Source organism: Melanotaenia boesemani, chromosome 9 (genome assembly GCF_017639745.1).
Source record: "Melanotaenia boesemani isolate fMelBoe1 chromosome 9, fMelBoe1.pri, whole genome shotgun sequence".
In the NCBI taxonomy this organism is placed as follows: domain Eukaryota; kingdom Metazoa; phylum Chordata; class Actinopteri; order Atheriniformes; family Melanotaeniidae; genus Melanotaenia; species Melanotaenia boesemani.
In genome coordinates, this window is record NC_055690.1 from 24323939 (window position 1) to 24396027 (window position 72089).

The window sequence follows — 72089 nt, forward strand, 5'->3', positions numbered from 1 at the left end:
TATTTCCATCACATGGCTCTGTGTGTTTATGTGTGAGCTGGCTTGCAAATGAGAATTGCAGAGGGAGATGATGTACCCATGAAGCCCTGGAGCAGGAGCTCCTGCCAGCCCCTGGCACTCCATCAAAGACAACTAGATGGGGGACAGAAAGAGAAAAGGACATGAAAGTGAAACAGGGGGACGTAGACTAGAGGGGCTCAAGTTACAAGGCATATGGCCTGTGTGAAGAGACAGATGTTTCTTTTTTGAGGGGAGAGGTGAGTGCACACACCCTGTTGCATCGGCAATCACAGTACCCCAGTGGGAGGAAGAGACAGCTGTGCAGGCTCGCTGGGACTCTCAGAGCTCATCCAACCTTTCTCTACTGAAATTCACTCCTCTCTTTTCTACAGATCATCCTCATAATCACCTCATCACGACTCACTTCCACGATTCCTGCAGGGTTGCTAATGCTGTGGCATTTTCACTTCTTTCTCTGCAGTCCAGATTCTCTTTAAGAGTTGAAATCATTCCAATTAGTGATTCTTCATGTTACACATTTCTGTCAGTAACCATTGGAAAAACATTTAATGGTAATATTTTTTATACATTTGTGCCATTAGGCAGATTTAAACATTCCTCACAATTACTATTTCTGTAAAATACTTTACATTTTCCGGGATTTATAGAGCAGGTGTCAAAGATTAGGTCTTCTATGGCAGTGTAGAATCACATTATGGGTCTTTCAAATTTCCTCGAATCTCTGTTTGAAAATGGAAACAGGAATCATTTTAATCCACTGTACTTTTGTAGAGTTTTGTGATTTGATGCTAAAGCAGTTAGATCTTTCTCTGGATTTTGCTGTTACCATCTACCTCTCTCATTAGAATATGTCTTATATTCAACATTTACCTTGTCATGCTCTTGTATCCTCTGTCTTTTGTCTGTAAATATAGACAGATGACTGTGAATCCCAGGTGGTCTCATGTGTCTCTGCTGTTTTTACCCGTATTCTCTCTCCCAGAGTTGTTGCTTATAGAGCTATAAATCACTCTCTGCAACTGTGTGTATAGTGTTTCTGTTTCTGTGTGTGAGTGAGAGAGATGATTAGTGGAGCAGTGAGTGAAGAAAGGGCATATACGCAGGGGGATGGTAGGGTGTAACAGAAACCGAGGTTGCTCGTTCAGTTTGTTACTTCACAGCTTCTTAGATTTTAGTCATTAGTTTCTGCATTACTGACACATGGCACAATGTATAGTCCTATTTTCAAGAAAAAATGGAAATCTTTGGCACATTTGCATAAGAAATAATTACCTCCACCAAGGCCTCCGCATCTTGTGAAGGATGTCTACTCCTAACTTGGTCTTATTGCTGTAAGAGGAGCTGATCATTTCTCCCCCATCTGAGCCTTCTACATTTGTTTGTTGGAGCATTGCCAAAGCTCATTCTGCATTCATTCTTCTGCTTCAGTTCTTGTTCTTTTTTTAAAAAAAGTGTTTTTGCAGTGTTAGATTGTCTCTCTGTCTGTCTGTCTGTCTGTTATGGATGGATGGATTTTGATTAAACTTTCAAGAAAACTATGAAGTGATTTAAAAACGAACAATAAAATCTTAAATTGGGAACATAATGTTGCTGAACCTAGACCTGACCAACAGGCTTGTACAGTAGACACTAGTTGTTTGGCTGCATCAGTAGTCTACCTCTCTCATTACCCTGACGCTCCCATCATTCTGAAACAGGGTAAGACGACAAGAGCTTCTGCCGTTGCTCCAGAGTAAAATATTTATGCTCTTTAGCAAATTGAAGCATTTTTCCCCAGTTAGAGTCACTGATTAGTGGTTTTCTTATTGCTACACAGCTCTTTATCCTCTATCCCTTAAGTTTCCTTCGCAATGCGTGTATGGAAATGCTCTTACTTTCACTATTAAACATAGCCCTGAGTTCTACTGTTGTTTTTTTTTACCATCTGATGGTGATCGACAATCACCATCATTCAAGATGATTTCCGACCACATTTCTTCCTCAGAGACAATGGTTCCCCACTATCTTTCCAGTTTTTAATAATGTGTTGGACAATTTTTAGCCCAATTTTGCAATTTCCTTAGATGTTTTCTCTGCTTGATGCCAATGATTTGACCCCTTTAAACAGATGTGCGTCTTTTCCACAACCACAGGATGTGTCTTTTCACATGTTTTTTTATGAAATGAGAAGCTACTCATTGCATCAGTTGGAGTTAGCTAACGTGTAGGCTCACACTTATTTGCCTAATTAAATCCAGGTGGTGACTTTGTTTTTGTAGAGACAGTCTATTTGCAGATATTATTGCAAAAGTGTTTCAATGTGGACAATGTATATATTCTCACTAGCAGCTGTTCTTGTTTCAGTACATTTATATGGTGTAAAGTTTAGGAAAATAACTGTGGCCTTGTTTATGGTGTTGGTTGTACATTGTTGGAACAACTAATGATGTGTGCCCTAAACGATAAGCAAAAAGTTTTGTAAATGAAGGGATGCATGTAGGGTGATATTAAATTCATTGGAACTGCTCTGAAAAAAATTGTCTTTGTGCACATTATTAATGGTATTCAAGCATCTTTCAATTCTTTTGTTTATCATTAGCCTCCTAGATAGAAAACACAGCTATACCTCCAGCATTATATCAGCATTATAATGACAGGATATGAATGGCCATCAAGAGCTGTCACATTCAGTTAATCATGCAGGAAAATTTAACCATTTGTTTCACTTGATTGTGAACTGGCTCAAAGTGTCTGCTGATTTGGTGTAAATGTGAATATGGCGCCAGTCTGTTATTACAGATGGGATCTTGGAAAGAGATTAGATGTTTTGCCCGACGTAGGTCGCATTCCTTGACCTTGCATGTGATGTGCATTGATAATAAAGCCTTAATCCACTCTGAATGCTGCTGGTGTTTTTATAACCAGAAACAGTGGCTCTGGGTGGTGCAATGGTTTTAGCACTAAACAGAAATACTCATCACATGCTTTCAGATGGAAACAAGATACCACAGCAACAACCTTAGACTCTGAAAATATTAATTTGTTTATTAATTCATACTCTCTGCTTGTGTATGCAATGAAATAAGATAGATTTCTTTGATTCCCTTACTGTGGTGTGTTACAAACTGTTTTCTATTTACACATCCTGCTGCACCATTAGCATTCATTTGGAATCATGTTCCTTTCAAACAGATAGCTAAAGTTTGTTTTGCTCTACCAATTTCTCCAAAATATATCTACATTTCCAAGCATTGGTTTTCTGTTCATTGTTGGTCATTGTTAGAGGGAAACACAACACATGGGTGCATTCCCTATGTATTAACTTAGATTAAAAGCTGTTTTTCCTAAACATGTACCTTACATAGAATATGTCTTTTTATAATCAATATGCAAAAAAAAAAAAAAAAAAAAAAAAACAGCTTGCCATGTTTTTAGGAATAAAATATAAAACTTGGATGATATTTAAGCAAACTCCTTCCTGAGGGGACAAACAAATATGAAAGTAGAAAGTTAAATGCTATCATGGTAGAGATTTGTGGCTCAGAATTTGAAGGGGAAAAACATTTTGAAACAATGGGTTTTACTGATTGATTCATTCATTCATTCTCTAAACCCACTTTATCTTGTTTAAATTAACCCTACACACTCACACCTACAGCCAATGTGGAATCACCAGTACCGTTGCATTTATGTTTGTGGACTGTGGGTGGAAGCCAAAGCACCCAGAGAAAACCCACATAAGTACGAGAAGAGCATGTAAGCTACACACTCAAAGGCTCCAGGAGCTGTTCAGACCAGGAACTTTCTGGCCATGAGACAGACAGTGTCAGCCACACCAAAATGCTGCTCAAATTCAGCATTTCTTTACAAACTACATTTACAGATAAATTTGATAAAACCTCTCCAGTTTCCTAATTACAGTTTTCTGGGGAGAAAATGTCCACTAACTCTACTGGTCTAATAAGGTATAGTTTTTTTGTTTGTTTGTTTTCTAGTGTTTTTATGAATATTATGAATATATAAATGATTTGTGCAGCTTTACATCAGATTTTCCAAATCAAATTGACATTAAGGCATTCCAGTATTACAAAACTATCTGACATTTAATATTGTTTTATTACATTGTCCTTAGCACACATAGCAATAAGAGAAATTGAGGATTTGATCTGTTGTTTTGATGCTTTGTTGCCTTTTACAGGGTTTTGATATAATATCTAAGATTATCATTTATTTAACTTTGAAACAGCCTCAGGTAGCAGGGAGATACTAGGAATGCCTGAGGGTCACAAGTCTGATGGAGTTAAGCGGTTACAGTATTTTCAGTAATTAAGCTGTGAATTAATGAGCTCTATATCTGTGTATGTGCATGTGTGTGTACCACATAAGATGGGGATTTAAAGAGTTAGATTTTCCTATGTATGGATACCTCACCAGTCTGTACAAGTCATTAGAGCAAAGACCTAAATACACACACAGACATAAATATACACCCCAGCAGCTTGACTGCAATTTATTACCTCTATTTATATCTGTTTCTGCAGCGTAGAAAAGGAGGAATGAGAGGGAGTGGGAGGAGGAGAACTAAAATGCATGGAAATGGGGAAAATGTTAAGAGAAAGTTATATGTAAGATGACAAGGATGAGGGAAAAAAGAGCAGCAGAGGTAGAAAGATGAATAAGTAGGTGTTGTGGTGTGAAGAAAACAGCATCTTAGTTCAGGAGAAATAGATAAAGAACGACCACCAAGAGAAGAGAACGGTCTGTAGGATTCTGGGACAGCTGAGATCTAGCGGAACAAGACGACATCCTCTGTTGCCATGACAACTGCCTCTATGTGAGCCATCATTCAGTCCCATGCTCGTTTGCCCACACAGACAAGAAGCACACAGACACATTGACTCATAGACACAACTCGTAAACATGCCCTCAAACTCCCACGCTGCCTAGGAGCTTACCTCCCATCCACCCACCTCCCTCCTCTTCATCCTCCCACTGTGTCCAGCCATCCATCTGTGCAGTCCACCTCCCAACACTAAGGTATCAACCATATGTATCCATATATCATGAGATTTAAGTTTAAATGCAATCTACTGATGTTTTGTCAATAACAATTTAATACACAATCGCATTACAGTAATTTAAAGCCAAACATCTAATTTACGAGCATAACTTTCCAATCTCCACAGTGATCAGTGTGTGCTGTGCTACACATTCACTATTAGATAGCACTTTGAGGTGAAGACCACAGACGTGCATGTGACTTAAATCAAGTACAAATTTACACACATTTTCATGTGTGCAAAAAACACTGATGGACTCAACATACAATGCAGCTGTTAATAATTGGAAGGATAGAAAACACATGTCACAAGGTCACATTAATATGAAGGTCCTTTCCACATGCTGTTCTGTAAGCCTCCACTAGAGGAGACACAGTTGGCACAGAGGAGAAGAGCACTGCTGACCAATTTCCCATGTAGTCTTTTCCCTGCCAAGGCAAAGAGAGCCAACAAACACTTTGCACCCACACACACCCACAAACACACAATGACACATGCTGTGGCCTTGGCCAAAAGATCCATCCCAGGGACAAACACTGCAGCAGCAATTAACTTCCTGAGTAGAGAGGCACTCAATATAAAGAGTAAGGAATTAAATCTATACTGACATGAATTACACTGACAGTCCTACCCAACCTCACCAGAACTGAAAGAGGATTAAATGGACATATCGGGTATAATTGTGTGATAATGTGACATGAAAATAGCCCCATTGTTTCTACAGATGGCAGTATGGCTTCACGCACCCAGAGCAGAAAATCACTTGAAAAAAAGAAATGTATGCAGCGTCACAAACTCTAACATTCTGCACACATATGTGCACCATCCCTGTCCAAGGTGCTGATCTGGGAGTGTTGTCATTGTAGATGAACTCTTTAGTTGTCAGGAATGTAAATAGTAATACTAAACAGTGTAACCACAACTGAAAACACAATTTGTGTGCACGATTTCTCTTGGAGGCACACATTTGTACACTGCACTCATATGTCTTTGCAAGACAAGACATATCACACACATCTTCATTCCACTTATGCTCTTCTAGCTGAGATACAACTGACCCTGAATGCTTTTTTGGTGCTTTTTCTATGTCATATTTGTTTGTTTTCTACTGTGGTGCAAGCAAACAGCTTCAGCCTCACCCTATACACAGTTGCACAGAGAACGGCCTGAAGATGTCAGTAATCTACAAAGGCACAAAGACCTGTAGACGAACCTGAACATAAGTTCTACCTGACTTTGATGTTCATAGAATTTTGGAGAAAAGCACAGCACTACAGGGACAGTAAAAAAGAAACAGTTAAGAGGACTTCTTTGTGGTTAGTATGCAGAGCTCATTTTTAAGGCCACCATACTACAGTCACTGTCACAGTGTGGTGCAGGTGGGGAGGCAGGACCCAAGTACAGAAACAGGCATGAGGGAGGTGGACATCAATATCGAGGATTTATTGTTAGACAACAAAAAGTGCTGTCACAGCAGGATATATGCATAAAATAACCTAAATTAATAAACAGACAAACAAATCAGAGTAAGGAGGCCACAAGGTAAAAACTAGGAATAGGAAGATGGGAAACAAAGACAAATCTATCAAAATGATTTGGAAGAGAACAAAATAAACCAGCGGGGTTTTTTTTACACTGAGCTTACTAAACACGGAACAGGTGGTGCAAACAGCAAATTAAGACCAAGTGTTTATTGTACGGAAAGTAAAGAGAACAGAACATACAAGGGTGTCGACAAAATAAGATATGAAACCAAAACACAAGTCTCAAAGACAACCAAAAACAGAAGTTAAGGAACAGACTAGAACAGAAATAGAACTGAAGCAAAATCCCATAAACCATGACAGTCTCTTAAAACAGGAGAGCGCTGTCAAGCCCTGTGATGGTCTGTCAGGATGGAGAAGAGTTTATGACATGGGTCACACTGAAAGCGATCCAACAGAAAACTAAGCTAATCAAAAGATGCTGATTTTTTTTGGTAGGAGTAATTCTAGTTATTAGCTATTAATAAGTGCCTAAGGACAATTATTAATATTTAATAAAATTATTAATGTAAAACATTACCTACAGAGTACCATTGGAGAATTCCAGAACAAATAACTATATTTTAATATCAGTCTTGAGGGTCTGTCTGTACGTGTGGTCCTTTGTCTATGTAGACACATATGTTAGCATGTGTTAGCATGTGGTACAATAGAAAAAAATGAGCTGCATGCAACATTGGGCCACCTATACTAATTGTAAATGCCATTGATTCTCCACCTTAAAAACATCCTTAAACTTGTGCAGTTGTGACATCACATAAGCATAAGCATACACGACATTGTATTAATGACTTCAAAAGACATTACACTGACTTATTTAAATTTCATGATGAATTATAGTTAAAATCATAACCATAACTACTACATTGCTACCTGACTCATGGCATATTTGCTTACATTACAGAGGCTGATATTCAGTCTGCATAGGAAAAACAGCCCAGCCTCACCCCCAAAACATACAATAGGTTATTTGTTCAAATTTCCGAACCATACTTTTAATGGAGATATCAATTCAAAGGACTTAACAAGATTTACTGGCATGAATTAATTTCTCTGTGGAGTGGTGACATGGGCAAAAGAGAAAGGAAATGGAATGGGATGAAACCTAAACACCAGAGAGTGAGAGCAGCCATGAGGGAACAGATCTTCCTTGTTGAACTGATGCAGAAGGTTCATTTGTGTCATAATCCATTTTTAGAAAATGAAAGATGACAACGTATCAATGTTTACTCCAAACCCAAACCATCACATCACAGTTAATTGTCCATATCCGAACCCTACCCGAAGCCAAACTTAACTCTAATTATCAATCTTTTCCTACATCCAGATGTTAGTCCTTAAACATCCATTCAAATGTGTATGATCCAGCATTCTGGTCCCCAATGGTGGGCTCCCTGTTTTCCCTACAGATAGAGTACAACAAGCCAATACATGTGCACTTTCACACACACACACACACACACATGCACTCTTATTGATCAAAGTTGGAGACGCAGCCATTATTTTCATTCAACCTGAGTGTCTCCTGGCTCTTGTTATTGATTCTCTTTTACCGTGTGTTTAATTCAGAGTCAGAGAAAGCCTGCCACTACCTCCACTTCCAACACTTCTCTCAGTGTTTATCGACCATATAGTGGAGCTACTTCTTACCTAAGAGATCGTACTTTCACTGTGGATGTTTTACTGTAGCAGTTGTAATATTTTATCATTTATACTGATGCGCTGCTGCTGCAAGATGAATATGCTTAATCTCTAAAGGATCATTTTTAACTTGACAACAAGCGACTGGATTAAAGTGTTAATCAAATGAATGAAAACCATCTAAAATTACCACACGCTTGTGACAGCACTGACAGGTTAAGCTGTCTGGTTGTGTTGCAGAAGCAGTCATCCTAAAATCACATGTAACTTTGTTATCCTTTGAACCTAGAAGGTCATGTGAAAAACAGCCCCTCGTTATGATTGTGATATCAGTCTGTTTCCCTCCTCTCCACGTCTTCCATGTTCCTTTCACTGTCTGAGAGGAAATCAAGGACAACTACAAGGAGAGGGCCTGTAAGTAAAGAAAAGCAAAACGATCACACTCCTGGCAGTGTGTTGCCTTAGAGACCAGCACAGAGTGTGAGATAAATCTGTAAAATCTTCTGATCATCTGTGTATGTTTGTATCTGTGAGAAAGGAAGGTGTCTGTGGGGGCGTACAGAGAAGGGTTCAGTTACTGACTCAGTTGACAGCAGTGGAAAATCCTCATATATCTTGAGTCTGTGTCTAACCCCCATTTCCACTACAGCTGCCCAGAAATTGTTATATCAATGCTGAATATCAGATCCAATTATTACAAATTAGAGAATGACTCCATCACCCTCCTGTGTGAAGAAACCGCAGTGTTAAATGAAACACAAAATGTTTTTGGTAGAGGGAGATAATTAGAAAGATTTTTATTTGAGGAAGAAAACATTTGACATATAAATTTCTGGGTAACACTTTCTTATTTAACATATGTTCAGAGTAGCTAATTGTTCTTTTGCAATATGTGGCGACCCTCACGGCCTTTAAAGGGGGTGGTTTAACATAGCGTGAAAGTTCGCTACAGTGGTCTGCAGGTATGAAGATGAAAACAGGTCAGTCATGTATGTGCTGGCTGTCTCCAGTCACATGATAGGTTAGAGGCAGGGCACTAAAGGATTATAAATATTATTATTATTATATATCCATGGTTTTGTAATTGAAACCATTTCCCCTGTGAAATAGAATTTAAAGCATATTATTGATAACGAATGGTAACACAACTCTTCATTAATGAGACACAACAGGAAAAAAATATGTTTAAGTTCATTTTATGAATCACTTTGATTTACCTATGGAGGTCTTATTATTTAAATAAAATGAACAGTTATTCCAGTAACTGTTCTCCAATAACTATTCATTCTGCTCATCCTCCTTATCTAGTAATAATAATGTAACTTTGCACCTCAATCGGAGGCCATTTATATTAAGTGGTTTTAGTGAATGATTTGAAGATTTGTGCATCAGTTTACCACATCTTGAGTGACTGATTTTGAAGTTGTTGATTGTAAATTGTTTCCATTTTATTTGTGGAAAATGTGGTGCATAACAAGGCTGTCAAATGTCAGTTTCACTCTGTGCTGTCCTCTTGATAAGAGCAAATAGCCTGGATGATTTATGTCACCAGAAAATAATCATAGAGATGCCAATCAAGTACGATTCCTGGCCAGAAGTGTGAAAATGCACACATCTCTCAAAAAGGTATACGATTATACCCAAAGTTACAGTTACCCAAAAGCACTTTTTTAGTTGATTCATTTGATGAGATGATTTTTTTTTTACATCAAACACAATAAGATTTGTATTTCGATTAATAAGTAATTTATCCAAAACATATATATTACAAAAACTGGAACTCAATCAATCTTGATATTTCAGTGATATTCAGAATAATTGACCAATCTGATTTATAATTTATCATGTAATCACTTCAATCACTATGAAATTTCAAGCAGATTAGTTGTGGCTGAAGGGACAAATATATCCATTTAACTGCAGTCTTTCTGAATACACTCCAATTTGATTTTTGCATGCATGTAGCAAAGCATTTAATTCAGATTTTTTTATAGCTCCTAAGTGGTTTTACTTCCACTTCTCTATTAATGCATTTTCATTTCTTTCAAATTAATAGATTCCCTTGTTTCCTTTGATCGATATAATAATATTATATTTATTATATATATATTTTTTATGTAGTATATTATATTATAATATAATATATATTTTTCCTCTTCTCTAATTATACAGCAAACTCAAAGTATAGAGAGGAGCAGAGTCCAAGATCAGTTATACAGCTCATCATTAACTTGATACCCGTCCTCCGTGACAGACCAGGAGATGGTGGATTAAGATCATTAATGTGCAATGCTCTTATGCAGAATAGCAGTTGTGTCTGATTAATATGTCATCCTTATCTGAGTCAGGTTTTTGTCATTTCTAAACCAAAATCATCTTGAAATATTTGATGAAAGTCTCCCATTTGTGGTTAACAGCAAGTACACACATCTCTACAGAGAACTTCTGGTTTGTGAGTCTGGTCAGAACTCAGTGGGATGCATGATTTAAACAAATTCAGCACTCCACTGACTGGAGTTTTACTAACTGAGCAGTTTAGAGACATGGCACAATCAGGAAGCTACTGCACTATTAATTTCCCAAAATGATAATTAATGGATTAATACAGTAGAGGGGGTTACTGAGAGACAAAAACCTTGAACCATGAAGAGCAACACCGAAGCACCTTTGACTGGCTACCTGTCAACTCATCTGGAGTTCATTCGTACAGCTGTTACAAACACAACAATAACACTTCAATAATCACCAAATATAGACAATGGTATCAGAACATGGAAACATTTAGGATTGTGTATTAACATGACATTGTTTGCAAATGTTTATGTCATTTTAAGTACTTTAATTTTTTGTAAAGTGAAAATCTAGGATCTTTGGTTACAAAAAGCACTTTATGTCTGCATCCACCCGTGAGCAGTTGTTAGAGAAGGTATATGATGTTCCTTCCTCTTCAGGAGAAAACTGATTAGCATATATTGCTGTTCATCGGCTGTCAATCAAAATGTGTTTAAAAAATAACATTATATTAATATTATTCTCACGGGTGGTGGCAAAAATCCACCATACATCCTTACTTATCTGTCACTTTAGTTGTGTACATGTTTGAAATAAATTCCTGGGATAACAGAACCTTAACTGCATAACAATACAGTGTAAATTGTTGACAAACTGAGAAATAACAGGGAGAAAGGCAGTAAAGCTTTTATTTATATGAATATTTTTAAAAGTGGATACATCTTTGGTTCTACAGTCTGTCATAGTTTTCTCTATATAATATGTACATAGCTGTTTCCACATTCGCATTTATCCCAAAATTACAAACGTTACAAACATTTTACAGTGGAATAGAAATGTAATATAAAACCACTGAAGTAAAGCAGTCTGTGCTTTAGCACAGCTTTCTTTAATACACACTCATTCTTATATAATTTTAAATACATTTGGCAAAAAACAAAGTTGCCACCTGGATTTAACTAAGCAAATAGGTACGAGCCTCCTATTGATTAATTACTGCATGAGCGATCATCTTTCAGCTGGCATCAAGTTATTCCCTGATGGCACAGCCATATTTCCAGATGAGAATGACAGGATTAATGGGGCTCAAACTGTAAAAGAGTGGTTCAGGGAGCATGAGGTATCATGTTCACACATGGATTGGCCACCACAGAGTCCAGACCTGAAGCCCATTGAGAATTTTTGGATGTGCTGGAGAAGGCTTTGCACAGTGGTAGGACTCTCCCATCAACACAAGATCTTGTTGAAAATTTGTTGCAACAGTGGATGGAAATAAATCTTGTGGCATTGCAGAAGCTTATCGAAACAATGCCACAGTAATGTTGTGCAGTAATCAAAGGGAAAGGTGGTCCAACAAAGTATTGGAGTATGTATTAAAGTGTGTGACCGTTGATTTTGGTGGCAATTTCGTTTTTGCAGAGGCAGTGTATCTTGCCATACCAATGGGTTGAATTCTACTGCAGTGACGAAAAGAGAAAAGACGTGGGCACCTTTAAGTGCACTTAAAAATAATATATAATACGTGTATCTGTTGAACTCCTTAAATAATATGGATTCTATTATAAAGGGTGTTTTAAATCCATATAATCTCCCATGTATGGCTTTAGTTGTGCCAGTATTATTGGTGAAATAAAAATGATGATTAGAAAATTCAAAAGAAACCTGATCATAAGCATCCTTACATGGTGTGGAGGCTAAGGTCTAATTGGTAATGAAGGTGGGCTGCTTTAGAAAGTTGGAAGAAAACATTTTCTAAATTTCTTTATCCCAAATTAATGTGGAGAAAAATAATACTACTGTCTGTATGGGGAACAAAACATGAAAAAGAGGCGACAAAAGGGAGAAAGAGAGGGATCTGTAGTAGTTTGTATGTTGTAATTACCTCCACAGACCTTTGGTATACTGTGATTTCCTGCAAACTCTCCCTGCATCTGCTCGTTAACTGTGTCACCATAGCAACCGAAATGGCAACGTCAAGACTTGAAGTCGCCAAAAGGGTGACCTTGGCTTTGACAAGTGCGCACAGCTGCATCCATCTCTCTTTCTGTCACTGTTTCCTATTTCTTAAGCCAGCTGCCTCTCTGTCATCCCCCCCTAGCTACCAGACAGGAAAAGAGCTGGCACCCGTACCTTCCTTCTGAAAAAAAGCCAGAATGATTCTTCCACTTCACACAAACTTGACAATGCTTGAAATGAGATACAGAAGGACGTCCAACTGTTGAGTTTTTACTGTTACTGGGACCTAAAGCAGGAAGAGCAAGTCCCTCCTTTGTCCTTATCTAACTGAGGGGTAATGGTGTCAGGAACGTCTGATTGGAGCATGTCGTTCTCACTTGCAAGGATGTGTTTCACCAAGCAGTTGGCTGCCTCGTCAATGTTGATATTCTCCTGAAAACAGAGAAGGGGAAAGTAAAGATATGGAGGTTAGAAGAAAATGAAAATATGGAGTAGTGTGCAGATGTGTGCAGAACAGGTGAGCCAATCAAATGGAGCATGACTACACTGAGTCGATGGAGGAAGCAACAATTAGCTGTGACGGTATGAACAAGAACTGAAAAAGGCCTAAACAGCGGCTGCCAGTGGTCTAAGATAGTAACAAATTAACATGCATCACCTTGTTTTGCACACATAAAACAGAAAATACAGATGTATTTGTTAATAAAAAAAAAAAAAGTTAATGCAACTATTTGTTGGAATTCTGCTGAATTCAATATGCGACTGAAGTCTGCATCATACTCAGTGGAGCCAGAAGAACCACTAATGAACATATTACTAGAACAAATATTTAAGAACTTAAAGACAATATTAAAAAAATAATTAAATAAAATGTTTTTTTATTAAGCAGAAATACACAAAAGTGCAAAACAAATACTCTCAAGGGCAACTTTGAACAAAACTTTAAGTGAGGCTCACATGAGAAGTTCAATGATTGAAAAGATGAGCCCAAAAACACACACGCACATTCTTTTCTTACACGTGACATTTGCTGCAGCAGCATGAGATAAAGTGATCATATCTTACAGTACACTGACAAGAATGTGCACCATTTTCTGTTATCCATCATCTGTCAGACGTAATGTTTGATTTAGAGCTGAAGATATTTTCATGTCCACATAAAAACATGCCAAGACAATATATGCTCTATTCTCTGCAAACTTGCGGTGCATGTTAGTGCCTAAAGAGCATGTCCAGAGTTGTTCAAGATAAAAAAATAGGAGTAATTATATGCAGATTATTTAGGCAGTGGGCTCAAAATGTGTTCAGCTACCTCTCTGAGGAAACAAATATTCCAGAAAGTTATGAGGCTCAGGAGACAGAATACAGTCTGGTACAAACACCATTTTAACCATGAATATGCAAATTACTTAACATTCGTGACCTATTATTATTCAATTACAAATAAAAATGCTAACAAAATGGCAGCATGTTCCTGGTGAAAAATGGAATCAAAAGACAAAGCAAAGAGCTGTCTGTGTGTACACAGAATTAGGTACAGCTTGCTGAATTTTTCACATACCAGCTTCAACTATGCATCATTTTTCAAAAATGTCATATGAGTGCATTTCAGTTCCTTGGCTGGATTAATAGCTTAGCTTCAGCAGCTTAAAGTCCAATTTGTTTCAGCCATCTTTGTTGTTTTTGCACTGCAGCCATTTTTATTTGGTTGGTAATGCCCACACCTAACCAAAGCAATATAGAGCAGCCTAATCCTGAATTAACAGTGAGAAAAAACGTGAAGCATAAAACTTCATAAAGTTTCCATGTGCTTCACCAGAGATGTGGCAAATTCAGGTTAGCTGGACGATGGCCCCAGGTGTTGGACTGTGCATGGATTCTATTTTCTTCAGTTAACACCCAGTTGTAAGATTACAAGCTGCTTCAGTCAAAGCTTGAGCAGACTGTCAGTGTAGCTCACCTCTCAAATAGAGGCCACTTTTTTTATTTCTGTCTACATATACGTATTAGTTATGAATTATAGCCAAAGTACACTTTTGCTAGAGTTCATATTTGCGTATATCTCTAGATTACTTTCAGTTTAAATTGTTATAACATGTATTTTGTGTTAAAGTCAGATAAAATTACGTTATCTTACGTTGTTATAAGTCGACTTATATTTATAACCTCCATTCATTCATTTTCTATATCTGCTCGTTCCAAATGCAGGGTTGAGGGGAGACTGGGAGGACTAAAGCATTTCCCAGTAGCTTTTAGGCAAGAGGGTACACCCTCGATAGGTCACCAACATACAGAGACAAACCATTCACACTTACTCCTGGGGAGAATTTAGAATCACCAATTGACCTAATTAGCAGGTTTATGAACTGTGGGAGGTTGCTATGCATGCACGGGGAGGGCTGCAAACTCCACAGCGAAAGGTCCCAGCAGAGGTTCAAATCAGAAGCCTTCTTCCTGTGAGAGGATGGTGCTAACTAGCTAACTACCAAATTGGCTAACTACCGCAAAGCATGCAGCCCTATTTGCATCCTGTGCAAAAAATTCTAAATTACATTCTGTAATGTTGTCTATGTAAAAATAATCTTCAATTAATAATTGATGTCTGGCATTCCCATATAAAAAAGATAAAAAGAGCAATGCACATCATGATGATAACGCATGGACATCTGTTATCCTCATTCAAAGACCACATTGGCCTTCAGACACTAATGCAAAAGTCAGGCCAAGAATAAATACCAGGGAAATTCAACCATATAACAGCAATCAGACTTTGCATGTAAATCTGTTGTGCATCAAAATTGCCAAATAGTGGATTGATTAGAATGGTGAGTGTAGCTAGCATGAATTTAGCTTGCTAGCTTTAATCCAAATACTTTCATAGTTTGTGTATGTTCTTAAATAATTTTCAGTTTCTTTCATATCAGACAAGTAATCGGTAAAGACCCTCCCATCTTTATCAGGGGCGTCGCTGAATGGAGAGACATAATTATCAACTGATGTCCACTAAGGCGTGGTCCATGCCCATGTCTGCTGTCTGCTCGCTGTCTCGGGATGTCGCTCCAGGTGTGGGAAAGCAGGAAGGCAACCGACTTCATGGAGGCAGTTGAGATCAGTAAGCGAGCTAAGACAGCCATGAACCAGAATGAGGTTACATGACTTCTCACACCTGGAACGACATTCTGAGACAGCAAGCAGACAGCGAGGGGTGTGTTCGATCTGTCAAACTTGGCAGGTCAACCACGGCTACTTAAAAATCTGCTAACAATTAAGTCACTCTCCATCTAGTGATACCTCTGATGGCGAAAGGGTTACCATCAAAACATTTCAGGTATATGTGACAGATTGTGTTTCTGATATAAAAGACAGGAAAACTTATTGCTAGCTTTATGTTGCAATACTTTTTCTCTCACATATACTGTCATGTCCATTCTGGCTGAAGCTATTAGGATTCTTTTTCCATTTGTAATGTACCACATGTACCAAATAATTGTAATGTACCAAATCTAGTCAGTACATGAAACATTTTAAAATCATATTTTAGGGTAGTCTGCAGCAGAGAAAGTGTAAGCAGACTTTCCACAGTCTAATTCAGACGTAACAGGAACATTTATAAGAAACACATTTTTTGATTAGGAGTGTTTAACTTCCTGATCAAAGTGTTCATTTTTGCATATCATGTGACTGCCATCCAGGAGAAGAAAGTCAAGCTATATTACAATTTGTGCAGCCAGTGAAAAACAAAGGGCTGATATATTCCTTGAACATTCCTGGACATCCAGTTTGGATAACAGAGCACCTGATGCAAGTGCAGCTGACCTGGAAAAATACAGAAGGAACGTCTGCTGAAAGTCTCTGTGGGAAAGCAGCAGCGTCCTGTGATTGAAGCTTTGTTCATATGCTAATACCAAACAGACTGTGACTGTGAAACATTTCAAGTATTTCCTCCCATCCTGAATGTGCCTCTGTGGTGGTGTCCTCACAAGACAGTCAGGTGCTGAGTCAGATAGTAAAAGATGTCAGCTGCCTTTCAAGGACATTTGAACAGAACGGACAAGCCTGTTGACACGGGGGCTTGAACTTCAAAGCTCCCATTGATGGCTGGTCATTCTTTCCTTCTTGTAATGCTACTTCTGTGTGTATGTGTCTGCATCTCATCTTTCTCACCTTAGCTGATGTCTCGAACCATCCCACAAAGCCATTCTCCTGGCAAAATTGCTCCATCTTAATTCCATTATTGGTCAGTACATCTCGACCCTGGTCACATTTGTTAGCCAAAAGCACAGTAGCTACATGTTTTCCATTGGCAAGTGTCAGTTTGGAATCCAAGTCCTCCTTCCATTTCGTAACCGCCTCAAAGGAAGCAGGCCGTGTCACATCGAACACAATGAAGGCACCCATGGCTTCACGGTAATACACACGGGTCATATTTCCAAACCTCTCCTGACCTGGAAGACACACATGGATACACAAGAGAAGGATTGTTGTTTGGTACTTCTGTGATTTTGTGTGAACCTTTTATGCTTCTATTGATGCATAAATGGAAAAATTATCTTTTCTATTTTTTATCTAAAGATTCACAACAGCACACACAAATCTAGAAATGACAAAATGACTTTTTGAAGCAAACTTCAAAAGTACTACTAAAGTACTGTCAGCATGGAGTAAATTCAGCTTGTGGGCATATTTGTACACTGTGGGCTCAGTAAAGACATCAAACCAAAATGTCAGTGGGGGAAAAGAAAAATAAAAGTTTTTTAAGTCCCACAAAAGTGCTTCTCACCTGAACAGGTGGATGAGAGCAAAGGGTCAGCTGCATAACAGCTGGCAGAATGACAGTTGTGTTCAAGGACACATCAAACATGCACTTTGTCTTTGAAACAGGTCTTTATACTTTGTTTCTTTCCAGTATACAAAGTAGAAAATTATCTTTCTCAAGATCTTAAAATGCACAATTATTTGCTACTTTTGCATTGTATCTGCATCCATATCAGCATTTTAAGTATTTCTACATATTCTGAGCAAATGTGTAGACATGTATTCAGTTTTCTTATTGTTTTCTATCAGCCACAATGATCCTTACAAACAGAGAAAGTTGAAAAAACCTGTGCAAGGTATTAAAATCCCACATTAGCCTGAATTTTAATGGAGAACACTGGGCTGCATTTGTAGCTTCCTGAAAGCAGAATAAGAGGTTTAAATGTGCAACACATATGAACACATAAACCTACACTTAATTCTTAATCTATCAATAACAACAAACCTTTCCCAGCTTAGTCCTATATTTTTGATAGGATGTTTTTTTAAATGATGCATCTAAATGTGCAGTGTTGGATTATATGAGCTGTCATTCTGAATATTTTCACTTACCAGAGTCAAAGGGTTTTCTGTCAACATCCAGAAAAACATTCCTTCTCTCCTTGTTTTAGGAGTAAAATATTTATCTATGAAACATTAAGAAAATTGATATACCTGACTCTAGAAATTCACTTCTAAAAGTAAAGATTACAGAATTTCTCACATTTTATTTTCATTGCACTGAGTTACCCAAAGTAACACAATGAAGATTTCCAAGTTGACAAATATTTTTTTAAAGCTTAAAATGGCAAATATTGCCTTATCTAAAAACACTATAAGCTGATTAATATCGGGGGGGGGGGACCTATCCCAGCACCTTCTAAGCAAGAGGCAGGGTGCACCCTGGACAGGTTGCCAGTTCATTGCAGGTCACTATAACCATGCAGTAAACATCTGATACTGAGATAAACCTACTCTGACAAATAGTAACCAAAACCACACAAGTATGTATGTCTAGTTCAGCATAATCTGAAACAGCATGAGGGACTAAAATAAGACCCAAACTTTTCTTATTTTAGTGATACACCCAACTAGTAAGTTCTGTCACCCTGTGAGCACCAGGTGACAGAAAAACAGCAGAAAAAAATAGAACTGTTGAGTTGTTTATCTTTGGAAATGCACAGAATCCGCCAGTGATTTATTGGATCTGTGGCATAAGATAACTTCTGTCTACCATCAGTTCCCACACAGACTGGCTGCCATGCTGGGTGAGATAAAACACAAGAAAATACATACAGCCTAGTTTTTGGGGATGTGACTAGTTTATGTAAGATTTGAATATAATTATTGTAAGAACAGTTTTAAAAGTAGCCTGTTTCTTTTTGGTTCTTTGTTTTTTTGTTTTTGTCTACTGATATAAACTAAATGGAGAAACCATATGATGCTGGATCAGTCAGGGCTGATTATGATCTATGATGAAAGAATAACAAATTAGGCTTTCCCACCTAAGGGCTTTCATTGCTGTTTGTAGAGTGCACGGAGCAGTTAAGTACAGTACAAGACCTATGGCAGTTTTCTCTGAAGGAGACACTCTTCTTTAGTTCATAATAAAAGCTTTCTGTATACAAGATCTTGGGCCTCAAATCTCCTTCACATGAGTTTGAGACACATGACTGCTTGCGCTTACTGGAGAGAGCGCATAGGAGGGGAGAGAGCAGCAGGTCAGAGGATTCTTCTAAACCTCAGCCGACACTCATGTGACATGAGCCTACTATAGCCTTTAGGTTTGTCATCTTATCCAACAGCATCCCAATCAAAAGGCTGTATTATTTCTGGTTTACATGGTCCGCAAAAGCAATTAAAGCACTTTCGTCACAAGAAAGTGTATCAGAAATTCCAAATATCTTAAGCTTAAAAAAATTCAAGCCACCACCTCCTCAGACCTGTAACATCTGAATCCCACTACACGAGTATATTGCAGCACACCATGCATAATGTAGTTACAAAATTCCTATGGGGAATTTCATACAGATTATGAATGACAATCAGTACATTGAGCGGTACTGCAGAGAAGAAATGAGTGGGAAAACAAACATAACTGATCATATACAGCTAGTAAGTGAATGTATGACTGATCTGTTTGTAAAATGGCTTCAGAACAAGAGTTAATAAGAGCCGAAGACATGAAGTTGTAGCCATGATATTAGAGGTATATTTGTGTTTATTCATGAGCATGTGCTCATGTTTTGCTCTAAATGAGATAATGTAATTTTAGGCCCAGCTAAGCAGCTGCTGCAGTTCTTTATGCCAGTGATGTAAAAACAGTGGCAGACAGTTGCCATGGAAGTTTCATCGTATCATGACACCATTTCACGAAGGTCTCCTGGAGGCTTATTATATGTCTAAATGATTTGAAACTTAAAAGTGTGGAACCATGTGATCTGAAGTGAATCAGTCCAAGAAGTCAGCTGGTAGTAGCATTAAGCCCGGAAACCCTTTAGGCTAACATGTTTCATAGTCAAAACAGCTGAATGACAAATATGATTTTAAAAGAATTGTCACATTCTGGTGATCTTTTCATCCCTAACCTTCCTGTTTGGAAATCACTGAGTTTTCCAGATTGGAAAGATTTATCATTTTCATTCCAGCAACCATCATATATTTATATATTATTCAATTATTTGATAAGATTATGAAAAACCCATCTGGTTTTATGATTTAAAGCTAGTCATATCTATAATTTCCTCATGTGAAACTGATACACTGAGTTGTGTGATGTTTTAGAAAGGCAACACAGTAAAAAAAAACAAAAAAAAAAAACATAATTCCCATTAAGATTCCCACAAGCATGAATTAACTTGCAAGTACAGCTTTCATGGTATTTTATTTAAAGAACTAATTTAGTAAACCATTTTAGTTTGTTTTCTTCTTTTTTAAGAATTAAATTAATTACCTGCAGCACAGGTTAAGAAGGCTACTGTTTTACAGCCCATACACATTTCTCATATTGTCTGTTTATTTAACACTTTAAAAAAAAATAATAACATAATAATAATAATAATAATAATAATAATAATAATAATAATAATAAAGTAAGTTTCAAAGGTCTACTTATCGATGATTGTCACGGTTTCGTCTTGTGTCCATCACCTATTGTATATTTAATGTGAGCAGTGCGTAAAAGTTGAACCGTACCTGCGATGTCCCACAGCTGCAGGCGCACAGTCTCCTGATCCCAGTTGAGGACTTTGAGCGCGAAGTCCACCCCGATGGTGGCTCGGTAGTTAGGGCTGAAGTTGTGGTGGACGTACCGCTTAATGATGCTGGTTTTGCCAACCCCGAGGTCCCCTATGACAAGAATCTTGTAGAGGTGCTCCTTGTGGTGGTTGTTCTGCATGGCGACCGAGGAGGGCGAGAGCTGAGCATGAATCCACCGTTAGGGAGAGGATGCGGAGGATGAACGGGGAAGAAACACAGGCCGGCGCAGTGAGAAGTGGAGAGAGTTGGGAATGAGAAGGGAGGAAAGGTAGCTACGCCCTGGCCCGCAGAGGGAAGTGGAGCTCAGACGTGTGGACCTTGTGACTGCAGCACGACCGATGCCAGGGAGAGACTTTGGTGTACTACAGCGGGAATTCTGCATACAAGATTTATGTAAATCCTTCAAGATTAAGATGATGCAACACGCCTATTTGTCAACAATAGTAGAATAAGTGTGTAAAGTATTTAAAATTGACAATATTCATTAGATCATTTTGTGTATTATTTGTGTGTTTTAAATGAGCGCAGCTTAAAGAAGCAGTTTGTTTAGCAAAGCTAAATTCTGAAAAATATTGCTTATTATTCTGAAATTTGCATGTAAATTTTAAGCAGTTGCAGCTGTTATATAGAGCTTTTATAGAAACTTGAGTAACCTATATTTTAGGCTACTATACATGTAAAAATAAAATTATTTTTAAGTGAGAAGCTGACATAAAATTTGCTTTTGGTTTCAATGTAAAAGGCCCACACAAAATAGTCCAGCTAAGTAAAATAAATGTTTTTTATTATTTTGATCTAAAAATACATAAAATAAAAATCAGCAAATGCATATGGATTCACCCAGTTTGCTTTGAACCCCTTTATTCAGACTGGTGCTGCTTGTTTCCTTCTGAAGTCCCTACATATCTGTTAAGTCCACCTGTGTGCAATTAAAGTGTCATATGATCATAGTATTTAACCTGTTGAGGCCCAACTGTCTGCAACCCTGCCAATAAAGGAACCACAGAGCAAGCAGCACAAAATCAAGAGATTGCACATGCAAATATACAGGTTATGGGTGGGTTATAAAATAAAAAAAAATGTAAGTTACAAGAAACTATAGAACTTTTAACCACAAAGGTCATAACTGACATTATGAAGTTATGTTTTCACTAATTTCTGCTAAAACTTAAAATAGAATATGTAAAAGATAAAAAGCCTTACAGAAACTCCAAATCCAAGGGAAATCCATTTAATACAAACACTTTAACATGCATAACACCACATTAAAAAAAAAAGTTAGAAACAGAACAAAAGCCACTGTAATGTGTTGCATCCCTTTATTGAGAAATTCCTTTTAAAAGCTCCTCAGATAACACTCTACAAAGAAATGTGGCAGCCTTGGTGGCAATTTGGTGCAAGAAGATACACAAATTCTGTTATGCTTTCCTGAGCGAGAGAAAGATCAAAGTCCTGCACCTTACAATCAAACACAGAGTTCAGTTCCCTTTAAAGCATTACAATTAAAATTTACAACCTGTCACTGTGTGCACCACTCCATTTCAACTCCAAGTTTCTATTGGCAGTTACAGCTTGAATTTAATAGGCAGCTCATCAGTAAATGCTGAAATCAGCCAACATCAAAGTGAGGGACACACACATTAATAGACAGGACCAATTCAACGTTTTAAACATCAAGAAAATCAGTTAAGGTGCTGTAATCTATTAGTGTGTGGTAAAATTTTTTAGAAAATATTCCAACTATTTTTTCAGTGCAATTACAGTGAGTGCAGAACAGTTGCCAGCTGGAGTGGTTCTGTTACATGCTCCACCTCCAATTCCTCCTATTTACTGCACCACACATAATTTTGAATGATTACTGTAAACATTTAATTTGACAGCTGACAGATGAAACCTTTGAGGCTTAAAAAATGTTTGAAACTCACATCCTGAAGACATTCTGTTTCAGATTTTGCATTGAGGAAAATTCACGCTAAAGGCAAAAAACAAAGAAAAAAATCTGCAACATTTCATGCTGATCTGCAGTTTTCTGGCCAACTCCACTTGGTAGATAGGGAAGGAAAAAAATGCAAGACAACTGCTTCCCATGTGATAAATTTTGTCAACTTCTGTCAAATGTTAAAAATTTTGGCATGAAAATCAGGTGAGCTACATGGGGATAATATCTCATTTACAAGATTTAGACTCATTAAGGCGCTAATTTCCTCCAATCCCAAGTTTCCAGCATCTACAGTTTGGGGATGGGTTTGGCTGCGACTGCGATGCTCTCAATAGCACACTCGTCATTTCCTCTACGGATTCGGAAGAAGCCGTTCTCGCCCCAGGTGTTTCCCCAGCTGTTCTTGACAATCCAGTACTTCTGCCCAGTCATGTGGCAGCGGCCGTAGCCCACCAACAGCACAGCATGGTTGGTCAGCTCAAAGGGATTGAAGGCGTCTGTAAGGCCTGTGTGGTGGTAGATGCCCTCCTTGTAGTGCATGAAGTCAGGGTAGACCTGCAGATGAACAACATTTATTTATTTATTTTTTTTTTATATTATCCTGCTTTGTGAAACTTAAAAAAGGTCTGTACAGTTAATTTTAATTTTTCTTTATTCCCATAAAGTTTTCAAATTTTGGTTTCAAATATAAACTCATTCATAGAATTTTAGCTGTAACAGCATGTTGCTAGTTCAGATGTGATTTGGGATAAAACAGGACAATCTACACCTGTTTATTCTTAGATTAGGATATGTTTATGTTGAAAGCTGCTGACACTGATGGAAAACTATCCCGATTTACAAGATGCAGAAAAGGTTTATGTTTGTAAGTTGTGGAATAAAGATAAGTTTAATGAGTTTTCAATAGTTATCAATAAATTAAAAATTGCCTTTATGGCCCAAATATTTTGTCTAAGATTTTTCATTCAGCTGATTTACTGTATCATCTTTAACTTGCACATGAATAGAGCAAAGTTTGAAATAGTACAGTAAACATATAATTTATCCATAGAAACAGGACAAATTATTAACAGTGAACAGGTGTTGTACCTCCAGGGCCACTGCCATTGGCCCATTGTTGACCAGTTCCAACATCATGGCTGCCTCGCTGCATCCGCCATAAAACCCCCCAACATAGCCGTACTCTGCCGTGTACATTAGGCTGCAGCTTTCAGGAACGCCACATGGAGAGTTTTTTGCAGTATATGGAAAGCATGACTCATCGACAATGCCGAAATCCTGCACGTACTTCCCGATCAGGTATGGGAATCCTCCATCACAGCCTTGAAAAGGACAGCAAAGTGTGGTCATCTCAAACTGTAACAAATTAAGATGAATCTAGAAATCTTTTTTGTTTACTTGAGTATCTTATAAGGGTAGAAATTGTTATGGAAGTCCAAGATATTTAATCTGAAGAGGCTTTCTCAGTTCTTTCCGATATAATCAGTGATAATATAATTAGTTAAATGCTTGAAATTTCAAAGGTAGCGAGGATGCACTTTGTGAGAACCACTTAAAGCCTACTTCTCTGATTTGGTTTCTTTCATATAGCAATACTGAATCTTAACATGATTATCATTTGAAACATGAAGTTCAGATTTTCTGTTGTCCAATTAAAATTTGTAATAGTCAGCTTGAACCATTGCAGCATAAAATGAGGTGACGGGATGAAGAAACAAACATATATTCACCGTACCTTGAGAGTATTCAGAACAGGAGACAACTTGTTGAGGGCTGAGGACAGGAGTATCGCTGTTGTTGGTGAGAATTCGAACACGAGCTTCCAGCATTCCCATGGCGGCGAAGGAGTAGCAGCTGCCACACGATGCTGAAACAGAACATCAGATTAACATATAAATCGCACGCTGAAGTGTAAACACAAAAATTTATTTCTCAGGCTGTAAAAAGTAATGTTGCTATAACACAAGTATTTCTAATATTCTATCCTAATGCCTGTCAACACATCTGAAGCAGATGCACCTGCATGACCTGATGCAACAACTCTGAAATAAAATCCTAGCCGGCAGGTAACTCCATGCACTTTAGTAGTACATTTGTTTAAGAATTCATTGCACCACTCAGGCTAAATTTTTCTGTAGTGCTCCCACCCGGTATCCACCAGTCATGCATAACAATGGAGCAAAGCCCAAAGACAGATCGAGATTAAAGAAAGTGGTTAGTATACACAGTGCCAGGCGCCAAATTCTTAATAAAACGCTCTGCAGGAACAAATCAGGTCAGGGAACAGGGGCTGCAGGGACGTGCAGGGTGGTTTAATTGTAGTAATGATTTAAAATGAGATAGAGAGGAGTTTTCATTTGGGCCCAACACTAAGTGCTCTTTTTTTTTTAAAGAAGTGCAATAAAACTTTCATTATAGGTCAAAACAACTAAGACATTCTGCTGTTCAAAGAAAGGACAGATAATTGTTGTGTTTTACCTGCAGGACTCTCAGTTAAAGCTTTCTCACAGGATTTAAAGACATTTCAGTTTGACAATGTTTCACCTGCTTCATCCAATAAAAGTCAACAATGTCTGGAATATGAATGTAAAATAACTGACAATCACACCACAGTGGAAAAGATGAAGGTAGAAAACAGATTACCAGAGTACCAACAGACTCAGTTAGATGACCTTTTACATTTCTATTGTATTTTAAACCATTTTTAGGTATTTCATATATGATTTTTGCACACCCTCTTAATTATGTCTTAATATGATTTTAATTGTTTCACAGTTTTATTTTTATATGTCCTTTTTTATTATGTAAAACACATTAAATTGTTTTTATGTTTGAAATGTGCTACATATAAATAAACTCGTCTTGCCTTCTATGAAACTTCTTACACAAATTTCAGGTCTTCTTTGTCTTAGTTCCCATACAAAACATATGAGTCATAAATACATTATTATAAAGCAGCCTGTCACATCTAACTCCTTCCATTTGTCTCCACTCTTACTTAACATGGAAATTAAGTTTTATTGAAAAACACAACAGTTTTGTTTTTTTTTATAATTCTCATAACTGGTACGTCTGATTTTCAGATGATTAAAGATCCTCCTGTGCTCTTTACATCAGTTGTCCAGTCAGATCTGTGAGCTCCTTGCTGACTATTTTTCCATTTGATTCAGAGAAAAGAAGCCCAAAGGTCCTAAACCGAGAAAATTCTGGTACTGTATCAAACCCCTCCCACTACTGAGGGTGGCTCCTAATGATTAAAGTCTAAGAAAGTGGCTCTAAAGTTAAGACTAGATCCATGACAGTTTAAATTATTTACAAAGCTTTGTGCCCCCTGAGGTAGAGCAGAACTAATGAGTGTCTGAAACAAAAGTAGACATTGTGACAAGTGTTTTACAAACTCTGAATGCCAGTCACTGATAAGACACCACATGTTAGATTGTGCTGGCATCATGTTTGAGGTTCATCTCAGGGATGTATTTACACCTCCCACACAATACAATTATGCTGTGCAGCCAAAAAGCTATCACTAAAGTTGTTTTCACACCAGCACAGTAAAATTTTTAGAGAGACTAGAATTAGGTCCAGAGTTTCTCTGCAGTTGCTAAAGAAATTTGCACTTCACAAGCATAAATTTTCCACTGTTTTTTTCTTTCTTTTTTTTTTTTTTTTTTTTTACAATACTTGAAATGTGTATATACTCCCAAAAATGAGTTGCACATGCTGTTAAACTGTGCTTTGTTTGCACACATGATGCTTCCTATCCATTTTTAGTAATGGAGGTTCTTGGGGTGATATAAAATGACAATTTTTAACTCATCTAAAACATGAAACTAGATATAGATCAGCATAAAAGAGTATTAAACAGAACCGGTTGTCAACAGCGACATACACATCTCAGGAAATGTGGTATTACTGGGTAGCTGCTTGCTGATTTCCAGAGAAGTCCTGAACAAATGTTGCAGACATTTGCTCTCCTACATGCAGCAGCCCAGCTATAACATGTCAAGCAGATTTTAAAGCTGCATAGCATGCACAAAAATATGAAAATTGCAAATAAAATAAATAATGTTCTCAATAAACTAATTATTGGTAGTTGACTTGCCTGTTCACTGGTTTATGGTAGATTTAACTGGTACTCCATGCACAGAGGCAATTCAAATACTAACAAGACCAATTTATCCTCATCCTTCCAATTTTTGTGAATGGCAGCAGTCTAAAAAAATCCACTCGACTCATAACATTAAAGAGACAGAAGCTCCACAACCCTACACAGTTGCTAAGAGGGCTTCTATTGAAACACTTTGGCTCTCTCCAGATGCTTAAACCCGTCCTATACAGCCCCTCTCAGACACTCAAAAGCACTCAGCATGCTTAATCTCTTCGCTTACACACAAGGCTGTGCAGAAACACAGAAGAGCAGAAAGCAGACCCTGCCATGGCAGTGGGGGAAGCAGGCAAACTGGCAGCAGTTCAGTGTCAAGCTCACTGGCATCTGGTCAAATGTGAAGCTAAGTTTGTTCTGCCTCTTATCCTGACGTTATCTTAGTTCCATAGTGTACATCTATTATAGTAAATTTCTGATATCACATGTGCACAGATAAAACAGCTATCTTTTAGTCCTTTTAAAGTTGATTTTTAAACTATTTAATTTAGAAAAACCTTGCATGTCATGCTTCAAAAGTAAAAATAGACATGTATTTTTTTTAAAAGTTTGTACCAGACAAATTTGTTTAGTCACCTTGGTTCCTCACAGGGCTGACAAAGTTAATACCGTCGACATTTCTCCAATCCCAACGCTCAGGAAGAGAAGCTGCCATTTTGGCTAAATCAGCTTTCACAGACGCAGGGCGAACGCGGCTAAAAACAAAGCAAAGAAGCACAAATGATGAACATGTATACACTACAAGCTGTTATATAAATTCCTACTATGTAAATAGGAAAGAGTTCTACTTAATAATCCAAGCATAATTTTTTTTCCAACTGGAAGAATGATCTGTGTTATTAAATAAATGAAAGTAAAAACTCACGCAGGGACACGGGAAGCAGCACCCCCTGCTCTGTAATGCAGCTCCTGTAACGTGTACATCTCATGCTCTGGATATGCCGTAGCTTTCCAGGATGTCTGAACAGAGTTGATGAAATCAATGAAGTCCAGGTTGTGTTTGTACGGTTTCTGGAGCAGACTGGAAGATGAGTGATGCTACAGGTTAGGTCAGTATGTAAACAAACATCATAATATGTAATAAATGTTGATTAGGATGCAGATTTCACCAAACCTACAACGATTTAATAAAAGTCATTCAACACTACAAAAAAAAAAAAAAAAAAAACTTATTCAGTTGCCAATGGCTAAATGTTAAAGATGAATAAACACACCTGCAGCAAAATATGTTCTCCTCATTTCCTGCCTGCCTCTGCATTGTCAAATGTCAAAAAAAGGTGCACTTATCAAAGTAAAGAAGCCTCACACCAGCATATTTTATCAAGCAGCTGTTGAGATAACCTACAATATACAGACAGATGTCTGTTTTCTATCAAATCATTCAATGGAAACTTTTTTTTTTTTAAACTTCCTTTTGTTTAAAATGTATCGGTGGTACATACATGAAATGTAAAAAATATTTCCATCTCTAAAATTCTTCAATGTCAGGCATGTACTACGCAAAACCCTCAACGTGGTCTTCATCAGATCTTTATGATGTTGCAGAAGCCATTCTCAACTTGACTTCAACCTTTTTCAGGTTGTTAACAGATGATGTGCCATGTGTTTCCAAAATTTGCTGCAATTTAATAGAATCCATTCTCCACAACTGCTTGTAAAAAGTTCCTGATGCCACTGGCAGCAACATAAGCCTAAAACATGATTGAGTCCCCTCTCTGGATTCATTAATATCTTACTGATAGCCAAACAGAGGTTTAGATGATCAGTAAGATAATCCCAGTTTGTTTTAGAGTTGATTTCAAGATTTTATTGTTTGTTTTTAAGTCTTTAAATGGGTTTTCTCCTGTGTTATCTCTCAGATTGGCCCTCACTCTTCGATCTAATTTCACACAGCCCCTTTAGATCACTGAGATCTGCTGACCAGCTGCTCCCTGCTCCAGAGGTCAGGCTGAAACTTAAGAGATTTTTCTGTTGACACCCTCCAAACTGTGGACCAGCTTCCCCTGTCCATATTAAGAGCTCACCTACTCCATGTTATATTGTCTTTTAAATCTCTTTTATTGTTGTTTAATCCCCCTTTTATTTGCATTTTATCTCTCCTGGTTTTACAGCACATTGTTCAACATGCTTTTAAAAGTGCTTATAAATAAAGTTGACTTTACTTGACTTTCCTTTTCTCTTATTCCCATGAGTAGGTCATGGGATCATCTGTGCTTTAATCTGGCTTCCACCATTTCTGGAAACTGTTATTTCTTAGTTAAACTACAAACTAAGGAAAATCTTACCATTGAACTTCCCCATCCCTGCTTCATGGGCATCAGTTATTTTACTTTTCTGCATGTTTAGCAGCAGCTTGGAGGAGCCCTTAGGCTAAAGATTGCTGGAACAAGATTTGAGGGGTGCTTCTTAAACTTCGAGACAATTTATTCTTACGAACAATCAGTGGAAACAAGCCACAGCCCATCATTTTAATCAAGAAGATACTGCATTGGTAAAATATTCTGAATACTCATCACTAATTATAAAATAAGAAGGAAGGAATAGTGTCCTCTAAATCTGTAAGTATATAAAATATTGCATTACATATGAGATTTTGATGGGAAATGGTGCTAACTGATATCTATATCTAAAAAATAGAGAAGCACTGGATTATTCAATACACTAAATCACGGCCACCCAAAATAAAAAGATTTGGTTCACATATCACAAGTAGATGGCAGCTCAATGTCACCAGAAGCTGAGCTTGTTTGTGTAAGATGCTCAATTTACCTTCACATCTGATTGAACAGATGCTAATTTATCTTGTAGACTTGTTTTTAAGGTTTGATGAAGCCAAATAAAGCTAACTCACATCAGTGGAGGAACAAGAGAATGAAGATGTAGGCTGCAACAGAAATCCCAGAAATAGCCCAGCAGCTTACACCATGTCTCACCGTTGTATTATGAGTGTTAGCGTTTGTTTCTCTACATTTTGAGGAATATACCAAGCTCTCATTATTTACGTACCTGCTTTTGAAAAGTGGTTTGTAATCTTTTCGGAGTGGAACTGGGTTCACCCTCTTCCCTACAAAGCAGCCCCAGTTGCGTCCCAGGACATCATGGACCCACCCTGGCAGGGTCTGGTCACAGTAGCTGGTCACCTCAGGGCCATCTTGAGAGTACTGAAAATATAGGGAGACAAAAAGACTACAACTATTTGTCTGCTTTTTAGATATTGGGTAGTTGTGGGCAAACAAATACTGTTTTTAAGCAAATGAATTACCCTTAGATTATTAAATACAAGTGAAGCCACTTCCACAAAAAATTAAACTGTTTTTTGAGCCATGTGTTTAAAAATTATGATTCTTTACTATACTGAAGTAATAACTATATTAAGGCATATTCTTTCATAAGAAACAGTATGAGGAAGTTACAGCAGACAATGGAAATCATAACACAGGCTGAAAAAACTACATGTCTGCCAAACTTCCTTTAACTCAGTCATGTGAGTAATGACAAATAACACATGACCACAAGATACTTTGACACTGCTGCTTTTGCTGAGATGCAAATTCTGTCTCATCGCACCAAAAAACAGAGGAAAAGAGAAAGAGTGAAAACACAAAGTGCTTTAAAAATGTGCTACAGCCCACACAGAATCGGTAACTATTCCTTTCATTGCTTAAGAAACTAAACAAAATCTGATTTAATAAAATGATAAGTGTGGCTTTGGTGAGATGAGGTGTTAAGCTAAGTGGCACATTTAACAAGTACAAAGACTTTTAACATAACATGTTTAATTACTCCAGCTCAATACTTAAACAAGAGGTCAGATTAGGTCACTGAGTTTCTTCTGCTCTCACCTTGAAGAAGGCGAACCATTTGTAGCCACCGATGACCACCTCAAAGCCCTGGTTGTAGATGAGGGTGAAGAAGCCTGTGTTTCCCAGTTCATCTGTGGCTACAGACAGTTTCTCCAGGGTCACGGTGACAGTGCGTTCACCTGTGGCTGAAAACGAACCTCATAACATTTAATATATATATCTCTTTAGTTCGAGAAGCAAGCACAATATCACACAGAAAAGCTAACATTAAAAAAGCCAGCAGTTGTGTCTTGAACTGAAACCAGGCCTCAACATGTCACATGATATTCAGATAGTTGGAACAGTTTGTTTTCATCTCTTTTAATCAGTTTGTTGTGTGGCCAGCTCGCGTGGTCTTTACCTGTAGCGGAGCAGTTGACGGTCTTGTCGTATCCTCCTTTGGACACCTGGAAGACCCATGTCCCCAGCAGGTCCTCATAGGTGCAGTTGGCCGGTGTGTCACCCCAACAACAGTTAACACAAAGCAAAAGCACGCACACAAAAGCACTACTAAACCTCATCTTTACTCACAGTTAGCTCACCTGCCGAATGGATACTTAAATAACTACGCGACTATGAGAAATACATCAGGTTTAAGTCAGATTTTTTTTACCCACTTGCTCTGCTATGGACCCACTGCTACCTCTTCCTCGAGTAGCTGATTGTGTAAACTGAAACTTTGCACCAGAATTTAACTTCTTCCGCCAAGATAAGTTGCTGAAGCCCAACACCCCACTGCGCATGCGTCCCATTAGCTAGTTGTATAGCCAAGTAGCTACGTTTAAAGAAGGCATGCGAACTATACGAGCATTAACAAAACACCAGCTCGTGTGTAATTTATTTAACAGCATAAACCTAAGTACCGAGCACTCTATAAATTGATGATCCGGCCATTTAAAATATGTTTATAAATAAAAATATATTTTTAGTGATTATCACTAACAAGGAAGTACGAAACAGATATAAATCTTGCTTTAAAACAGCTGTGTTTCTCCTTCCTCTTTTAAGTTTCGTTTTCCTTATCACATGACCAGGTGGCTCGGAGCTGGTGGAAAAAGATCTCAGGTGATCGCGGTTATAATTAAGAGACCTTTTGCTATATCGTGTTAGCATTTTTAGGACATTGATGGCAATTATAAAGAGCAAATCAGTCATACAATAACATCGTGAATAATAGTGAAATAAGTAGTGATATTTAGTAGTGTTACTGTCATGTGAAGGAGAAAGTATACCGTCTTTTAATTAGAATATTTAAAGTAGTATGATATAAGCATAAGAATCAGATTCTTAATAGATCTTAATGATAGGTAAATATCTATATATAATATAGGTAAATATCATCTATAATATGAAGTTATAAAATCTATAATGATGATCAGTAAATGGAGCAAATCTATAAAAGCAGAGATTTTGGCTGTTTACTGGTTTGAAACATTTAGGTTTGTGTAAACACAATGTAAAGGGAAAAAAATCAGCATTGAAGCAGTTATTACTGTCCATCAGGCTTGGAAATTATATGGTTTGTACAAACAAATACCTATAAACTTCAATGAATGGAAAAAAAATTATAAAGAAAACAGGGGCCAAAATATCACATTACTAATATGACGAGTGTTTTGGTATTCACCTCGTTTTAAAACCTGGTTGGAACAATATGGATTCCTATTATGTCCTCTGTTCTTAAAAAAGAAATAGGCTGTACTTCCTTTTTCACATTGCTTAGTTTAGATTTTGTCCGCATACTATCCATCCGTCCATTTTCTATACCGCTCAGTCCAATTCAGGGTGTTGGGAAACCCGAGCCCATCCCAGCAATTAGCAGGCGAGAGGCAGGGTATACCCTGGACATGTCGCCAATCTATCGCAGGGCTGTACTATTTGGTCATCAATAGCTCTTGTGTTATGGAAGAAAAAGCACAGCCAGGTGTTACCAACAAAAGTGATTCTGAGACTTTTTTAGCCTCATGACACCTCATGACAGCAACTGCATATGTGTATTAATAATGGCTACATCCCACTTTGTGGTTGTCCAGCTATTCAACATGCACTGTCATTGCCTACGTGGACACTGAAAGTTGTGAAACCAATTTCACTTGTGCTTTTTCTGTAATGACAAGTTCACATGTCTGCTGCGAGAAAGGTCTGTTCCCTTCACAAAGGAGTATGCAAGTCAAAAGAATTTAAATTTCTGCACAGAGCCCTTAAATGTATTTTATGTTATCAACTCCAAAATGTGTCTGAATTTGATTTAAAGATGTTTAAATCACTGTTTTGCAGCACTGCACCTGTCTAAAATATGTACTCCCCACCTGGTATTGAGTAGTGTTGAAGTGCATTAATGAATGAATCAACCAGGTTGACCATTTTTTTTAATATTGTGGAATCTTTGTTCATGCATGTTATTTGGTCATGAGCTTCTGTTAGATTATTAACAAGGTCTGGATGCCTCTTTTGATGAGCCATAAAAACTGAACAACATCAAATTAGGAGCTTGCAATAATCTAAAGTTGATCCTTGAGGTACCATACATAAATAACCCACAAAAATGTCCGCTTTTTCTATGAGAATGGTAATTGTATTATGAAAATGCCCTTTCTATCTTTCTGGCTTTCTTCCTTTTTTAGCCTGTTGCTCAACTCTTGTCCATCTCTTTGGCTGTCATACATATAATGCAGTATAACAATTTCTGTGGGGGAATTTTCCTTTCACTTGTCTGTTGAGAGAGGTCAGAGAGTCAGCTTACCTCTTGTCATGCATGTGTGTGGGTGTAAATGTATCGTGATGGGTCCGTACTTAAAGGGGTTAAAGAGCTTATTTTAGCTGGCGGGCACTTAAGGGAAGTGCTGGAGGCTTTGATCACCATAGTAACCGTGACATAGACTGACTCATCTTCTTGACAGACCATAATAAGCACTCATCCGAAGAAGGGACTGAAGAGGTATTAGTCACACACTCTCATTAGTGCCATTACACTGTATTTGCGTGGAAGTGTGAATGTGTGTGTGTGTGTGTTTGCTTTAGTTTTGCACCATGTTCTGAGTTATTTCACTATGTGATTTTACATGTACATATAAGCACATATAAGTGTGCTTGTGCAAAGACTCTAATTAAGATGTGGGAATCAGAGACATACGGGGATACTGTTAAATGCTAACAGCCTGAACCCACTAAGCCTCTAAAAGTGACTCACTAAAAGTAATGTTTCAATCTTGATACTGTTCTTGCTTCCATGGCCAGGAAATTAAAGCTCAAGTGACTTTGAGTTCTGCTTTACTGGCAGCCACAGATTTGTTCTTTGCTTCTCTTTTTGCTCAGATTCCTCTCGGCCCCTGTCACATTTTTAAGTCTACTATCAAGGCTTCTTTAGCCTGCTTGCAGTGTATTGTCCTATTGCTTGGTCTTAAAACAACTAATATCCCCACTGGCTGGAAAATGGCTTGTATAAAGGTTTTCAGCCTGGATTTAGAATACACTATGGCTAGGTTCATACAGCAGGGCATAATGCTCAATTTCAGATTTTTTGTGAAATCCGATTTTTTTGAGTCCGTTCACATTTCCAATTAAATGTGACTTGTATGTGATCTCCTGTATGAACCTTATGCGCACCAAAAGTGTCCCGCATGCGTAGAAGACACGACAACGTGGCAGTGAGTATGCGTGTGACGTCTTTGTGTTTGCGGAAGTAAACATGGACGGTAACAGCGGAGCTTATGTTGCAATTTTTAATTTATTATCCAACCGCAGCCAGCACATTTTCGATGACATCATTTTAAGGAGGAGATTGCAAAAGAAGAGAGCCAGATTTTTGGCCATGACATTTAGTGGAGCAGCAGCAGAAACGTCTATACACAGAAACGTTTGGTAAGGAGTCGCAGTCAGGAGTGATGTGAGGCCTTTACAGATAAGAGTTTATAAACAATGATGTGTATGACTTGTAGGTCGGATTAATGCGACCTGGCCGTTCAGACTGAAGTAGCATGGCAAAAGATCAGATACGTTTTGGATTTAGGACCACATATCCAAGTGGCCTGGGTTGCATTTGATAAAATCGGATCTGTGTCGTTCAGACTGTCATGAAAAGATCAGATACAGGTCGCATAGGGGCCAAAAAATTGGATTTGGGTCACTTCAGCCTGCAGTGTGAACCTAGCTTATGATACAGAAACATAATTAATTAAAGTTAGAAAATACTTCCATATGGCCTCTAACAATAGTGTTTTGAGCTAAGGTCTGAGAACATCTTATTACAAAGACTTGGATATATCATATGGATAAAATAAATTGCCACAGACAAGTTTAAGTCATATTGTTCTATTAGGTTCCATTTTGTTGATGTGAATAATGTGTTCACACTTACCAGAGTTGGTTATGGTGTTCTACAGGGTCCTGGACTTGGACTAATTCTATTCTCCCTATTAATGCTGTCTTTGAGAAATTTTAACAGGAAACATGACACATTGCCATTGTTATGCTAGTGGAACACAACTCTTTTAATCAATGAGACCCAACAACATTAATATATTTCAGAATTGTCCTTACGGTTTGTAAAGACATAAAGACCTGGATGTTTTCTACTTTTGCTATACTTAAGGTAATATGTTTCTTTGGAACCACCAACCTTGCTCCTTGAGGCCTACTGTCCTGCAGATTTTAGATGTTTCACTGCTGCAACAAATCTGATTAAAATGAATGAGTCGTTAACAGGCTTGTGCAGATGAGCTTTAATCCTGCGTGTTGCAGCAAGAAAGCATTTCAAACCTGCAGGACAGTGGGCCTTGAGGACCAGGATTGGTGATCTCTGCTGTAAACCATAGTCATCATCTAAACTAAACATGAGTCTCAAACTGCCTTCTTTCCTCTGCATTGTTAAAATCCAGAGCATATTATGACAAAACCTTGTGCATGTATTAGTTACATTTAGGCTGGCACATTTAGGTGATCCATAATGCCAGAATCAGAATACTGACTGCTACCACCATGAGATGTTACATTTATCATGTTTTGGCCTTTCCATATTGGCTCCCTATGAACTTTAGAATTGGATTTAAATTCTTTATTTTCACATGCATTGCTTAATGCTCTTTCCAGTAAGTTTATATCTAATTTGTGCTCTTTAAAGCAGTCTTCTTTTTTTCATTTAGTCTTTACTGGTTGTCTTTTAAGTCCTGCTTTTGTTCTATAAAACTGTTTATGTTGTACTTACATATTTAATGATACTTAACATTTGGAATGTCTGCTAGTACATAATAAAGTGTGTTTCCGTATTCAGGTGTACATAATATGAGAGAGCATAAGCATGTCTCTATCTTTATTTGCCTTCTTCATATTCCAAGCACAGTTCTTTGCTTCCTCCCAACAGGCAGCAGCCAGCTCAGTCTGATCCTCTCTGTATTTTTGAGGTTAATACTACATTTATGCAAATTTAAGCTCTGAATGAATTACTGAAATTCCTACAAGTGTAATAATAGTCGCTTATTAAAACAGTCCACAGTTCAGATTGGTTGAGTCATGTTTAGAGCTGTTAAATACTTTATGAAATCTGACTTAATATTCTTTAACATTCTGTTTCAAAGTTACTCTCCTTATGTTGCTTATATCTCATTGTTTTAGTGTGACTTGATGGGAGCTTAATAATCATGTGAACAGCTAAGAGGGTTTTTAGTCCATCAAAGCATGTCTAACGAATCTCTTAGCAGCAGCAGTACTGCTGCCTATACCTGTGCTGTTACGCACATTGATCAGTCAGTAAAAGGATGTTAGGACAGCATTTCATTAAGGTTGCGGTTGCGGTATGGATGTAGTTTCTCCATCGTTCAGTGGGTTGGCCACCTCAGCCTCAGTTGTGACATCTTTCAAATTTAAACTGAATCCTCTGGAGACTCTTCCCAGTCAGCTACCACAGCAGTATTCATACATCACAACAGAAAAGCCGAACAGGGTGGAGTGGAATGTTTTCATCTTCATAGGACATATGTCCGACTCCCACAAAATAACTGTGCATGTACCTGCTGAATATGGATTATTTCACATGAGTTTGTTTTTTATGCACATGAGGACACCTTAAGGATGTAATCTGTTTCCCTTCCTCTCAAGACTAACCTCAAGTTAATTCTAACCCCAACTGTAAAACAAGTTCAAATAAAATTAAATAAATAAATGAATAAAACATGTGCAGACTTGTGATGGCCTCAGTTGGGTTACCATGGCAACAGGGGGTCGTCATCAGTTGGTGCGTATTTGGTTTAAAGTTCTCACCAGGATAGAAAAACATTTAAACACAGCCTGACAATCATTGTTAACCACGGGCTGTCATGACACCCTTTGCCCACACTGATTCTATATATAGGGACTATCTGACTACACTAAAAGCCTTCACACGTTATTTACATACATGTGTACACTGTCTTGCAGTGTTTGAAGATAACACGCTATATTATCTAGTTTTACATCCAGCATCAAGCATACATTATTTATCCCTGAAGGGAGTTTGAAGCATACTGCTGTTGTTTACATTTAAGACACAAAATATATGTGAATTTACATAAACATAGGTGAAAGTTATCCATCCATCTATGTTGTATACTGCTTAGTCCAGTTCATGGTCGCAGGGACGTTCGAGCCTATTCCAGCAATATTTAAGAGAGAGTTAGGGTACAACAAGGTGGTTTTATAGACATGTTTAGGTTCAAAATTGCTCGACGTACAAATAAAGTTGAAATTATGCAGCAGGTAATGTAAATAGGACTAAAGTAGGATTCAGTGATCAGCCACAGCATTCAAACATTTGACAGGTGAAGTGACTAACACTAACTGTTAAAGTTGCTGTTTTGAAAGCAAAAATGAATAAATAGACCAAGATAATGTGTCAGGTTTGCTCCTGAAGACCCGGAAATTCAGCCACACGTAGGACAAATGGATTTGAAAAGAATAAGGTTTATTGAGGACCAGGGGATGGAGGGAGTGAAACCAGTTCTGGTTAGCTGGCGGAGTCAGGCAATCCCAGGTCTGTGAGAGAGAATTCCTGAAATGAACTTCAGACAGGAAGTTTTAGTCCACAAATCCAAAAGACGTAGTCAGGGCAGGCAACGTTCATTCACAGTGAGGCTCAGTGCAGTACTTATCCAGAGGGACAGGCTATTCCGTGGTCATGCGGGCAAGGGTCAATCCAGGCAGGCACTTGAAGGGATCCGGCAGGGGTCAGGCAAAAGAATATCCACGGACGTGACAGGGTCGATGACAAGGAAGTCTGGAACTAGAAATAACTGGATATCACAAGGTAAGTACTGGTGACCATCTGGCAGGGAAGCAGGGAGTGAAGAGAGTTTAAGTAGGGGAGGGAGCAGGTGAGGGAAATGACAATCAGGACAGGTGTAGGAGATCATCCTGATTGCAGCTCTGCAGAGCAGCTCTGCAACATGACAGTACCCCCCCCTCAAGGGCCGACACCGGACGGCCCACCAGGCATCGACGGATGGGCCCGATGGAAAGCCCGGACGAGGGTGCGATCCACAATGAACCGGGAGGGAACCCAAGAGCGCTCCTCCGGGCCGTAACCCTCCCAGTCGACCAGATACTGCAAGCCCCGACCCCGGCGCCTGGAACGGAGGAGGCGCCGCACAGTGTAAACCAGCCCTCCGTCGAAGAACCGGGCGGGCGGCGGGGACGCGGAGGCGGGAACCAGGTCCGACTCCGACACAGGCTTGATCCGGGAGACATGAAAAGTGGGATGGATCCGGAGGGTCCTGGGCAGGCCCAGACGAACTGACACTGGATTGATGAGTCGGATGATGGGGAAGGGTCCAATGAAGCGAGGAGCCAATTTGCGATTCTCCACCCTCAGCGGAAGGTCCCGGGTAGACAACCACACCCGCTGTCCCAGGGAGTACTCAGGCGCCGGGGTGCGCCTCCTGTTAGCCGCCCTGGAATAAACGGCAGAGGTGGTTAGAAGGGACCTGCGGGCCCGTCTCCAAACCCGCTGGCACCGAAGGGCAGCAGCATGGGCCGAGGGCACCCTGGCATCCCTCTCCTGGACACAGAACACAGGGGGCTGGTAACCAAACACCACGTAGAAGGGAGACAACCCAGTAGAACCAGAGGGAAGAGAGTTGATGGCATACTCCACCCAGGGGAGGTTCTGTGACCAAGAGGCCGGGTCCCGCTCACACAACATGCGGAGCTTGGTCTCCACCTCCTGGTTGACACGTTCGGTCTGGCCATCAGTCTGGGGATGAAAACCTGAAGATAGGTCAACCTGGATGCCCAGCAGGGTACAAAACTCCTTCCAGTACTTGGACACGAACTGGGGTCCTCGATCCGAGACGATACTGGTGGGAAGGCCGTGAAGACGGAACAGCTCCCTGGACAGAATAACCCCGAGGTCCCTGGAAGAGGGCAGCTTAGGAAGAGGAACCAGGTGAGTCATTTTAGAGAAGCGATCGACAATGGTGAGCAAAACAGTGTAAGAGTTGGAAACAGGGAGACCAGTTATGAAGTCCATGGACACATGAGACCAAGGACGACCAGGGATGGGAAGGGGTCGCAGCAAACCCGCAGGGGGTCGACGGGAGGGCTTGGCCTGACAGCAGAGACGGCATGACAACACAAAACCCTTGACGTCCTTGACCAGGGTCTCCCACCAGAAGCGGCCCCGAACCACAGAGAGCGTCTTGTGGAAACCTGGGTGACAGTACAGACGAGAGCTGTGACAGAATGACAATACCTCGGGAACCAGGTGACCCGGAACAAACAGCCTATCCCGGGGGCAGCCGTCCGGCACGGGATGAAGCCGGTGGGAATCCGTGACCTTGTTCTCCAGGGCTAGCCTGGTGGCCGCCAAACGCACAGATGAAGGCAAGATAAACTCCTCCCGATTGGCCATGTGCGCCTTCTCTGGCGGGTCATGGAGCCGGGAAAGCGCGTCGGGCTTCACATTCTTACTGCCCGGCCTGTAAGACAACGTAAAGTTGAAACGACCAAAGAATAGAGCCCACCTGGCTTGTCTCGGATTCAGCCGTTTAGCTGTCTTTAAATACTCTAAATTCTTATGGTCGGTCCACACAATGAAAGGAACAGGCGCCCCCTCCAGCCAATGCCTCCACTCCTCCAGCGCCAGTTTAACCGCCAATAATTCGCGGTTCCCCACATCATAGTTCTTCTCTGCAGCAGACAAGCTCCTAGAAAAGAAGGCACAGGGGTGAGTCTTGTTATCAGGAAAGTGTTGGCTGAGGACAGCCCCAACTCCCGAGTCGGAGGCGTCGACCTCCACAATGAACTGACGAGACGTGTCGGGAGTGAACAGAACAGGGGCCGTGGTGAACAGTTGTTTTAGACACCCAAAAGAGCGGTCAGCCTGGTCCGACCAGGCGAACCGCGCTTTGGACGACGTCAAGGCGTGCAGGGGTGATGCAATGGAGCTGTAATTCCTGATGAATCTACGGTAGAAGTTAGCGAACCCCAGGAACCGCTGAAGCTGTTTTCGACATTGAGGAATGGGCCAGTCCGCAACCGCCTTGACCTTGGATGGGTCCATGACCATGCCCTCCGTGGTGATGATGTACCCCAGGAACGAGGTGGTGTTCTGATGAAACTCACACTTCTCCGCCTTGATGTACAGTTTGTTCTGTAGTAGACGGAGGAGAACAGCTCGAACATGCCGCCTGTGAGAAGAGAGATCCTTTGAGAAAACCAGGATATCATCCAGATACACGAATACGAACTGACCGATCATATCTCTCAGGACATCATTAACTAAAGCTTGGAAGATAGCAGGGGCATTGGTTAGGCCGAACGGCATCACGAGGTATTCGTAATGCCCGTTGGGTGTATTAAACGCAGTTTTCCATTCGTCTCCCTCCTTGATCCGAACGAGGTGATAGGCATTACGGAGGTCCAGCTTTGTGAAAACAGTAGCCCCTTGAATCTGCTCAAACGCAGTGTTCATGAGAGGAAGTGGATAGCGGTTCTTTACAGTGATGTCATTTAAGCCCCTGTAGTCAATGCACGGTCGCAGAGAACCGTCCTTCTTCTCGACGAAGAAAAACCCTGCTCCGGCAGGAGATGAAGATGCCCGGATGATGCCTGCCTCCAGCGAGTCGTTGATGTAATCCTCCATGGCTTGTCTTTCTGGTCCAGACAAGGAATACAGCCGACCCCGGGGTGGAAACGTGCCAGACATCAGTTCAATGGAGCAGTCGTATGGTCGATGAGGTGGAAGAGAGGTGGCGCAATGTTTGTTGAAGACCTCACGGAGGTCGTGATATTCTCGGGGAACTGCAGCCAGGTTGGGAAACTCCTCCTGAAACCTCCCAGGATCCTTACAGGAGTTAGAAGCAGTGCGAAGACAGGTGGACAGACAATTCGCGGACCAACCCAGAATCTCTCCTTTGTTCCAGTCTATATGTGGGTTATGGTTACGTAACCAGGAAGCCCCCAAAATCATGGGAACGTCAGGTGAGTGGATGAGCAGGAAACTCACGTGTTCATGATGGTTTCCCTCCATGACCAGGGTTAAGGGAACAGTCTGTTGAGTTATGCGATGCAACACATGACCGTCAAGAGCCAACACCTTTATTGTGCTGGGTGTGGGTTGGGTCTGTATGTCTAGAACCTTTGCCAGGTTAATGTCCATGAATTCAGTATCTGCGCCCGAGTCAATGAATGCAGATGCTTTTCTCGACTGCCCATTTATTTGTAACCGGACTGGAACAGAAAACATGGGTGTGGAGGCCAATAATCTCCTCTGGCTCAGTAGGCGCCTCACTCTACCTACCGAGTCAGTTCTTTTTAGCGAACACCGCAGGGCCTGGTGCCCGCCCTCTCCACAGTAGAAACAGAGACCCTCCCTGAGGTGGCGGTCCTTCTCCCGGGAGGAACGTCTGGTCCGCCCCAGCTGCATGGGTTCCCCTGTTGTCGTGGTGGACGAACGAGAAGGGGCGGGGTCAGGTGGACGACCAGGAAGTCCCTCCCTGGCATAGGGCTGGCTACGTTGATGCGCCCGGTCTTTCTCCCTCTGCCGTTCCTGCCGCCTCTGGTCGATGCGGGTAGCGAGTGTCTCCAGGTCCGCCAGGTTCCTGGGGGCGTCCCTGGTAGCCAACTCATCCTTTATCTCCTCATTCAGACCCTGGTAGAACGCATCACAGAGTGCTTCCTCATTCCAGCGACTGTCAGCGGCCAGTGTGTGGAAGTCGATGATGTAATCTGCGACGTGTCTGTTGTCCTGTCGCAGCGTCAACAACCCGCGAGCGGCCTCCCTCTCGGGTAGAATGGGGTCGAACACTCTGATGAGTGCCTTGGCGAAGTCTCTATACACGTAGCACCGAGGGGAGTCGCTCTGCCACTCAGCCGTTCCCCACAGCTTGGCTTTACCGGACAGCAGGGATATCACGTAGGCGACTCTGGCTCGGTCGGAAGGAAAAGCTGAGGGCTGAAGCTCGAATTGGATTTCACATTGAGTCAAAAATGGACGACACTGAGCGCGCTCACCTGTGAATACCTCTGGAGGACTGAGACGCGGCTCCCGGGAGGGCTGAACAGGGTGAGCAGGGATTACTGTGGGAGTCGGAGCAGACGGGGAGTCTGGAGGACCTGCAGATGCAGACAGGTTAGTGAGCAGAGACAATAAATACTGCATGTGGTTCTCCAGCTTGGTGATGGACGTCTCTACACATGAGCGCCATTCCTGCGTGGGCGACGGGTCCATATTGGCCAGATGGTTCTGTCAGGTTTGCTCCTGAAGACCCGGAAATTCAGCCACACGTAGGACAAATGGATTTGAAAAGAATAAGGTTTATTGAGGACCAGGGGATGGAGGGAGTGAAACCAGTTCTGGTTAGCTGGCGGAGTCAGGCAATCCCAGGTCTGTGAGAGAGAATTCCTGAAATGAACTTCAGACAGGAAGTTTTAGTCCACAAATCCAAAAGACGTAGTCAGGGCAGGCAACGTTCATTCACAGTGAGGCTCAGTGCAGTACTTATCCAGAGGGACAGGCTATTCCGTGGTCATGCGGGCAAGGGTCAATCCAGGCAGGCACTTGAAGGGATCCGGCAGGGGTCAGGCAAAAGAATATCCACGGACGTGACAGGGTCGATGACAAGGAAGTCTGGAACTAGAAATAACTGGATATCACAAGGTAAGTACTGGTGACCATCTGGCAGGGAAGCAGGGAGTGAAGAGAGTTTAAGTAGGGGAGGGAGCAGGTGAGGGAAATGACAATCAGGACAGGTGTAGGAGATCATCCTGATTGCAGCTCTGCAGAGCAGCTCTGCAACATGACATAATGTGGACACCTTTAATAACCAACATGTTATGAACATCTAGACGTCTTGGTCAGAATTTGACTGACGTGATGAAAGAGGTTGGCCTGACCTGAAAGGGATAACATTTTCTTTTACATCATGTGTATAAATGAGTGTATATAATTTTTTAAAGAGAAAAGATGGAAACAGGATGCTTTGAAGGAGCCCAGTGTAGTTACAGGGTGTGAGAGTGGCTTTGATGAGATGGCGGAGCTACACAATATTTGGCAGGTAGTTTTGCTGTTTTGGTGGGCCATTGTAAATATAATCAGAGCTTTGTTTATTATAAACTATAGTAAAATGTTTTACAATGTAAGATATAAACTTTAAAAAAAAGGCAGTGTGGTGCAAATTAAATGGGCCAAACTAGTAAACTCTAGTATGACAATCTGAAGGAGGATTTCAAACATGTTTGGGTCAGGTGGAAAGGATTTCCAGTGGTGCTCTGATGCGTCTCCTGTGGAGTTAGGTCTGCACGCAGTGTTTGTATGTGCTTGACCAGCAAGTCATAAGGGAGGTGGAAGACAGCTTGCTGGGCATGCAATCAGTCATGTTTTAGGGTTATGGATTATAGTGGTTTTCCAACACTTGATAACAAGCATCCATGTTCTTAGGATTCTTTGTTTAGTATGTTCTTTTCTTAATGGAGATCAAGTTGCATGCATGGCTCATTGTACATTGTTATAAATGTTTTGCCTGCTCGTGGCCAGCTGCAGAGGAACCAAGTGGACTCTTGTGTATTGCAGCAAATTGTTAAATTTATGCCACACAGGCTGCACAGCCCTGAATACCACAAACCATAAATATTAGCTTATTAGTGTTTGTTTTTTTCTGGTTGAACAATAGACCAAAATACTTCTGGTGGCAAAGTGGTACGATGTGAAGCAGTGATTTGGACAGCTGTACATACTATATGCTTTCCTTTTATATTTAATTAAATATTTAACTGAATTTTTGTCCAATTCCAGTCAGACAGACTGACATGTTTACAAATGTTCTAAGGATGGGTTTTAGTTGAATTAACACAATTTATAATATTATGTGATATAGATAATGCCAGATACCCTGTAAATGTGCTGAGTTTTAATGTTACATCTCTTAGCTTTAATCTGCTGCCTCTTTACACATCAGCAATCAAAAGAACTCTGGCTACCACCGGCTCATATAACACCCTGAACATTGTCCCTAAAGTACCTCAGCATCCTCAGTTAAAAAAGTCTTCCCATTTCCAGCTACAATCCATCTGACCATGACAAATGTTAGACCTGAACTACTGAAGGAATGTTAGTGCCTAAATGGCCATTAAACCAGGATTTCTCTACCTGAATCACTGCTAGCCAACTTTTAAAAAAGGCAGAAGTTGTTCATTTCAGTTTGTCTATATACAAATCCCAGCAAGAGCCATTTCTCAACAACATGGTGCACTGCTTTAACAAAAATCTCCCCTTGGACTACTCATCTTTGTTAACTTGGTTGACTGAAGCAGACATTTACTCTCTTGTTACTTTTTCAATGTCATGCTTAAAGTCATCCTCTTAACACGAGCACATAAATCAGTTTTCAAGTTTCTTATTTAGTTAACTTTCAAGGCACTTTCAAAACTTGTAAAATTCTCATTTATATTATAAGACATTAAAGGTTAAAGGCGGGCTTTTGCAGCAACACTCTTCGACAAGATTAATTACCTTTAATTAATAGTTTTTTAACGATTTAATTACAAGGTTCCACCTCAGTATCAATAACATAACAGTAATTTAAAAGAAAAGTCCAATGCAGCATAATCTAAATCTGAATATGTGTTTTCATATAAGGTTATGAATGTAAACATTATTATTGTGCCTAGAGGCATAATATAGCAGCTTAAGTAATGAGAGTTACTAATAATACTAATTATGTTATTATCTATTTCTGTTACCTGAGAAATAGAGTCAATTGTTAAGTTGTCATGATCAAACAGTGCACACAACCATTGCACAGAAAACAATTCAGGGATATACTGATGCAGTCATGACTCTTGAATAAATTCATCATTGACTCAGCAGTGGATGTATCTGTGAACACGTTGCCCAGAAAATCTGTTTTTGTCTTTTTTTCTGGCCCTTTGCTTATTTCTGTGACAGTCTTTTTATCCACCTGAATAGGGGATTGTTTGCAACAATTTGGCAGTTTCATTTTGAAGAGCAATTTCTGTAATGAAAGTGAAAGAAAACTAAAAACCAAAAGAGTGTAGAAATAAGTAATACAAGAGCATGAAAGAAGGTGAAGTGGGACAATCTGGACAAGATGGGGAGAGTTACTGAAAGGTGACAGGGTGATATTATTGTCTTGGCCTGTATGCTTTCACTTAAATCAGGTAAATGTTTTGGGGGGTTTTCAGGCTGATTCATAGCAGAGCCTTGTCTGCTGTCATATTGTCTGCCTTGTGACACTAAAGTAGTAAATATCACAGATTCAAGCATCCTCCACTAACTGGGTGCAGCATTTAGGACATATACTGACAGACTACTCAGTTTGGATATCGTAGGCAGTAAAACTAGGAGTTTATATCAAGACATCAAGGAGTAAGAAATCTATTTCTCCAAAGTATAAACCTCATTTTGATCTATGGTCTTTCATATAAGAGAAATGAAGGACTCTCAGGGAATTTCATTTTATGTTCGCTCAGTCTACCTGTGTTTTTCATTTTATAAATTTTATAGGTGTTCTGGGAAAAATATTTTGTTCATGAGCACTTGCAGAATCCTAACGCTCTACTATATACACAATTTTAGTTTATAGAGTAAACTAAAATGATCAGATGCTCTTTATCCATAATGAAAAACTGCTCTGAATGCTACTTTTTACCACAGAGCTGAAGATTTATTTTTTGATTTTGCAGCAGTTTTATATAATGAAAGCACAAAAAGGCAATAATCTCAAAGATAAGGTTTTATTTTATAACAATAATGGTTAAAAGGTACTTTGTTGTACACTTACACAATGATTATAAATGGTGAAATAAAAAAAGAAAATGTTTTCTTTATTTTAAATCCCCCCACAAACACACGCACACGTAATATATCCTATCTTGTCCCAGCACTGCTCCATGGTGGTCACACTGTAGGAAAAACAAAAAAGAAAAACAACCATACGTCATCATGATTCAGAGCTTTAGATTACAGTTAAAAAGTGCTCTGTGACTTTTTCCAGTTTAAATAGGCTACTTCTTGTTGCCCAGCAGGTGGGTGTTGGGCTGCACTGAATCAAATTATAGTGACTTAAAACTCCATTGTTAATGCCAAAATACTATGGCAGCAAACTAAGAGGAAACGTGACCCAAAAAGGACTGAATTCATTTGTTCTCTTAACCAACACACCTTACAGTTGCCTCATGCATGACAAGCTTCCCTTCGTACAGGCTTCTGGAGGCTTGTAGTTTTGTGCTTCCTGCCTTCCACCTTATTGTTCACCAACTCTTCCCACTTATGACACCAGGGAGAACGGTACAGATGAGATGCAAGGACAGAGGAAGCACAGCAATGCCAGATGACAGCAAGATATGCACTCTGGAAACACGGATTGCCTTTTAAGAGCAAACGGTATGCCAAAAGCTGTGCCAAATTAATGTTAGGGGATTTTTTTTTTTTCTCAGAATAAACTGACTTATTCCCCAATCAGATAATGTTAATGTTTTTAATTATTTCATATCAGACTTAACATTATCATGGTACATCAATGTGAGCCTTTCTAAAGGTTACATTCCCACTTTCCGTGCTATTTCCTTTTTTTTAGTGGCCACAGATCAGTTCGGAAAAGTACCTTCATCACATCTGAACCAGTTTGGAAGAGGGGATAACAATTAATTACAATAAGAACTGTTTTTGCCAAAACCTCCAAAAAGCCTGTGAACAAGGTTCCAGAGTCAGAAACCTTTTTGCACACTTCGCTTTTTCTGACTGTAAAACTCACATGTGGGCATTATAATAATAATAATAATAAGTGTTACAATCAAACAACACCTGCTAAAAAAGCCATCTAAAAACAACAGCTAGAGTCATGTATTCTTATATTTGACACTTTTCATAGCTCGGAGAAATTGATAATAAAATAATCATATAAAACCATCTTCCTGCACACCAGTCTATATAGCATCAAATTACATTCTACAGCCTTGAACATCAGGGAAAAGCAAAACAAAGTTTTATAAAAATTGTTTACATTAAAATTAATTCACTTAACAATCAAATGTCCTTGTGGGAGGATAAACAATAACACATTTTATTTAGAAAATATTAAGTTTAAGCCATCTTTATCACAATTATAAGATATTGGCACAGTTATACAGCTTAAAAATAAAGGATTATTTGAAATTTTCAAGACAGAAATAGCAGTAAATGTAAATTGAGTTTAATCAAATTTCTGTCCAGTATTTATCCACCTTATAAAAACAAAAAAAGTGGCACATAAATAAAAAAAAATGATTTGGCACCGAGTGGAGGAACTTATGAAGTGAATCTGGGGAAAAGCTGCTATTTATGATTTAAAAAATCTAATTAAATAAAGGAAAAAATATAGACTAATAAATTCGACACACTCAGTACAGGGTCATCATTGCTTTCCACTTCGGTTTGATTATGTTTTTGGTAACCCTTCATTATTTACTTTTATCAAATTTAAGCCCAAAGTGGCCACCGCAATAAACTCGGCATAGTTAAGATTATAATGATAAATCTGGGCTGTAAAGAGATTGAGACACAATGCATGGCATTAATTCATATGTACATGGTCTGATTTTGTCAAGAATTACAGAAATGTTTGTTTTTTTGTCTTTTTTACTCCGATTATGGGCTTCAGAATAACACAGCACACCTATACTTGCTTATAAATTTGGAAGATTTAACAATGGCAGAAAACTTCAATTAAATGAATGAATATCTCAAATGAGCAGTAAGAATGTAAACATCTCTTCTATAGGCAACATTCATCTTATTAATATCGCTAACACTCATCTGTCAAACACTCCAGTGCAAACAAACTCTCATCAGGAATATTAATGAGGATTTTGCTTATCTTTGTGTCTACAGCAGTAATCTAAATGAGATGATCTAAATGTGAGGAATGCAAAACACACAGACAAACACACACATATATAAACACAGACCTGGTAAATACTTTATCTCACTTTCTTACATATCCTGTGAATTAATAAATAATTTCCTTTCGTATTTCTTATCAATATAATATACAGTCTAACGTCTTTTTGTTTTGTTTTTTTTTCCCATCCTCTGCAACATATAAGCCATACAAGAAACTCTTCAAGCGGAGGGAACAATCACACATTAAAACACACGTGCTCCTTGCACTGTTATAAAAACAACATTCAAATGTGCAGCTTAAGACAAACATACAAAAATACTGTAGATGATTTTTAAGACATCTAGATGTCGCCCTCAAGGCCTTGGGTTTCGTTAAAACCTACTGACTGCAGCAACCATGGATTCATCAAACATCCCCTCCAAAAAATTCAACATTCAGGACAATGAAATGCATCTTCAGATGGTTTGTATAGCACAGTTTAGAGTCTCAATGCCTTTAGATCATCCTTGAAATGTTTGTTTTACTAATACTAGGAAATACACTTTCTCAGCACCAGCTGAATGATCAGTTCCTGTTCCGGTTTATTTATTTATTTTAAATGATTTACAGTTTAATAAGACTTCAAAATAAGAATCAAGCTAATTTTAGCTATCTTCTTCTGCTGAATGAATAAACAGAATAAGTTTGAGTTTCACCAATTTTATCAACGATAATAATTAAGCAATGACATTTGCCAAATTAAACTCATAAAGGTTTTCTTTTGTTGGGATAATTATGTGACAGAGCTTCCAGAACAAACTTCTCCAGGTGTGTTCTGACAAGTGTACTCAACCATACTGTACGCCAATATGGTGTTTACACAGTAAACATTAGTTGTCTTTCTCTATAAAGTCAAACAAATAATTAGACAGAGCAGAATGGTTGCTGCAAAATTTAAAATGTGCAGCCTCGTGTCTCAGACAAAGGAAGTTACACATAGTTGAGTAGTTTCTATCATTTTCTGTAAAACTGGTACATTATTGTTCAGCTAATCTTACTCCAAATACTTGCTAATTAGCTTAACCTGCATTAAAATGCCAGTTTAAAATTTTTTGGAAAGTGCTGTTCTGCCTGAGCTTCCAAATTGTCCATTCTGTCATCTTGTTGGAAACTTGTTTTTTTTTTTTTTTTTAAATGGGAACGAATCAACACTGAAGAGGCTTTAAAAGCCATGATATGCAACATGACACACAAGGCAGCTGGAAATGATTATATGTTTCTTGTTAAGTAAAGACAGAGGGGAAAAAAAAACTAGGCGGCTAATAATGAAGAAACTATTTTTTTATTACATATCTGATATTCTGCAGCTGTGAAATACATGTGGTTTATCTGCCCATCCACAGATTCTCAGACCTGATAAAAAGCTTCATGTCTTGCTCCAGCAGCCTTTCAGCAGGATTTCTATACGTTAAGCAAAGCCTCTGTCTCTACTATAAATAATGATGGAGTTAGACATGATGCGACATCACCATCAAATGACCCAGAATAAGGGTCTACAGATCAAATGGCACCACTTGATAACTGGTGGATTGGTTTTAAGTGTTCATTTGAAATATATAAAATTAATGATGGAGTCTATTTCCACGCAATAAGCAGATGAAAATATCTGGTTGAAAGTATGTTAAAGCGCAGGGGATTATTGTTCCAATTTGTTAGAGTGTATTTATGAAAATAAGTCGGGTAAGAGCATTTGGAGAGGAAATCATCAGTGTAACAATAACAGAGCGTTTTGAAGGTCTGCTGGCAAAATACCTGCTTGTATTACTACTGCAGCTGGTCATTTCCACAAAGGGACGATTACTTTGCATTCGTCATGGGATGTTTAGAATAACCTAAGTTCACCTGCTGTAAAAATCCCACAACAGCTAAAGAGATTTGAATAATCTAATTTTGTCAAAACACTGGATTAACAACAAAGGATACTTTTCACATCCCAGTGATTTGGTGAATTTGTGTTAAGCTTACTATTCAGTACATTGTTTTCTAACTTTTAATGCCATCTTTCAATACAAATATTGCACTCTTGTGGTTCTGTGACATGACATTACTGTCCTACATGACTGATATCAAACAGCTATTAAGGACATACAAGCTGTTGGAGATTAAAATGGACTCCGATTTTTTTGATGAGGCAGCACATCACTGTCAAGCTTCACCCGAGAGGCTGTTACATGCAGCTGAAGTGCTGAAGCGAGCATTTTGTTAGTCTCTTAGCACATTGTGAATGCTGTCAGCAAAAGCAGCACATAAACCAGCTCCTCCAGTATAACATCCCAACAACGCAGGTGAGTTTTTGACAACAGTTTACAGATTATTAGAGTTGAGTGAGTGGCCGCGGCACCACCACCAACTTCATTTTCCACACACCACAACTGCACACAGTTTATCCCCTCAACTGTTTCACTGCAGCCGAGTCATCGGTAAATTGGACTCTTGAGTTCAGAGACTGAACCTGGAATATACAGTGAAAAATGAAAATAGAACTAGTTCCCAAACTGAGTAGATATCACTTTAGATAAGGAATTAGTCTTTTTTCTTAGTAATAATTAGTAAACATCTCCCTTTCATTAAATATACAGTAAATGTCCATGTCCACTGATCTACCAGACTAAAAAAGTAAGAAAAATGTATGAAAATGAATGTATGAAATGAAAAAACTAAAATGTATGATTTAAGAAACTGACAATATTGCTTTAACACTTAAAAAATATGGAATATCTATATAGAAAATATCCAAAACAATAGAAACAGTTTACATTGACATTTTTTTCTTTTTTATGAAATCACATATTACCCACAGCCTAGTAAACTAAACCCTCCTTAACCCTTTGGCACAATAATCATAATATCAATTATTATTATATTGTTGATTTACAAGACATCTGAATAGGAATGGTCACTCACACATTCAGCGTAGTAACACAGTTTCTCTAGTCGTAACACATATTAGTACTGTATGTTATAGCTCAAAAACTTTTTTCTTTTTTTCAGCTTTCTTGATATGTAAATAAATTTACTTTCATCTGAAACAAAACAGAACGGTCTTTGCATGCCCTTATTATTTACAGGATCGCTTTGTCTGAGTTTGTTGTTGCTGGCTACAGTAGAGCGCAATGTTAAACAAAAATCCGACCATGGACTGCATCTGCATCGGTCAGCTGCCGGATGCACATGCTGTGGAAAATATGGACATTGTGATGGACTACAATCCACAAGCAACATGTTGAAGCGCTGATTTCTGCTGTGATACATGCTGTCCAGTTTGTTTTTATGCAATGATGTAAATGTATCAGAAAACAAATCAAATGTAAAAAATCCATGTGTTGTGTATCACAACCTAACTCTTTGTTTTGTGTGCTTTCCTCTGGGGAGGGAGCTGACACAAAGTCAAGACCTCCTCTCTCAGAGGCATCTCTAAAATGGCATTCTTGGCACTTTATTTTATTTTTTTTTTTTTTACCCCATACGTCTCAGATAACTCAAGTGTTGGCACATGGAAATACATTCAATTTAAAACTACACTACATTAATTAGCCAAATGTGTTATTTCAGGTTTTTGGGATAATTTAAAGACAGATTGCTGTATTTCAAGAGTAAATTTGTTAACTATTTCCTGTAAACTAAACAATTATTTACTATTTCCATACACCTTTTAAAGAAACTAATGATCTCCACAGGAACGCTCACTCATGTTGTCTGCCAATCTGCAGAAGTATGACAAGGCCAAATCTGACCTTAAAGCAATGGACTTACAATCTGAAAATGATTGATTCCCTTTCCTGCTGAGAGCAAGGTCAGAATATTAATATCAGCCTTTTGCTTCTCCAGTCAATATAACAATTCTCCCAGCAGGCAGTTAGTTTAGGGAAAAAATAACTAAATAAATCTTTGTTCTTGGTCTAACTATGAGTAAGACAGCAAATTTTCCAAAACGGGAAGTATTAACTAAAAACAGTACAACATAAGGTCTGGGGGATTTCCATGTTGGTTTTTTACAAGGTTCTGCTTCATTTTGATTGGCTGTACTGGATGTCAGTCATCTCTAGCTGCTTTACAGCCTGGTGTTAGGAAACTAAGAGTCATGTGGCTTCATTTTAATCACTATATACACTAAACTCTATATGAAAAGATTGCCCAAAGTTCAATCTGAATTTCTTTGACTTTCTTTGAAAATAGAGGAAAAATTTAAAAACTCAACACACCTGTCCAACAGATGACCTTCACAGAGGCTGGAGGAGAGGCTGACTCTAATTAATCCCATTCGAAGAACTCTTTGATGTAACAGAGCTATTGTATCCTGCTGACATATTATATCAAGAAAATGTCATGACTGGGATCCAGCTAAGCCTGACAAAATGCATTGTTAAATGTCACACTCTAACAATAAGCTTTGAGGTCAGATTTCTTCCAATAAGCCACCTGAGTGAGATTTCAAAACGAAGATGTTTACGATAAAACAAGGTCAGGTCTTGTCAACCCTTCTTCTCCCTTTTTGTCAAGTTACAGACTGAAAGCTACAAAAGTTTTGGTCCCAACTACTTCAGGAATCATGTAGAAAATATACATTCAAATTTCTGAAGAAACTTGCTGGAAGAGTAGAAAATACTAAAAAAATGCAAGATAAAAGAAAGCTGCATGAGAAAGAAGGGTTGAGGACAGAAAGCCATGTCATGGGAGCAGACTGAAGATGAGCAAATGAAAAGATAACTTGTTATAAAGTTTTTCAGAGTAACATACTGCCCAAGTATGTCAACACTCCTCACACAAAGCACTTTTATCAGAAGCATATTGGATTTTATCACCAAGAAAAATCCATTACCTTTCTTATATTTACAGTTTTCCCTCACATTGTATTTGTATGGGTGTGCTCACACTTGATAGCTTCTGTGCAGATCTTACACAGATCTTGTACGAGTCTTCCGCTGTCATATTTTCCACTCATCACCTCTCTTTCATGAAAAATACAGCTGAAATACACTCGAGCTCACTAATGCACGCACACTATCTCTAATTAGTTGATAGTCGAGTCACCTTAAGGCCACTACCCCAATCTAAATTATACTGTTTCGACTTGATTTCTGCCAGTATTGATGCCAAATGGCCTCAGAGTTACAGTGGCCATCTTCAGTCCCCACATGTGAAAGACAGCACTGGCAACTGCTTATACTTGCGTCTCACTGCAAACATGTAAACACAAACACAGTTTGGTGTCTTCACCAACCAGCTCTCTAAATCTACTTTTCCTCAGGTTTTATTCCAAGCATGGATGAATAGATTTCACTGCATCCAATCTCTTTTTCTTCTCCGCTTACTCATTAAATTTCTGCCTCACAGTGAGGATGAACTCTGACTGTAGTTTCTGAGTGTCAGTCTAGTGTACCTGGGGGAAGGGGGAGATGGGGGAGGATGGGAAGGGACAGGGGGGACACACAAACCCATCTCTGAGATCTGGGAGCCGCTGCTGGATGTCAGAGAGTCACGGAAGGGTGATGGAGGAGTCAAAGCGATTAGTTCCTCTTCCATCTCCACCCTCCTCAGCGGGGAGTCTGGGAGGCAGGCAACCAGACCACCTCTCAACGGCGAGAGCGAGGGGGAGGTGTGGTGGTGAGGAGGAAGGGGGTAAGGAGAATGGGGGACAGGGTGAACAAGACAGCCACCCCGGTTGACCAAACTGGACTCAACAGGGGGGAGCGGTTGAACTTCAGCATATGTGGTGAGGGTCGGAGGCATCTGAAGCTCACGGGGTAGCAAATAGGGGTCAGTGGGATGAGGAGAAGGAGGTGTGTGCTTGTGTGTGATTGAGTGTGTTGGAGAGGAGGAGAGCATCATACTGTTGAGCTCGGAGATGTTGGCAGTGAAGCGGTTTACCACGCAACTGATCTGATCCATCAGTGAACTCTGTGCCTCTTGGGGAAGGTCATTCACATCAACCAAACGGCCATCGCTCCCGGTTGCTATGGAGCCACTGCTCGGAGGTCCACAACTGCTGCCACTGCCGCCGCTGCAAACACTACTGGAGTACTTTGGAATACAAGCCATCTGGGGCTCCTCCACTAAACTCGTTCCTATTCTCTGGCTGACAGTGCTGATTGGTGAAGGCGTCTGCGGCCGGTATGTAACACAGTAGTGCTCCTCCGCTTCCGAGAGCTCGTACAGGGTCTTGTCAGTGCTGCTGTCTGGATGAGTGGGCAAGGAGGACATGGAGGGGAGGGAAGCCAGAGGTACATGTGGCGGCAGGTCAGCCCCGCTGCAGTACCGTTCCTCAGAGGTTTTAGAGAAGGGCTTAATAACAGCAGTTTGATTGTTCTCCTTCTTCTTGATGTGGAAGGACAGCCGCTGCCACAGGTGGTTGCCACGTGAACTGCTGCGCTCCGTCTGTGCCCAAGATACTGATTTACCATTGGAGCTGCAAGAAGGTAAAAGAAAAGAGGGGTGTTAAGAGCTTGGAGGTAGATGAACAAATTCAGTATTCTGTTCATTATCATTCTAGGTCTACACACTTGCTCAGTAATGTCAGCTAATAAATAAAAACATTAAATCAGTTTGACTTTATACACTGAGTCATTTCATTAAGATAATTCCCAGTCTTAAGTCTAGTCTGGGCTTTTTTTTTATTTCACATTTTTATTCTTTCTCAAATTCACTTTCCATTGAGCAGTTTTTATCCACTTTTCTCTGCTTCACATCAGAGACAGAGATCTGTCCTTTGCTTCACCTCCATCCTTTTTGTCAGGTTAATTAGTGTGATTAATCTATAGTGGAACTCCTGATTAAACCTCAAACCACCATGACTGAGATGAACTTAAATCACCATGGAGACACACACCCACACGTGCGTAACGTTGTGTGATACTCAACACACATCCACACTCACAAGTCTGAGTATTGCTTGATTTGCATCTACAAATACACGGTGATGTGATATGTTGTATGTTGCACATATTAAATTTGTGTTTGACTGATCTTTGCTTACTTTTATTGTATTCAGCTCAGAGGCTGATTTTAATGTCTGGAGAAGGTGAACTGAGCCCTCTTCGGTAGTTCAAACATTTGGCTCAAACGTCAAACATTCATTCTTTGAAAAATGTCTTTTCCCTCTGGTCTGCTTGATTCATGTCTGTCTGTGTCTGTTCAGTCCACACAATGACAGCATTTCAAACACAACAGCTTCGAGCTGGGCACTAAAGAGATTGACAGCCCTGCCAATTACTACCACCCACTGAGGTCGACAGGACCAAAAGAGACATGGAAGGGAAGACAGAAATGAGGGGAACAAAGATGGAAACACTCCTGACACTTCTTAGGAAAACGTGATTGAATTCTTGCTTGCCAAGCAGCTTGAGTTGGAGGAACCTGCAGACAAATGAAAATGTGTGCCTGTGTTTTTTTCTCCTCCTTTTACTTTTTTTTAATCGGTTTCTTGTAACTGTACATGTAGATGACTGTGGATAGCTATGTATAGCTATGTCTTTTTTTCCCAATCAGCTCTTCATTTCTTTCTCTGTCTTTTTCACTTTTTATATTTCTCTTTCCACTCTCCCACTCCTCTGTACACTCTTCTTTTATGCCATGTCTCCATTAGGCAATTTTCAGAGGTTCATGTTGGGGTCAGAAGAACAGCCAAGCAGACTCAGGGGAATATGGAGAATCAATCTCTCAGAAAGTTGAAACACACACATACACAAACCATAAATACTCTCTAAGCGAGGCCATTATAGAAATGAAGCCTCTGACTGAAACGTTGCATTAACCGAGCCGACAATCCTCAAGGGGACACACAGTTGACAAACACACATTCACACACAGATATACCTGAGTGTTTCTCCAGTAGAGCCTCTGCGTTTCCACAGGTTAACCAGACTAGAAGAACGGCTGGCAGCAGAGGATGATTTGCCATCTCCCACATGCATGCGCACCACTGTGCTAGTGGTAAAGGCACTGCGCACATTACGCTCTGGTTTGGCCAGAATGATGTACACCTGATATGAAATAAAACATAATGTACGCTTCTTAAATAAGGTTGAAAAAAAAAGACTATTCTGCCTTTTCAATAACAATAAATGATGACAGGTTTATTAAAAGGCTGTTACACAGACAGTACAAATTGGGCTCAATTAAGCAAAAGGCATGACTAAAACAGTATAATAATGTCTTAATTATAAAGTATGTTAAAGGTTTGCCAATATGCAGTACAGATGAACATCTCAAAACTAATAAAAAAACATATTTGGTGACTTTCAGTCGAGTTTGTTAGCAAATATATTGATCAAAATAGTCAAAAGATGAAAGTGGATTTTAGTTTGAACATTACCTTGGGTACAAACATGCAGCACAGAGCCACGGTGGCACTGAGGCTGACACTGAAGCACATGGTGATAATTTTATAGTTGGAGCCGAAGTAGATGGGTACAAATGCCAGCCAGATGATACAAGTGGTGTACATGGTAAAAGCAATGTACTTAGCCTCATTGAAATTGGCTGGGACATTGCGGGTCTTGAAGAAAGAGGGAGACAGAGAGAAAAAGAAGGAAAAGCAATGGTAAATAATGTTACATTTCTTTATTTTCATTATTTGTTCTGTGTACTTAATAGAGGAAAATAAAGCAAATCCAGAGCAGTTAGATATTGATAACAAGCTCTCACTGTGCACTATAACGCCATCAACTGGTTTGTAGAGTACCAATTTGAAGGCTTAAGCTATCATTTTAACTTTTTTGTTGTTTTTGTAACAAATTAAATTATTCTACATTAAGTTTTTGCAATAAATAAAAAACAAAACAAAACAAATGGTAACAAATCAAGTGAGAGAAGTGTTTATTTTCTCCTGAATTTCTGCATATACTTCTTGCAAAATGTCACTTGCTTTTGGCCTCTAGGAAGGTGAAAGTTTATTTTTATAATATTTCTACATATTCTACATTTTAAAGCTTTGGATGGTTGTTAACCAATGATTCTGATATTTAATCAGATCTGAAGACGTGTTTAATGAAAAATTGCAAATACAACTAATTTTCTGATATCTACTTAATAATGATGACTGTAGTTACAAGGAAACAAAGATAATACCTTAAAGGCATAAAAGGTGCAGCTGAGGATGAGCAGGCCGTTGTATCCCAGGGGAGTAACCACACCAAGGTTAGTGGTGTTGCAAATGAGATTGACCTGCCGGATGCTGGGGTAGTCATGGATCACCTGTGTATGCAGGAGTGAAAACAACTCATCAACAGCTCAAAGCTTGGCAAAGCAAAGGCTACTAGAACAATTTCATTAATTTTTCAAGATAACAATGATGCAACAACAGAGGTGTTTGGGAAAGTAATGCAAATTAACTGACACTGCATCCTTAAAACTGCTAACTTCAGATGCGCAGCTTTAAATCTGTCAGCAAAGATTTCAATACTTACTAGCAATGTAACTGAACTAAATGCTATGGTGTCTGGATCAAGTTTTGGATATAGAGGTTAAAAGCTTTTTCAAGTTCAAACTTATTTAAGTTAACCCTAACCCAAACCCTTTCAAATAATTTTTTTATCTGGCACTGAACTTTAAACCATGCCACCGCTCACCTCAGGTGGCTCCATGAGGAAAAGAGCCACAATGATACCCAGCTGTAGCAATATGAGTAGGAAGGCAATGATAAGCTGAGCACAGGCTGACATGAAGCGAGGTTTCTTTGTACAGATCTTCTTCTTGCTTCCTGCCAGGATCCGAGCAATGCGGTTTGTCTGGGGTCAGACACCAAACATCGTTAAGACATACAGCATTTACTCAGTATAATGTGTCTATTTTCTAAACTTTTTCTGTTTGTATTTATACACCGCAGTCACTGAAAATATGCAGACATATCCCTGACACTTACTTAATTTCTAATGGGGTGTTCCCTGTCATCTTTCCTTACTTACCTTGGTGACAAGCGCAGAGTAGCTCATGGCAGGTGACAGGCCTATTCCCAGTCGTTGGAGATAACAATGGATGACATGAGGTTTTGCTATTAGACTAAAGGTACACAGGTAACCCAGGCAGATACCTGCCAGTATAATGTAGCACAGCTCTCTACTAGAGGATTTCACAACTGGGGTGTCCCGGAACCTAAACACACACATTTAAACAAAACACAGATCTGTAAATGAAATGAAGACATGAGCCCACTCAGATAAACAGATTCATTTTGTAATGCATATATAAGCCCATCCTTCTTTTCTCTTCATACAGTATTATACGTTTTCTGAGATAGATTTGTTACCGGATGAAAACTGCAGTGACAAAGAAGGTGGCCATCAGACCGAGGCAGGCAAAGACGACAGCTGCAATGGGTTCAGGGTCACCCCAACGCAGGTACTCCACTGGTATTAGGTTGCAGCCTGGAGATGAAGGAGGCAAAAATGAGACAAAGTATTTGCTGTGCCAAAATTAATCAAGTCCAGCAAGTGTATAGTAAGTTATTAACTTATGCTAAGGCTGCCACACGTTTGACATTTAACTGCATTTTTTCTTTGTGTTCTTTACCTCATTTCTCTTTTCACTCGTACACCCTTTAGTATCCAGTTTTGAATCAGTCTGGTTGACCTTGATGTTAAGACATTCCCAGTGTCCAGCAAGATTTGTCAGTGTTGCACAAAATTAACTGACATCAATTCAGGCTGTGTTGTTTTGTCTGCAGTTATAGTCCATACATTTTCACAGCTTGCATGTCTACTGGCTCTGGGTTAGTATAAATCAATTTATATAAAACCAGATTTACCTGGGGTTTTTATTACTGAGGCCATTTTGTGAAACTGGGACACAAATGAGTGAATGTGACTAATATATTCTATCTTTACCCAATACTATCAGAAATGAACATTCCACCAATTTTTCAGTATGGTTTTATCTACTGTTAGACTACAAATTAGGATTTTACTTTTTTTGTCCCACATCTGCTCGTCTGTGTTGCAACTTGCTTTTGCACGGCTGTTTCTTACAATAGTAGAAATATTCTTCTAAATTTTGCAGTCTGCTGGTTCATTCCTCTCCCTCCATTTGTGCCTCTGTGATACACCATTAATCATTCCGCCCTTTCTATACCCCCTTATATCTCCCTTATCTCTCCACATCCTCTTCCGTCCCACCTTGTTCCTTAATTCTCTCCCTCTATCTCTGTCTTCTTCACAGGCAAGAAGATAAAGTGTTGTTAATTAAAGGGCCAGTTCTAATTATGTTCCATCTTAATGCTGGAAGAAATCATCTAGCTGGTTGGTCTAGACATGCTGTAAAACCAAGGATGCACAAAGATTGTTTCTTCAACTTTCTGCCCCTGAACATTTTCACTTTCTTGATTTTTATTTTCTTTTGTTTCTTTCTCCAGACACAAACAAGCATCTGTTTGGACAGCAAAGCACATTACAAAGAGACAGAACAGACAGTCATTAAAAAGAAAATAAGTGTAGTAATTTAATCACTTTAACTGGGCCACCAAGGTTTATTAAATCACTGATGTGATTAGGTTTTGTGGCTTCAACAACAGGCTTTTTGCTGATAGAAGCTAAGAGAACGGCTACAAAGAAACACAGAGTGAAGTTCAGGCAGCAGCATTTTATAGACTTATATTGCTGAAAAGCTCACACATAATCTTTATAAATCATAATCTAAAATATGTGAGGCATTAAAAGTGCAGTATCTGTATAACAGTGGTACAGCTGTACATCGGATTTTATTTAAAGGCTATATAAAAATATATATCATACATATTTGCAGCTTCTGAACAATATTTTTTTTTAAATAGTGGTCTTTTCAACATTTAAGCACAGCCTCTTCTTTAAGAGTCAAGGATTACAGGACCCATCTTCCCTAGTCATAAGGGGTAAGGACCACCCACATGTATTTAGAGTTTAGCTCCAATTAACACTGCCTACATAAGTGTTGATGCAAGGCAGCAAATCCTGGATCAGTGTTCTTCCTTGTGGGCTTTCTCAGAGCCGTCAAAATTTATAGACTACATCAGCATTTTAATTCTCAATTAGTTCACAGAGCTTTCAAGAAATTGCTTTTAAGTCAACCTGGCACATTAAGGGAAGCGGGACCATTTGAAGAGTTTAGTCAATATAAAGTTTTGAGGCAAACTCCTTCAAACATTGTGAGACTCAAATTTCCCGATCAGTGCAGAGGCTCGAATCCCAAAGCTAATCCTTCCTTACTCTGCTCCTTTCCCTGTCCCTGGCTGCTGCTTATGTCAGAGCCTCTATTCATTTCTTGCTCTGTTCTTTCCATCCCTCTCACTTTTCACTTCATGCCTTTAGATCGCCTTTTTCTCTCTGTCTTTTTGTTTTTGCTTAATTGCTGTCTGAAAAACTGTCCTGTAGTTTTCTATGGGTTCACAGGTCTTTCAGCTCTCTCCCCTGTTAGTTGATTTTTACTCTATCTCATTTTTTTTCCCTCTGGCTTTCAATCAATTCTTCTGTTTGTCTCTCAGCCTTTCTGTCTCCTTTCTTTTGGGCTGAGGGAGCGAGATCAAAATGTCTGGTTGTCAAAGAGGGCTGGACAGTTTGTTTGATTATTACTGTTCCATATCACACCGCAGGGGGATTCACAGTACTTATTGTTGAAACACATGAGCAAAGTCTCACACATGAATTTGCACCCACAAACTAATACCCAGACGACTGCAATCATACCTACAATTCCTCCTTTTTTCTCTCCTGTCAGCTTTGTGTCTATCATTTTTACATTAGTTTACAGCCTGCTTTACTTCAAGGATGGTTTTGTCTCTGCTAGTGAGCCTTCATCTGAATTTTCAGTAGGGCTTCGATTCATGTTTTAATCATTGAGCTTGGTGAAAAGCTAGCAAGCAGAATAATGAGCAGCTGAGAGTACAACAAGGCAACATCCCATCACTTCCAATGCAGTAGAGGTGAAATAAATGTTTTTTCTGCAGCAGTATTGTTTCTGAATTGAAAATCAAAAGCTTTTTGAACGGGGAAGAGGGAAAGAGGTGTGGAGAGTAAAATGGAGGGATCTTACTATTATGTTGTGATAGTACACAGGTAAAAAGGCGAGAGCCCGCATCTCTTTATCACATGCATTCATGTGGGACTACTGAAGATCTTTGAGATTGCAGCTTCAGGTTATAAAAAAAACATGCTAGCAAATACAGAAACATACAAACATATACTTACCCGTAAGGCCATCATTAGGCCAGGAGCCCAGTTCACAGGCTCGACAGGTGTATTCGTCAAACACATATTCATTTTCTTTACAGGGAGTACATGTCCAGCAGCAGCTCACCTCACCTTTACGAATTACCTGAAAGGGACAGATTGAGCTCTTTTTATAAGTGCGTGCATCTTTGTTTATTTGGTTGCACTGACTTCAAATCAAGGCTGTTTGTCTGCATGCCAGCTCAAGCAGAAAATCTGATCCCTTTGAAATTTTGACTGGGAATGAGGATAACAGAGGATCAGGCAGTCAGAGGATACAAGTGTGGGCTAAAGGCTAAAGGGATCTGAGACATAGGCATGCAGAGCATTGCAAATAAATTGAATCAGTTTATATTAACAACTGAAATAAGTGTGAAACCCTTCTGCTAATATGGATGACATTTTTAAGCAAAGCAAAAGCTACAAATAATTTTCTTTATTTTGTTGTGAGTTTGATGAATAGTTAATTACTGCAAATTCATAAACGGGGCATTTTACATATGTCAACTATTGAAGCGTGTTAATATTTAAAAAAAATATATATATAAAAAACAATAAATCTTATTTGTTAATATCAGTTTACCTTAATCTGTCCTTTGTCACAGGGTTCACTGCAGACAGATTTGATGATGGCATCTTTGCTGGACCAGATTTCATCATCGTCTATCTTCAATCCACTGTTATCCCAACTACCAACATTAATGTAGTCGTAGTAGTCCTTTCCCATCTTTTTGAAGTTCATTATTTCATACCTGTTTCAAAAATGGCACACAAACAGTGCACACTTTACAATATATAGCTGTACATCTTCAAACTGACAGACCGAACCATCAGACATGTCTGGTAACAATGCCTACCTGCCAGGTGAGTCTCCATTTTCATCAAATAAGATTCCCTCCCCTGACACACCAGTGAAGTTGGTTTTCATTAGGAAATCCAGCAGCGTAGCACCATCTATAGGTCGCATGGCATCACAAAGGCCCTGAAAATACATTAACAATCAAGTTATTCTGAACAAAAATAGTATGAAAAACTGTTTACAAAATATTGTTTAATCTAAGTGTTCTCAGGTAAGGACTCAGTGGTAAATGATCATTCATACAGCAGACTGAACTAGCCTATAAATAATAAAATCTTTTTTTTTTATTAATCTTCAGCTTAATTCATTAAAGCATACTTAATCATCCAGGAAAGCTTCAACATCTAAACTTTAACCAAAACATCAGCAAACCACAACGTTTCAAGAAAAGTCAATCAGGCATTGAATGATTTATTGTTTCTTAATCCCATGACCTTCTAATTCAGTTATTGTAAAATCTTTGTAGATATCTTACTGAGTTTAGTCAGATCTAAACCCCTGACTATGATACATTTTATATCCATGTCAGAACACAAGAATTATGGTTAAGGTCTTTCCCACAAGGTTAAAACAAATGAATCGTGTCTACAGAAAGCAGCATCTGCTTTTGATAATGACTGCATTTAATAATGTACACCTACAGCATCAGTTAGGACACGCTACCTGTTAAAATAAAAAATTTAATTAAACATTTTAATTTAATGGGCAGGTGTGTCCAAGCTTTTTTACTGGCGCTGTGCTAAAGCTACAGAGGCTGTCTAGTGACATCAATAGAAAGAAAAAAAGAAAATCTTGTGACCACACCTTACTAATCCATGGCCACTAGATGATAGCTTGTGGCCACAGATTACTAATGAGTGGGATAGAGGTAATTAAGACACAGCCACGTGTTACTAATGCTAACTTCCCCAGTTTCTGGACATTGTTTTTATTTCAAAGTATGCACCTTCAGCATCTAAATTACGCCTCTCTCAGCTCAGGCTACTTTAGTGTGCTGTTGTGATCTGTGGTGAATCTGTTGTGCAGGATATCATTAATAGGGTGTATTATGATAGAAACACAGCATCATAAGTAGATACTGTTAGCAGGGCCAGTGCAGAGCACGCTGCACATCACTGCAGAAAAGGAATCAGGCAGCATAACATTAATTGTAGCATTAAAGGAAAAACACACTAGGTTTTGTTCAGAGAGAAGAAACTTCCTCATAGATATAGAATTTGGCAGAGAACAAACTAATCAGCAAAAGCAGATCGCAAGAAGACTGTTCAATGGTGACCTCAGAAGACAGTTATCATTCCTAAATTTCTTTTCAGGGAGCGGAAGCATGTGGGTGCAATGAATGACTCGTATAAAGTAAAATTTGTTGATTGAAAGGTTGAGATTTCTGGTAGTATCATCTGACAAACATAGGTGCATTTTTCATGAGTATAACTTTTCACTGAAATTGTTAAACAACATTGCAAGTATTACAATGAAAAGAAATTGTGTGTATACAGTTGAAACTCAAACAATTAGAATATCGCACAAAACTAATATATTATATAGACTCATTACATGGAAAGCAAGATATTTCAAGCATTTATTTGTTATAATTTAGATGATTATGGCTTACAGCTTGTGAAAATCAAAATCTCAGAAAATTAGAATATTACATGAAATCAATAAAAAGGACTTTGAAAACAGAAATGTTGACCATCTGAAGAGTATAGTCATTGTTACGTCCCGTTATAAGGGTACGAGTGGGACGTAACACAAGAGACAGAAGCAGACAGTTGTGAAGGTGGAAAACGTCATTTTATTGTTGAGGAATAAAATTAAAGGGGATAAAACAGGAAGTTAACGTAACTCCAAGTGTTGGGGTTAGCGGAACTGCTGAAAGAAACAGACAAAAGTTAAATCAGAAACTATACACACCAAGTAAACCATCTAAAATTAAACAAACAAAAGGGTGCTCTTATCTTGGCGTGATAACTTAATAGCAAAAGGCAGCAGTCCCATTAAACTAAATGTGAGCAATTCAGAACACATAACCTAAACCTAGCCCAACACAAAACCCAAACTTTAACTCAGTGTGAAAATAGGACAGAACACACACCAATGGGTAGCGCTGCTCAAAACCCAGCCTGCGCCTTAAACGTTCCCCACAGGGAAAACACAGAGGTAAGCCAAACCTTCGATGACTATTTTACCGTCCCCAACTAGGGACAACAATCCAGCAGGAGCCATCCTGCTACATACATCAAATAGTCCCACAAACAAAAGGCTACCTATTAGCACAGCTGGCACACAACCAGCAACACCACCATAACGCTACCATACGTCTGCCCGGATGGTCTAAAGTGAGGGGAAGCAGCACACGCAGTCTAACTTCACCCTCCGAAGGTGAGGGGAAGCAGCCCACATGGCCCAGCCTCTCACTCCGAATGTGAGGGGAGACAGGCCACACAGTCCTGTCTCTCCCTCCAAATGTGAGGGGAAGCCACCCGCATGGCCCGGCCTCTCCCTCCTGAATGATCCCTGCAGCTGTCCTTTATTTCATGGACTCCTCTGAGCTGGAAGGTGATTGGCTGGTTGTAGAGCCAATCAGCAGGAGGGAGAGTGGGAGGCACCGAAATCAGCCAGTCCAAGGAGGGATCAGGACCCGGCCTTTGCAATTTCAACGAGCCCCAGCTGTTTGCTATAATCATTAGCCGGATTACGACCCTGGGGTCGTAACAGTCATGCATATGAACTCTGTACTTGGTTTGAGCCTCTTTTGGATGAATTGCTGCCTCAGTGTGGCGTGGCATGGATGGTATCAGCCTGTGGCTCTGCTGGGGTGTAATGTAGACCAGGATGCTTCAATAGCGGCCTTCAACACCTCTGCATTGCTCGATCTCATGTGTCTCATCTTTCTCTTGGCAATGTCTCACAGATTTTCTATGGGGTTCAGGTCAGGAGAGTTTACTGGCCAATCAAGCACAGTAATCTCTTGATCATTGAATCAGGTTTTGGTTCTTTTGGCAGTGTGAGCAGGTGCCAAGTCCTGCTGGAAAATAAAGTCAGCGTCTCCAACAAGCTTTTCTGCTGAAGGAAGCATGAAGTGCTCTAAAATCTCCTGGTAGACGGCTGCGTTGACTCTGAATTTAAGCACAGTGGACCAACACCAGCAGATGACATGGCTCGTAAATCAACACAGACTGTGGAAACTTCACGCTGCACTTTAGGTGTCTTGGATTGTTGCGTCTCCATTCTTCCTCCAGACTCTGGACCCTGATTTCCAAATGAGATGCAAATTTTGCTCATCAGAAAAGAGCACTTTGAACAGACCAGTTCATTTTTTACTTTAGCCCAGGTACGATGCTTCTGACATTGTGTTTAGTTCAGGAGCGGCTTGACAAGAGGAATATGACATTTGAAGTCCATGTCCAGGCTCCGTCTGTGTGTGGTGGCTCTGGAAGCACTAACTCCAGCCTCAGTCCACTCCTTGTGAAGCTCCCTCACATTTTTGAATGGCTTTTTCTTGACCATCCTCTCCAAGCTGCAGTCATCCCTGCTGGTTGTTCCACCTTTTTCTTCCACACTTTTCCCTCCCACTCAACTTTTTATTGATGTGCTTTGATGCAGCTCTTTGAGAGCATCCAACTTCTTTTGCAATTACTTTTTGAGGTTTTCCCTCCTTGAGGAGGGTGTCAGTGATGGTTTTCTGCACAACTGTCAGATCAGCAACCTTCCCCATGATTGTGAATTTTATTGAAATAGACTGAGAGACCATTTAAATGCTCTGGAGCCCTTTGCAAGTGTTTTGGAATAATTAGTTGATTAGAGTGTGGCACTTGGAGACTACAAATGAAGCTGGCCTAAACACCTGTAGACTGTATGAACAACTACAGAGGTACAGTACTGGCTTAAAAAGGATTTTTTTCTGCATCTACAATATATAGATAAACTACATGTGCCCGTTTTCCCCACTTTAAATCCCTTCATGCTTATTGCTTAATTTTATTGCAGTTAACCCTTCTATTTATGTTGGACCTACCTGATAACCTGGGCAGAGTGACCGTTGCATGTTATGCAGGCCATATGCCATTGAATAGATGGCATTTATGACAAAGCCCATCTTGGTGTCCTGTGCATACTGCTTCCGAAGGGACTCCCGTTCTGCTTATGTAGAGTTAGGAGGAAGTGAGAATTGGGTTGGTGAGCAGGGATGGAAGAAAAAATGGTTAGTACAAAATTAGAGAAACTCAACTTACAAAAGAAAGAAAGAAAAAAAACAACGAAAAGTTCTCTATTCTTTCTAACATCAAAGACTGCTATCTTTCCTTTTGCTCATCAGTTACTTCCAACCTCTACATCTCACTTCTTTTTTTTTTTATGTGTTCTGTTCATTTGTATTTCGTGTCCCATTTCATTAGAATACATGAGACATGACTCTCTTTGATGCTGCACTCAAACACTGTTTTGCCTTTGAATGGAAAGAATTAATTGGAGAGAGAAAGGAAGAGGACTGAATGCAATGAGCAAAATAAAGGGTGTGCTCTCCAGATGAACTGGAAAGCTGTGTGCATCCATATGGTCTGTTTGTAGGTGTGTGGGTGTGTGTTCAGCCTGTCTGTTGGTAAAATATTTGCATTAATAATGGTCATTAAGAAAGCCAATCAATGAAAATGCAGACTGGTACCATAGTCTGTTATGCTGACCTAAAACAATGATTCCTCTTGCTTTTTTATATAAGCCAGTGCAGAACAGTAGAGCTCCAATTTTCAGGCATTATCCCAGTGACTCTCAGGACAGCAATAAAGCCACCAAATGTAGCTGTCATGATAAAAAAAAAAACTGTTTAACTCCCAAGTATTTTCATTTTTGTGTGCACTTACTGCTACAAGTGTGGTTGTACTTGTTGCTCTCCTGGGGGTGGCCTTTCAGTCGACAGTGAAAACGATGTTGCCAGAACTCTGGAAACCAAGGGTTCCTGTGGTTGTTTTCAGGACGGAGTTTCAGGTAGTAATCATCAAACCATTTCACATCAGCTGACTGGAGCTTAATGGTAATACCCCCGGCCGCTTCTTTGACATAGCCGTCGGTCACATCATACCTGTCTGCCCATCCGTCACTGCAGAAGAAAACATGCAAAGGACAGAAGACTTGATTTAAACACCTAAATGGACAAATTCAGTTTATCTTTGTTGGTAATTTCTCCAGCTGGCAAATATAAACTATGTTGGGTGAGGTATATCAAGTATATTTCTATAGTTTTGACAGCATATCTGAATCTAAATTAATTAAAACCAAATATGTGAGACTCCAGTTCATCGTCGGCTTAGAGCAGAGCTGGACCAGCCTGACTAGGTTATAATTAACACTGTTTATTCTGTCATTTGCAACCAGTGGACAACAAACTGCAGAAAACAGAAAATGTCTAGACTGACATGGTTTGGTATCATTTAACCCTGCAAACAAGAAAAAAAAATGTCTAAAAAACTTTAATTGAAACAACTGATTCAGAACCAAAGTATTGGAGAAAGAGGAGAAAATATAATAAAAGAGGTTCTTTTGTTTTGCTTTGTGGTGATGTGAATATAGCAGATGAATAGGAAAAAATTAAGCACCCATTAAAAATCAGTGTGAAGTTGGCCTGCAGCTCCTTCTTGGTAAATTTTAATATGTTTGGTTAATTAATGATTTGAGTGAGAGGGGCCAATTACATAAGATTTTTCTTCTTTCTGTACCTTTTCATTAAAATGATTTATGTTTGTAATGGTTTTGTTTGGTTAAAAAATTAAATAAATGTACAAAAAATATATATATATAACTCCATATTCCAATGCCAATTCCCATGCCCCTCCTTCCATTGAGCTCACTCTTTTTTAAATAAATGGCTGCCAGGAACTTGACAGACTTCCAATGACTACAGGGACTATGGAAACAATATTATATTATTACACACAGCAAGACTGGGAAAAAAAAGATTCTGCCACAAAAAGATGTAACGCACAATTAAACACAGACAAAACAAACAGAAAAATATAGTCCAACAGACCTAAATATGGAAGTGGAAAGGCTTTGTAGCTTTCAGGAATTTCCAGGGTATTTTCCTTTTAAAAAGTTTGCAAATATACTTTTAATAGAACAGTAGTGATGTATGTATGCTCACAATCAATGGTATAATATAAACTAAAATCATGTGATTGTTTTGTTAGGTGACAACTAATGATCTTTTGCAATTCCTGCCATTGTATGTTTGGGTTTGTAACTGGAGGGATGTAAACAGCCCATGATCTGTCAGCATAGACTACGGTCTGCCAAAGGCAAAGTCCCTGAAGATGTGGATGCAGTCACTGCTGCAGCAACCTTGCCATGGAGTGGGATCAAAACGAGTCTGGAGTAGGTCTAGCTTCAGATTCAAGCTAGTTTAGATTAAAATCTCACTTTCTGGTGAGGTACCTTTATCTGTCTGTGTCAGGCCCTCCACTTGTTATAATACTGAATCCCATTACAAGGGCTGGTCAGAGGATCTCTGAGATGGTTTTAGGTTCAGCTGCACGTAATCCAAAACCTTGCACTATCGTTTCCAATGTTGAATGTTATGCTTCAGTAACCAGAAAAACAGTGAAGTGCAATAAAATGTAGCAAAAAACTAAGTACTTTCAGCTTCTATGTTACCAAAGAAATTTTTTTTTTTATTATTTATTTTCTTCTGTTCGTTTTCAATTCCAAATCGAATGAGATATGCAAGCAAACAATGACAAATACTCAATAAACCATCTCAGCAACAACAGTTTTTACTTGAATTTAATAATTAAGTCAAAATCAGGCTACTGTGGGCCATTTATAAGATTTGTCCAATTAAGTTTAAAACTGGACACATGTAAGAGACATTTACATGTTGAGACAGCTCCAGTTTCTTCACAGGGACAAACAAAGAAATGATAAACAGAAAGACAAGGAAAGCAAATGGGAGAGATAAAACCAGAAATAGCAAAACAGTCAGACAGACTGTGAAAAAGCAGACACAGGGAGTTAGAGGTGTGGGAGGGAACTCTTACATCATTATGGGCAATGTCCAAAATTCATCATATCACTGAGAAATGGGCATGACTACTATGCAGACACTGCTGGCAGCCAGCTGCTGAGCTGATCTAGGTCAAAGTGAGTCTTTCAGCTGCAGCTCATGCAGCCATGCCCTGTCAGACACTAGCAAGACAAATATAACTACTATCAAAGCATAGAGCCATATTACTATAGTTTGCCATTTTTAGAGTCCACATTTTTAGTTTCCTGTTCCTACAGAAAGAACAGATGGCAAAGTGATTGTGTGTGTGTGTGTGTGTGTGTGTGTGTGTGTGTGTGTGTGTGTGTGTGTGTGTGTGTGTGTGTGTGTGTGTGTGTGTGTGTGTGTGTGTGTGTGTTTTAGTGTGAGAGAGAGAGAGAGAGAGAGAGAGAGAGTGCAATAAATAAAGGGAAGTGAATGACAAATCTTCTCTTGTTCTTTCCCAAATGTTGCCAACATGCCTCAAGCAACACAATAATCCTTAACTCTTCTATTTCTTTCTGCTACTTTGCTTCTTTATTTCTATCTTTTGTATTTTTTTCTGTTTCGCCTATTTGTCTGTCTTTCCTCCTTTTCCTTTTTCTATCTTTCTCGGAGCCTCCAGAGTACAAAACTCAATTTCTCCTACAGCAATCCTTGCAGCCTCTGTCTGATTGGAGATCCAATGTGTTTGTGTAAGTGTCTGTGTGTGTCTGTGTGTGTGCATATAAGCCATCTTCTCTGCTTGCTACTGAGTTTTTTCTGCCTTTTTCCTCTTCTTACTTATTGAAGTTGTCACCCAGTGTCTCGGAGCTGTGGTCATAAATCACAATGGAAGCAGTGCTATTCATTACCTGCAACCATCCAAATAAATGTGTATAGTGGTCTAATGTCTGAAAATGAATGGTATCATATTTGCATGGTGGGAGACATCTGGGAGCTGATGGGAACATGAGCATGTTGCTGAAGGTCATTTGGCTTGTATAAATGTTGTATTGATAATGTTTCACTCAGACATGAAATACAAAAATGACAATAATGCTGGGCAATATCTATATTTCCTCAATTGGATGTTTGATTTAAAACCATGCAGCTGTAAAATAAGCCTCATTGATTATAAACAACAGTTAGTGGAGCTTGAAATAGTTTTGGGGCTACCTACTGTAACTTCTAGGGTCATTTCATGGCTTAATGCTGATCCCATTGTAGCTAACTTAACTCAAAGTCACATGCAGAGGCTTGGTTGAAATAAGTCCAAGTTTTGGCTTATTCTGGATTAAACTAAACCAATTGCAAGAATGATAATTAGAGCTAATCTAAGACTAAGTTGATTCTTAAACTAATCCTTTAAAGGGGAAAGTTTAACTTCTGCTTAGAAACATTTGCTCAGGAGTTTGAACTATATGAATTATTTAAATTCAGACCAATATGCACCATAGAGGCCGGTGACTGCAACCGCTGCTGTCAGACAGCTAGAATTCACAGATTTATTTTGATGAAATAACTTTTCCAGACCACTTTTTTATGTAGAAAGAAAATTCTTTAAAGCTGATATCTCAGCTTGAGCAATAAGGACCTGCACTCAGAGACGTTTTCACTATACAGCACTTCAGTTAGAAAGCATTCAGATATGGAAGGTATTGTTTGTTTATGATTGCTTTCTATTAATATTTTTTCCTGTGTACAAAATAAAAACTGCTTGACTAGTGAGTTAACCAGGGTCTGTTTTAAATGTAGTTTGTAGTCACTAAAACTCATGAGTATTTTAATTAAAAAGAAAAATATTTTTACTTTTCATATTATCTATTACACAGCTGTTTCATTCGTGTTTCTCTCCTGCGTCATGGCTCTCTGTTCCAACTTCATTTTCAATTTAACGTGCAGAATTATTTCCATTTCATGTTCCTCCTTCAGATATTTAATTTTTTTTTTCATGAAATTTTTATGGCTAATTTCTGGTCATCTTTTCTGGTCTCTCTGTGATGGTGATGTTGCAGGAATGGAGGGAACACATTTACTTTGAGCTGCATCTTGTTACCTGTTTAAATTCCTTTCCTCTGGGAAATGGTCTGCATTGTTAGATGTACAAATAAATCAATTCCTAAAAATCTATATTGTAAAATACTGCTACTACTACTACTAATCACAATAAGATTCTTATTATTATCATCAATAGCTTTCTTCTGATTTCTGCTGTTCATTTGTTTAACAGGTTCAGGTTCTTCCAAAAGGTTTACACAGGCAGGTCAAATCTGATGGAGGTGATGTCAGAGATAATATGAGAAGTGTGGAATAGATATTAGTGGCTTAAATGAAGTTGGCACAACTTGTTTAAATAACATCTTTTCATAATTGCTTTCAATTACTTCTTTTTACCTCTGCCATTGTTCATCAACACCGGGGCCCCACAAGGGTGTGTTCTGAGCCCCCTGCTCTACACTCTGTTTACCCACGACTGCTCTGCCACCTCCTCGTCTAATCTCATTGTCAAGTTCGCTGATGACACCACAGTGCTCGGTCTTATCACCAATGATAATGAAATATATTACAGGACTGAAGTGCAACATCTGGTGTCTTGGTGCCATAATAACAACTTGGCTCAAAATACCAAAAAGACCAAAGAGATAGTCGTGGATTTCCGCAGGAAAGGACCCAATGACCACCAATCTCTCTTCATTGGCACAGATGTGGTGGAGAGGGTGAGCAGTTTTAAGTTCCTGGGGGTGACAGTGACTGAGGACTTGTCTTGGGGCACATTGCCTCAGCCGTGGGAAACTATCTAAGGAAGCTGAGGAGTGCTCATATTCCCAGACGCCTGACGGTGAACTTTTACAACTGTGCCATCTGTAGTGTGCTGACATACGGATTTCTAGGGTGGTTCTCCAGCTGCACTAAGGCTGACCAGCAGGCACTTCAGCAGGTGGTGAAAAC

General features: G+C 39.2%; 3 protein-coding genes across 6 annotated transcripts in view; all 3 read right to left on the minus strand.

The window, feature by feature from the left end:
* Positions 1-11429: 11429 nt before the first annotated feature.
* Positions 11430-21207, minus strand: rab38a (RAB38a, member RAS oncogene family). The gene is made up of 3 exons (XM_041994682.1): positions 20702-21207; positions 16877-17157; positions 11430-13144 (listed from the first exon to the last, which is right to left on the minus strand). The coding sequence occupies exons 1-3, from the start codon at positions 20901-20903 to the stop codon at positions 12989-12991; spliced, it is 639 nt and encodes a 212-aa protein (XP_041850616.1). The 5' UTR covers positions 20904-21207; the 3' UTR covers positions 11430-12988.
* An 862-nt stretch (positions 21208-22069) lies between these two features.
* On the minus strand, positions 22070-31532 carry ctsc (cathepsin C). 3 transcript variants are annotated; one of them, XR_006011534.1, is made up of 9 exons: positions 31069-31532; positions 30708-30865; positions 29872-30026; positions 27731-27886; positions 27442-27560; positions 24439-24570; positions 23793-24025; positions 22576-23258; positions 22070-22309 (listed from the first exon to the last, which is right to left on the minus strand). XR_006011534.1 is itself a non-coding variant. In XM_041994680.1 (8 exons), exons 1-8 carry the CDS (start codon positions 31226-31228, stop codon positions 22992-22994), a joined length of 1380 nt encoding a protein of 459 aa, XP_041850614.1. In that variant the 5' UTR covers positions 31229-31532; the 3' UTR covers positions 22070-22991. The 3 variants fall into 3 exon arrangements, 2 of the variants coding, with proteins under 2 accessions (XP_041850614.1, XP_041850615.1); XM_041994680.1 differs by having other exon boundaries at positions 22070-23258; XM_041994681.1 differs by having other exon boundaries at positions 22070-23258; positions 30708-30853; positions 31069-31508.
* A 19269-nt stretch (positions 31533-50801) lies between these two features.
* The window catches only part of LOC121645918 (metabotropic glutamate receptor 5-like), a 54512-nt gene continuing 33224 nt past the window's right edge, over positions 50802-72089 (minus strand). The window contains exons 2-13 of one of the 2 annotated variants that reach the window (XM_041994701.1): positions 67006-67241; positions 66165-66286; positions 62145-62269; positions 61871-62039; positions 61267-61393; positions 58359-58476; positions 58018-58204; positions 57682-57840; positions 57182-57307; positions 56427-56609; positions 55928-56094; positions 50802-54521 (exon numbers count right to left, since the gene is read on the minus strand). In XM_041994701.1, coding sequence (XP_041850635.1) covers positions 53444-54521; positions 55928-56094; positions 56427-56609; positions 57182-57307; positions 57682-57840; positions 58018-58204; positions 58359-58476; positions 61267-61393; positions 61871-62039; positions 62145-62269; positions 66165-66245 — 2520 coding nt within the window. In that variant the 5' untranslated portion in view covers positions 66246-66286; positions 67006-67241 and the 3' untranslated portion in view covers positions 50802-53443. Of the gene's footprint in view, positions 54522-55927; positions 56095-56426; positions 56610-57181; positions 57308-57681; positions 57841-58017; positions 58205-58358; positions 58477-61266; positions 61394-61870; positions 62040-62144; positions 62270-66164; positions 66290-67005; positions 67242-72089 lie in introns of both variants that reach the window. The other variant, XM_041994704.1, reaches the window with a different exon arrangement.

Bases quoted from the DNA above. Each gene is read 5' to 3' on its own strand.
- rab38a (XM_041994682.1), bottom strand. From the start codon at position 20,903: ATGCAGAACAACCACCACAAGGAGCACCTCTACAAGATTCTTGTCATA. The intron at 17,158-20,701 runs GTACGGTTCAAC...TGTGTCTTCCAG, and splicing joins GCAGCTGTGGGACATCGCAG to GTCAGGAGAGGTTTGGAAAT. The intron at 13,145-16,876 runs GTGAGAAAGATG...CTCTGTTTTCAG, and splicing joins GGTTCGAGACATCAGCTAAG to GAGAATATCAACATTGACGA.
- ctsc (XM_041994680.1), bottom strand. From the start codon at position 31,228: ATGAGGTTTAGTAGTGCTTTTGTGTGCGTGCTTTTGCTTTGTGTTAAC. The intron at 30,027-30,707 runs GTGAGAGCAGAA...CTATATTTTCAG, and splicing joins AATGGTTCGCCTTCTTCAAG to TACTCTCAAGATGGCCCTGA. The intron at 23,259-23,792 runs GTACAACACCTG...GTTCATCTGCAG, and splicing joins CAATGGCAGTGGCCCTGGAG to GTCTACCCTGACTTCATGCA.